At 37.3% G+C, this 72089-nt stretch overlaps 1 long non-coding RNA gene across 1 annotated transcript; it reads left to right on the top strand.

The window, feature by feature from the left end:
- The first annotated feature begins 24980 nt into the window (after positions 1-24980).
- LOC139046507 (uncharacterized) lies at positions 24981-51253 on the top strand. Its single transcript, XR_011506615.1, has 4 exons — positions 24981-25130; positions 25371-25572; positions 29566-29634; positions 49614-51253. It is a non-coding gene; the product is annotated as an uncharacterized lncRNA (long non-coding RNA).
- The last annotated feature ends 20836 nt before the right edge of the window (positions 51254-72089 follow it).

Here is a 72089-nt window from a genome sequence, read left to right as displayed (position 1 = left end):
CCCTATACTAAGTGCCAAGAAGGAGGACATTATCTTTTAAAAAGAGCCCTTACAATCAGGAAGATGATACTGTAACAACGGAAAAGAAACTACAGTTTTAGACACTATTACATTTTATTATTTTGATACCACATATGTCTAGCCAAGCACTTTCCAAATCTTGCTGCTTGACCTTACTTATAAGCCTAGAACTTGTGGGCCTCTTGGAAGTATTAAGCATCTATACCAGGTAGAAGAAAGGAAGTCAGGCTCAAGAATAAAGTCTTTTCCTTAATTGATGAGTGACAACATGGAGAAGTTCTCTAAACAATGTCCATTTATGTAATCAATCTTTCAGGCCCTGACTTCTGTCAATTCTGCATGTGGTAAATCATATCAGATTGCCATTCCTGTATTTGATAGACATTTATAAGGATTCCAATATGTGCCTAGAACTATGCCAATGGGTAAGGATACAATGGTATACACTCAGGCACACTCAGTCCTCGCGAAGCTCTTCTCTTTTAAAATGTTTTCCTCAAAAGGAAATTAAAAAATCACTGCCATGTAGTCATAAAAACTTGAAGTTTCCAATGTTCTTAAACTCAAAATTCATCAATGGGAATCAATATTAATATATATCTCTTTCACCATGAATTTGCTCTGTGGTCATTGGTAATTAGATAATTTTCTTTCTCCATAAATGTTAATGAGTGAATAGCACAGTTTTCTCCCATCTGTAGAATTAGTGTACCTTGCCTGTTGTTTCTGCCCTGCAAGATCCATCTCGTTAAGCCAGGATAACCTCCTCATGATGTGCCCGAGGAGCATCTCTCCCACTCTCAATTTAGGCAAATTCATTAAGTTCAAACCCTATGTCGATTTTGGCAAATGTCTATATTCCAATATATATATGTGTGTGTATATATATATATATATATATATATATATAACTTTTACACATATTAACTTTTATGACTTAATTGCCTCCAAACTATTGCCTATGTCCAAAATGTCCTTGTGTGTCTAGCACCGGGCAGAGTATGTGGACTATTTTGAATGAATGATGAAATGAATCCAGCAAGTCAAGCAAACTTTTGTAAAGGCTGAATTCTGGAAGTCAACCTTGAGGTCAATTGGGATAAAGCTTTTGGGAACATATAACAAGGTACCAATACAATGTGATATAAAATGTGCAACAAAGATTTTGCACTATTCATGTATTTTTTCATCAAAGATTATTAAAACCTGTTGCATGATAGCCACTGTGCTGAAAATTGGAAAAATATGAGCAAAGAAGATACAAATGAATTATATCTAGGAAATCTCTTCTTGACAAAGTCTACCTTCCCTCTATGTGTAGAGAACACCATTTTCATGAATTTGAAAGTGAACCAAAAACAGGAGAGTGACCTGTTGAAACATCCATACTGTGGTTTTTTCTTCTTCAATATCTACAATGTGTAGACATGAATCAAATGAACACTCAGTCAACACATGTTGAGTTGGATTTCTATTGTTCTCTGTCCAATAAAATTATTCCAACGTCATGGCCATTCAAGGCTTAGGAGACAGGCCATTTTTAATCTCCTTCCTTAGCTTGCACCAGTTCAAGAGTGTATAATTGTCTTATTTATATTAAATTCATCACAACATATTATTTTACTTGTTGAATAAATCACTGACTGATTTGGTGAATATGTGAGCCTTTGTAACAAGGACTTTCGAGAATATTTGTATAACTGAATTGGCACTGTAAATTTTGTATCTATACATGAAGGATGAGCGAGACCATCAGGCAACTTAAAATTTAAAAGAAGATTGAAACTTCTCATTCAGATTCAAGAGAAATTGAAGTGCTAGGAACTGAAAGAAAGGGGCAGACTTATAAATCCTCTCTTATTATCATCAGAGCAGCACAAACTTCAGCTCAGTTCACTACAAAACAGCAGAGGTTACCTTCAGTCATGACCTCAGCTACCTAGCTTTAGAATAATCTCAGAATGACAGAGAAATATGAAACTCAGTTCATGTTTCAGAGTCTTTAAAGAAAGCAATGGAAAGAAAGTCAGCTAACATTTATTAATGTCTAGTATAAGCAAGGTATCAGATTTGTCAAACTTCCATGTATAAACTTATATTTAACAATCTTCCCAACACCCTGAGAGGTAAAGTAATAATACCATTATTTTATGTGCAAAGATAGGGAAAGTTATATTTTAATGGCAATGCAAGATGCTAATCATATCCTAGTTCCTTCCAGGATTCCATACGTTGGACTAGGAGATGGAGAGAACAGACAGCTATGATATTTTTCTCCTGAGTTTGAGACTAAAGCTACAGAAAAAAGGGAGGTTTTCTTTTAACACAGGGAGTGACGTGGCTTGGAATCTTTAAAATAGTTTAAAATGTAACAAATGATTTTAGAGTTAATACACTAAGACTTGTTATTTATGCTTTTTTTTTTTTTTTTTTTTTTGCTGAGGAAGATTTGCCCTGAGCTAACGTCTGTTGCCAATCTTCCTTTTTTTTTTTACTGAGGAAGATTCACTCTGAGCTAACATCTGTTGTCAATCTTCCTCTATTTTGTATGTGAGCCACCATCACAGCATGGCCACTGATAGACGAGTGGTGTAGCTCTTCTCCTGGGAACCAAACCTGGGCTGCTGAAGCGGAGTGTGCTGAATTTAACCACTAGGCCACCAGGGCTGGCCTGCTAATATTTTTTTAAATTTCATTATTTATCTATCCATAAAAAATCCTTTAATAGTTTTTTTCTCTATCTGTAAAATAAGAATGACAGATGGAATAAATTGAAACACTTGAAGAATTTCAAAGAAATGCTAAATTTCCTGGCCATTGGTTTCAGCATCAGTTGTCCATAGACTACAAACAATAAAAAAGAGAAAGTCATGAAAAAGACTTAAAAGAGATCAGAGTTCCACTTCTGAGATGACAGCATGAGGACTTCTCCTGATCCAGCTAAAAAAGCAAAACCAGTGAATAGTATTTTATGAACAACAACAAAAAAACACATAGTCTTTGGAAATTGTCCTAATGGCACCCAGGAAATGAAGAAACATTTATTTAAGAAAATCTACTAAAATTCAGTAAGAACAGTGAGAGTCTGTGGTATTTGAACCACAGCCTACTCTCTCTCTCCATCCTAGCCTAGCCTGAACAGATGCTCCAATCCAGGTGAATGTGGCCAAGAAAATGGTCTCCCTCTCCCCTTAGCTTCCAATCAAGGGTTACCATATATCACTGGGAGAGGCAGGTCACCAGCATTTCTCATGCCCTCTGACTTCTCCAAGTAGAAGAGAATAAATTCCAGGTGAGTGTTACCAAGAGTTTGGGAGCTAACTTCCGCCGCCCAGCCCTCACTCATCGAATGGAAAGTCTACTCCAGGCTTGGCTGGCAAGAATCCTGGGGTTCTGACCACCCTGTCATCAACTCACTCATAGAGCAGAAGTTCTGCACCAGGGGAGTCAGGCCAAAAGACCAGACGACCAGAGGCTGACTGCTCCAGCCATTCCTGGGAGAGAGTTAGAGATGTTGCACAAGTAAAAAGGCAGTCCATAAGAAAAGAGACTGCTGAAGCTCTCCCCAAAGGAACTGACTTTATTTGAAACAGAGTACGGTGAAGTTCAAGCATAAGGGTGTTCTTGGAAACAATAGCACCTCTTAATTAGTAGCTAAAAGCTTAACCAGAGGCCAGCTAGTTCACTAGAAAGAAACAGAAAGGATAGCTAAGAAGTGCCTTCCTGAGGTCAGAACGAAGGCAAAGAATGTCCTCAAAAAATACTCCTGCCCCAAATGTAATTGGATCAGACTACAGAGCAATTTATGCCCCAGGGCATTGTCAAAAACAATAGAGCAATCAGCTGGCAATTAGTGGAGTCTAACTGGTGGCTGTGATACTAAATGAGGCAGAATGATCAGGAAAGGACACTCTCAAAAACATCCCTGCTAAAGCCACTGTCATTCCTGGTAACTGTGTGCACACCCAAGGCTGCATCATCTTAGACTCCAAAAGTTTCAAGCTTCAGGGGAGATAGATTTCATTAAAATAGTCTAGCATGTCACTAAACAAATAACAACAAAAACAAGCAAGGAGGTGGGGAATCAGTTGTGCTTGTCCAAGGCTAGGGGAGGTGAGAAGACTTGGGGGTTAATGAATTTGGTGTGGGTTTTTTTTTAGGGTAATGCGAATATTGTAAAATTGATTGGGGTCAAGGTGGCACAACTTGTGAATATACTAAAAGCCATCAGTGAATTGTACGGTTTGTGAATTATATTTCAATACAGATGTTGAAGAAAAAAAGACTCAAAGTAGTTTTTAGGCATAGGAAATGACAGTTCACCCTCAAATGCTCTGAAGTTGTTTAGACCACCAAGTGAAAGAGATATTGTTCAGCCAAAGCAAAAATTATAAATTGGCCTGGATTTGTTCAAATAGTTTGGCAGAGGACCTGTGGGAATTGGATTCTAGGCTGATGTTCAGCCAGCATTTCCAGTGAGCAGTAGCTGTGATGTCAGAGTGGCACACCATTTGTCATGTTTGTTACTGGCTGAAATAAACACTCCTGCCTGTAGGCCATGCACTAGACATGTGAAACCTTCCCAAGTCAGCTGTGTTATGAACTCTGCAGGCTTGTATATCTTGTTGCTAATCTCACAGTGACCTTATGCCTCTGAACATCAGCTAGTAAGGAAAGTGAAAGATTTTTAATAAGTGAATCTAATTAGAAATATCATTTTACCTTGATGTCCTTTTATTTGTTGAAAAAGCTTACAGTTTTCCAGTGATGCCCAGCTTCTGATTACAGTTTTTGAGAATGTCAACTAGGCATTTTCTTTACCTCCTCGTTAATTTGCTTCCTCAAAATGGAAACCTCTTGTCTGGCTCTTAAGTTTGACATGGCTGAGTCAAATGGCCTTGGTGAAGTTCCTTCTAACTCAAATGGGGGGTTTATAGTCCGTCCCTGTTACTATTCCTCTGTCAAGAAGGTGATATGCCTCTTCAGTGTGATATTCAGTGTGGCATGTGGGGAATATTTAGGAGGAAAATGTTATCAACATAGACAGGCAAATCAGTTAAGAATTGTTGAGATGGCATTCATTCACTCATCCAACATCATTAATTCAACATGTGCCAAGCAAAGTGTTCAGTCTTGGGAACATGGCAGTGCCTAAGACAGACATGGTGCCCACGGTCAGGGAATGCACCATCCAGGGGCAGTGCCCTTACGGTCAACTAAACTATCAACCTGATGAGATGTCTGTGTTGCAGATTATTATTTCAATGCCTACACAGTTTGCTTTTCTTTGTCTCAACTAAATGGAAAGAATATCCCAAGTCTTTATAGTCAGAGAAATGTTCATCCTCATTTCTCTGTATGTCTATCCAAAAGAAACAAGAAAAATGAAGTCAGGGATCATTGTGTTTACACAATCGTGATGAATAGAATATACTCTGATGCAAAATTATCAACATCCTTGCTGCCCTTTACCCTTTATTGTACGTGAAATTTAAATATAGTTACAAAAGTATTTTTCTTGTATATCATTTTCAAATTCTCAAAATACTCATAGTTCCTCATTGCAAAATAAAATTGTGATATTTAGAAGTTATTGAGAAGAGGTTGTCATTTTTAAAAGAATTCCAGGAAGACAAACGTTTCAGAGTAACATGTAAATCACAGCAAAAGAATTGGGGAAAAAAAATTTAACTAGGGTAGGGAGAGGCAAGCCTGGCTCTTACTGACAGGGTAATAAAATTTTAAAAAAGTGGAGTTTTTATGACATTGCATTTCTTAAGCTGATTCTTGTGAAAAATAATAAATCAAAAATTACTGATATCACTCTAGAGACATCCAAATGATCAAAAACTGGAGGAAAAAGATGGAAAGAATCTCCACACTGTTTTTGGAGTTTAAACTGGTGGAAAGCACCACTTGCTCCCTTTTACTTGTTATGGACACATCTTTTGGGACTAACTCTAATACAGTTGAGGCTCTATTGATGTCACTTCAGATTCTCCTAGGGTCTGTCTCACTCTGCAGGCCCTGCCTGATCACCAGTGCACTTCAACTTTAAAAGATCTTAAAGATTTGTTGCCAAACATAATTTTTTAATATTAAAAAAAGTTTAAAAATATGGTTTCCCACTTTTAAATCCATGTCATACTTTCACCTGATTTTTTAAAATAAGTTTATGTAGTACTGAGAAGCATATGTAACTCAGCCCAGCTCAACAGAGGCATATGATATATATTATCATATTAAAGAATTATCCATCAATTCTAAATTTATTGAGGAATTTTTTTAAAGCATGATAGGTGTCAAATTTTGCCCAGTGCCTTTCTTGCATCTATGAAGAACAGAAATGCCCATAAGATAACTTTTAACTTAACTCTATCAGTGTGTTAGATACTGCTCTTCAAGTCCTAGAATAAATCTGACTTGCTCAGGATAGGTAGTTGTTTAATGCATTGTTGAATTCTATTTACTAGTAGTTGGTCTAAAATTTTTACAAAGATATCAATAGGTAGGATTGGTCTGCAGTTTCCTTTTCTTGGTGGAATCTGCCAAGTTTGGGCAAAAAAGGTTTTACTCCAGAAAATAAATTTAAAATTTTACCTCTTTTTCGCTGCACTGGAATAATTAAGAAAAAATGAGATTATAAGATTTTTAAAGTGCGCTTCGGAAGACGCAGCAAGTCCTCCATGAAGCGGTGCAAGCCAGGTGCATTTTAATTACTTTCCCTTTCATTCGATGGCACTTGGTCTATTCAGGCTTTCTTTCAACTGGGGTCAATTTGAGTAGGAGCATTTTTCTATAAAATTATCCATTTTACCTAAGTTTTGAAAGAAATTGTCTAGAGCTTTTTCTTTAATCATACTGTAAACAACATTGAACGTGTTCACAAATCTTACTCTTGATATCTCAGTAGTACCACCTGGGCTGTAATAATCTCTACATAGCTACCATTTCTTTTTTAATTATTGGTTTTATGTTCTTAGCTTTAATATATTGCGTTTTAAATTTTACTGTTTTATGTATAGCTAAATTTGCTTATAAACTTTCCATTAATTGAAAAATTGCCAAATTACAGATGGACATGCATTGTACTCTTGGACATTCTTCTTACAAAGAAATCCTACAAAACACTTGCTAGAAATCTCTTCCCTCCTTTCCAGTGAAGTGCACTTTGGCATATGAAGCAAGAGAAGACTTTGTGATAATGCCTACAGAGTTTATTCTCCTAGTCTTTCCTCCTTTATGATTCCCTGAACCTTCATCTCTTTTTCTCTTCCATCTGAAAATGACATCCCTTTGTCTATTTCCTAGGGAAAGATTCTCAGTATTTTCAATATAAACTGTCTCTCTCTCTTTCTCTCCTCAGGATACCTCAAATTTTGAAACGTTTGTTCTCTCATCAGATACTATTCATGATTGTGAATCAAAGGAAAGAAGCTTCAGGATTCTTAGCTATCCTTCAGAAAAATTTATAACACTACGTTTCTATTTCATTTGTTGATTACTTTTTCAATTTATTTTAAAAAAAAAGATTTCACCCATTTCTCCCACACACACCCCCTCCTCCCACCTCTGGCTACCACCAATCTATTCTTTGTATCTACAGGCTTGGTTTTTCATTTTTGGTTTTTTTTTTTAAGATTCCACATGTAGAGGGCCAACCCAGTGGTGCAGCGATTGAGTGCACACCTTCTGCTTTGGCAGCCTGGAGTTTGCCAGTTCGGATCCCTGGTGTGGACCTATGCACTGCTCATCAAGCCATGCTGTGGTAGGCATCCCACACATAAAGTAGAGGGAGATGAGCACGGATGTTAGCTCAGGCCAGTCTTCCTCAGCAAAAAGAGGAGGATTGGTGGCAGATGTTAGCTCAGGGTTAATCTTCCTCAAAAAAAAGATTCCACATGTAGTAGAGATCACACATTATTTGTCTTGCTTTCTCTATCTGACATTTCATTTAGCATAATGCCCTTGAAGTCCATCCATGTTGTCACAAATGGCAAGATTTCATTCTTTTTTATGATTGAATTTTTTTTATGATTGAATTTGTTTATCTATTTATCTATCAATGGACATTTAGATTGTTTCCATGTCTTGGCTATTGTAAGCAGTGCTGCAATGAACAGGGGATGCATGTATCTTTTCAAATTAGTGTTTTCATTTTCTTCAGATATACCCAAAAATAGAATTTCTGGATCATATGGTAGTTCTATTTTTAATTTTTTGAGGAATCTCCATACTGTTTTCCATAGTGTCTGCACGAATTTACATTCCCATCAACAGTGCACAAGGGTTTCCTTTTCTCCGCATCATCATCAACACTTGTTATTTCTAGGCTTTTGTTGATAGCTATTCTAACAGGTGTGAGGTGATATCTTGTGGTTTTGATTTGCATTTCCCTGATGATTAGAGATGTTGGGCATCTTTTCATGTACCTGTTGGCCACGCCTTCCTTGGAAAGAAGTCTATTCAGATTCTTTGCCCACTTTTAAAACAGATGGCTTATTTTTTGCTGTTGAGTTGTATAAACTCTTTATATATTTTGGGTATTAGCCTCTTTGAGATATATGATTGTAATATTTTCTCTCATTCAGTAAGTTGCCCTTTTATTTTGTTGATGGTTTCCTTTGCTATGCAGAAGCTTTTCAGTTTAATGTAGTCCTACTTGTTTATTTTTGCTTTTGGTGTCAGATTCAAATAATCATTGCCAAAACCTATGTCAAGGAGCTTACCACCTATGTTTTTTTCCTAGGAATGTTATGGTTTCAGGTCTTACATTCAAGTCTTTAATCCATTTTGAATTAATTTTTGTATGCGGTGTAAGATAGTTGTCCAGTTTCATCCTTTTGCATGTGGATGTCCAGTTTCCCAACACCATTTATTGAAGAGATCGTCATTTCCCCATTGTACATTTTTGGCTCCTTTGTCATAAATTAATTGACCATATATGTGTGGGTTTATTTCTAGGCTCTCTATTCTATTTCATTGATTGATGTGTCTGTTTTTATGACAATGCCATACTGTTTCAATTACTATAGCTTTGCAACATAGTTTACAATCAGAGAGGGTGTGAGGCCTCCAGCTTTGTTCTTTCTCAAGATTGCTTTGACTATTTGGGGTCTTTTATGGTTTCATATAAATTTTAGGATTTTTTGTTCTATTTATGTGAAAAATGCCATTGGAATTTTGATAGGGATTGCATTGAATCTGTATATTGCTCTGGGTAGTATGGACATTTTAACAGTATTAACTCTTCCAATTCCATGAGTACAGAATATATTTCCATTTATTTGTATCTTCTTCAATTTTTTTCATTAGTGTCTTATAGTTTTCAATATATAGGACTCTCACTTCTCTGGCTAAATTTATTCCTAAGTATGTTATTCTTTTTGATGCAATTGTTAATGGGATTGTTTTCTTAATTTCTTTTTCTCCTAATTCATTTTTAGACTATAGAAATGAAACAGATTTTTGTATATTGATTTCATATCCTATAACTTTTTTGAATTCATTTATCAGTTCTAAGAGGGTTTCAATGGAGTCTTTAGGGTTTTCTCCTTATGGTATCACATCATTTGTAAATAGTGACAGATTTACTTCTTTCTTTCCAATTTGGATGGCTTTTATTTCTTTTCTTGGCTAATTACTCTGTCTGGGACTTCCAATACTATGTTGAATAAAGTGGTGAGAATGGGAATCCTTGTCTTGTTCCTAATCTTCATGGAAAAGCTTTCAGCTTTTCACCATTGAGTATAATGTTGACTGTGGGCTTGTTATATATAACCTTTGTTATGTTGAGGTACATTCCTTCTATACCTGCTTTCTTGAGAGGTTTTATCATAAATGGGTGTTGAATTTTGTCAAATTCATATGGGAGAAAGGTATGAATTTATCACATATGGACTTAACATTGTTCATTTTGTGATAAGATGGAAATAGCAGATATATTTAGTTAAACTAATTTGTATTCCAAATTTCACAGTTGCTCTTATTTAGGTGAATGTTCAATGGCTGTTGGATAGGCAATGAAATAGAATTTGGTGCAATTCCTCTACATAATAAAAATAGGACAGCTAAGTTACTTTTTGAAATACATAGTTTGTTGCATACACCCTGTTCAATTCAAATATTTGTTTACTGAGTTTAATGACATTCTATTTCATTTTATTTATTGGGAACCTGGGCTTAATACCTCATTGTCTCCCAAAGACCACATATTCTCAATGTAACATTCAGGGAGCAGGACCAAAATACGCTTTGAAACTTTGTTAAAAAAGATTAATGATCTTTCATTCAACGGGTTCTTTTTTTTTTGGTCTTCCTTCAAATGTTCACGTGACCGATAGCTTATCCATGTGCATTGTACATTACAAATGAGCTTGTCAGAAAAGGAATTATAGATGTCCGGGAACCAGAGATAACTTAACCTCAGAACCCATTTCCCATGCCCCACCCTTGGATAATGTGCCGAGTTTTCTTTCCTTAGGAAGAAAAAAGTTTTCATTATTGTTAGACCATGATTATTATGGGAAATTGGTCCCAGAATTAAACAGATTTTACATATTTTAAGGTTTACTTTGCTTTTTACTGGGAGGAATACAATTACAATAAATGCAATATGAGAGGTTATCATTATATTCTAATGTTGCGAGAATAACATGTTTGAGGACAAGTTTGTGATAGAAAACTAAGGAACATGGTTTGGGTTGTTCTCTAAAAGGGACTGAAAGGTGAAAAGTTTGGTCAATTCTTACTACACTAGGCAGAGCAAACATCTTCCATGCAGAGCAACTTCATGTATATTATTTTTAAATGTCTCCTGTTTCTCTGAAGTTGACAGCTAACACTTTACATAGCATGTAAGCAATCATTTCTTTAAAGAAGGATTCAAATTGTTAAACAGCTGTCATTATTGTACAGGATTTTTAGCAATAAAACCATGGAAAGAAGTATTTCATGGGGATAAAATAGGAGGGACAAAATTTACCAAAACTCAGATTCAGTTAAATTAGGAGACTTTCCTTTCATTCAATGAGCTCAAATTTTAGATGCTCAAAAACAGGAAGAAAATGCAGACATTCAGAAAATGCCCATAGCTCTCTACACACAATGTTAGTCAGGGAGAGAACTGTCAGACTGGGGGTAAAAGAATCAGAAAAAGGGAGCCTGGGATTTCAGGTCTCCTAAACATAGTGTTTGCTCCACAATCTCTGAAAATGAGGATTCAAAGCTGTTTTTGCATCGTATTTTTCTTACAATATAGCAAAGCAACAATTATCCATATCAAAGCAAGTAGAGACTGCTGGCAGTTTTGGCTCCAATGGGTAATAAAAACTAAAAGTGCGTGTAGGCTATGGGGCTAAGCCAGAATTCACAGCCTAAAACTAAGAGCTACTGTGGGGCTCTCCTTGCCATGAGTGGAAGCTCAGAAGAGGGGCACTCACCATTTCTGTGAACTGATGGCTAGACCTCTTATAAACCAGCACCCTCAGTGTACAAGAGGAAGGAGATAAGGCCCAGAGACTACACCACCCACTAGCTGGGCATTTAGACTTACAATATTTACAATATCACTGTGAGATAGAGGGCCCAAGCCACCCTACAGAACATGACAGATTTCCAGACAAGATGAACCTGGAAACCAATGCTCCAAAACTCATGAGGAAAACCAACTTAGCAACAATAGACCGAGATGAATTCAATCTAGGTAAAATAAAAATATCACAGAGCAACATGAAAATCTATTGAAAGTACATATGTTAAGGATCCTCAAAGATATATAAGAAAGCATAACTCCACTGGAAGAAAAATTAAAACAATATAAAATAAGAACAAAGAGAACAGAAAATGAAAAATAGTGAAGTAAAAATACTACAAATAAACAATTCAGTAGTTGAAATTAAAAAAACAAAGCCAGAAAATCTCTACACTGGAGCCAAAAACAGAGACAATTAGTGAACAAGGAGAAAATACTGAGGCATTCTATCAGAACATTGCAGAGGGATAAAGAGATTAAAAATATAAAAGAGTAGTTAATCATGATGGAAAACGATTTGAGAGGGCTATACATGTGCTAATTGGGACTCCAGAAAAAGAGATTAGAGGGAATGGCAGAAAAACATTTAGACAGTGAGTAGCTAATAATTTTTAAGATATTTGGAAAGATATGAGTTTTCAGACCATGAACACTGAGTGTCAAGCAGGTCAAATAAAAATAAAACCAGGTTTAAATACAGCATGGTGAAAATGCATGCTATCAAAAATGAAGAAATCTCATAAAGTAATAGAGACAGATTACATTCAAAGGCATACCAATTGGGTGGCAGTGAGGATGGGGAACAGGTGAGAGGTACCTTGCCTTGTTCAAGAAGAAGCGAGAGACAGAGAATAACTTTTGAGATAGAGAAAGTTGTAGTCAAGTATGTGTGTGAGAACAGAATAGAAATACAATCTATGGCTTCCAAACTAGCAGAAGAAATAAAGGGGGGAAAATTACCAATCCAATAGAAAGCAAGAAAGAAGAGGGAAAAGAAAATCAAAGAAAAAAAGAAGGCAAAGAGAAAATAGATAAATTAGAAGGTGCATAGAATTCCAAATAAATGAGTAACCACAATAAAAATTGGTGGATTAAATTTTCTGATTAAAAGATTATCAGATCAAACTATAAACAATGAATACACTTCTAAAATAAAATGACTCAAAAAGTAGAAGAGAAGGAAAACAACACACTTGGCAAATACCAAGAAACAAAAGTTAAATTATCAATATTAATATCACATATAGCATCCAAGGTATTTCTTTCTGACAATGGACTAGCAATTTCCTACATCCAGTTGTAAATACTGATTTAACGGTGTTTTCTTTACCACTGATTTACATGTCTGGCTTTGAGATGAACAGTTAATTTCATAGGAGGTAAGATTAAACTTTTGATGTGCTTTCAAGGAGACTTCTGAGAAAAAAGGAGCAAAGACCCTTACGATGACAGGGACATAAAAACAGATGGTTACAACATTTAAAGCATTTTAAAATTTGATACAAAATGTCCTTTATTTTAGCATAGATTAGATTTAATTTTTCATATTGTCAAGCTTTTACTTTTCTCAAACTAGATATGGTTGCACTGTGTTTCAGACTGATTGCAGTAAAGGCTCTGGTTCTCCATACCTCCCTGTATCCATGATGTGTGACAAGAGATTTTGCAGTCTGACAAAAGGGGAGTATGTATTCCCATCCTTAGACTTCGGGTTTGTTCATGTGACTTGCGTGGGACTGTTATTGAGTATCACATGACCAAAGACTTGGAAGGTGCTTGCATTCTCAAGCTAGCTCTCTTGTACTTTTACCATTGCCATGAGAAGAACACACCTGCTTGAGCAGAGTTCAACCACCCAAGTCACACACAGCCTAGATCAGCTAACATCCAGCTGAACCCTAGACGCAAGAGCAAGCCCTGCTGAGAACAACAGAACCACTCAGCTGAGTGCATAGATCGATGAGCCCACAAATCTATGAGAAAAGGTGATGGTTGCTTTAAGTCCCTGTGTTTTGCAGGTAGCTGGTTATTTGGCATTTTTGTGGCAATAGCTGACCAAAACACACTGCAGTGTTTTAAAAAATCTTTTATTCTGCCAAAACTTTTCACTGACAACTGCTAATTAGAGGCTTTCAGTCTTTGGCTTCAACCATGATTTAATGGCCAAATAGAATTTAACAAACTAAAAACTGAATCAAGGAACATAGAGTTTGTTCCTTTGTGGAAAATAGAATTTCCACATTAAAGAAAATGGGACTTATAATTTTCTTTTTCCATAGTATTCAACCCAACAATCTAGAAAAAGAACAACCGAATAAACCCAAAAGAGGCAGAAGGAATAAAATTAGAAAGTAAATGTAGAAATAAGAGAAATAGAAAAAAAAGCAATTGAGATGTTAACTAAAACTAAAAGTTGCTTATTTGAATAAATTAATAAAATAACAACATCTACCATCACTGGTTGAGAAAAAAAGAACAGAAAACATGTAGCAAAGAACAGAAAATATGAATGCAGGTACAGTAAAGAAAAATAAATGATTGCATAAAGGGATAAAAATAATTCACTTGGCAGGTTAAGCATTTATGAAATAGTATTCTCCACCTTCTTAACTTGACATATATGTCCTCCCTAAGCAATCTCCTTATGCACATAATTTCAATAACTGTGTATTTCTGATAGTAGTCAAAATTTATTTCCAGAATGCACTCCTAAGATTTAGATCTGTAATTCTGGTTGCCACTTACTGGACAACTACCATTGGATGCACAACAGTATCACAAAACCAACAGATTATTCCATCTCTACTTTCCTTCCAGCAATCATTTCTTGAATTTTCCCTGAGTTTCAGTCTGGGTTAACGGAATGGCCACCTGCCCAAAAACCAGCAATGAAACCTTAACCAGCTCCATCTCTCACTCCCCCTCCATCAACTTGGTAATTTGGTTCTGTGGATTCTTCCACTAGCTATCAAGAAAAAATACTCAACTTAATAAACTATACTGTGCAAAATATGTACTGACAATATGAGAAGTTTCTTGATAGCCTATGATTTCTTTGTTTTATTACATATTGATTTAATCTGGTTTTTATTTTTCAAAAATGCATCATTTTGTTTTCAAAGAGGTGAATGGTATACCAAAAACTAAACAAACTCAAGTCCGTGCCTTACTGACTTAACCTTGAATATTTGCAATTATTCCTTCACAGATTATTCATAACCCTGCCATGTTGCCAGGATACAGAAGTTGGAAAAGAATATTCAACTACTTTAAATAAACTTAGAAGAGCAGTGTTTTTAGGGAGAAAAAGATTTTGTGTTGTTCTTTTATTAATAGGTGTTTTTTCCATTCAAAGTCAGTGAATATTATGTTTTAGGTATTGACTTAAAGGAGATTACATCTGTGAGATAACAGAAAATATATATATATTAGTCTCTGCCCCTAGTTCCTGGCATAGAGCTCCTAAAGCTCTAGTAATTTCCTAAGTGATAAGAATACTAGGAGCAACTTTTGTTCTAATATTTGACCTTTGACCCTGGTTCCTGACACTGAGCTCCTAAATCCCTTGGAATTTCCTGGGTGATGGGAATGTCTTTTGTTCTAAAGAGGTGACTCCTGGTGGGCACCTGGGTAGGGGCTGGTCACCAGAAAGACCAAGCCATGATTAGAAGCTTGGGAGTTTCAGCCTGATGCCCCCATTCTCTGCAGAGGAACTGGAAACTGAGCTAATGATTGATCATGCCTATGTGATGAAGGCTCCAAGAGCTTCCGAGTTGGTGAACGCGTAGCAGGGCCCAGAGAGTGGCACACTCAGGGAGAGCACGGAAGGTCTGCACCCCTCCCCACATACCTTGCCCTGAGTATCTCTTCCATCTGGCTGTTCCTGAGTCATACCCTTTTATAATAAACCAGTAATCTAGTAAGTAAACTGTTTTCCTGCATTTTGTGAGCCCCTCCAGCAAATTAATTGAACCTGAGGAGTTGGTCATGGGAACCTTCAGATCACAGCCAGGTCAGAAGCCCAGGTGATAGCCTGGACTTGTGACTGGAATCTGAAACGGGGGAAGAGGAGGCAGCAGTCTTGTAGGACTGAGCCCTTAACCTGTGGGACCCGATGCTATCTCCAGGTAGATGATATCAGAATTGAGTTGAATTGTAGCACAACCAGCTGGTGTCACAGAGAATTGCTTTGTGGGGGAACACCCGCACATATTTGGTGACCAGAAGTGTCTGAAATGAAGTGCTCTTTGTGAGTAGTAAAGGAGAGACAGACAGGAGAAAAGAGATTTTTTTTCTATTAACATCTTAATGCAAGCACATGTACAATACATCTAGTGAGGATAAGTGCAATGAACGAAAATGAAATAGAGTAAGAAGGAGAATTTTGAGAGAATTACTATATATAGGGTGGTTTAGGAGGTCTTTCTGAACAGGTGATATTTTAAACAAAGGGTTGAAAGAAGTGAGGGAACCAGACATACGGATATTGGAGGAAAGAGCATCCCAGATGGTGAGGATAGCAAGTTCAAAGGCCCTGGGTGTTTGGCATATTTGAGGAAAAGCAAGGCAGTCAGTGGCCAAGAAGAATGAGAAAGAGGGGTGGGGAAGAAGATGAGATTGGGTAGATAATGGGGTAAAAGGTGGGCTGGAATGGCCAGGTCAGTCATGTAAGGCCTGATAAGCCTTTGTGAGAACATTGCCTTTTACACTGAGTTAGGTGGGACTCTATCTATGAGCCAGAGACCATCATTTAGTGCACGCTATAGAGAATTGTCAGAAGGAAACCAACTCACCAAATATTTGAACACTCTTGGATATACATTTAGTGTAAATTACATTTATTGACTATAAAAAACTAGAAAAAGTCCTCCTACGATGGAAATGTAACTTTCATATCAACAAACTATTACATTTTTTTCTAAAGATCACAAGAAAGTGTCCAACAAAATTCTTGATTTAGGGTAGCCAGCCATTAAAGCCACCAAGTATTTCTTTCCCAAAAAAAAGCACGTGGAGATATGAGAAAGATGAAAGCTGAACAAAAAACATGAATATTATATTTGTGAAAATAAAAATTTTAGCAATATAGTGTGTCTGTATATTGCCTCATGTTACACAAGCTCATATAAATTCAGAATAACACAGCTAGCCATAGTGACCCGCTCTGAATGTACAATAAGACTTAAGCTAACCAGACGCAAAGAATCTGAATGACTCACAATGTGGCCCCAGAGAATGAGCAGGAAGACTTGCAAACAAGTTCCATCATAATAGAATAATAATACTTTTTAATTAAAAATATTAAATATTTCTCAACATATTTCCCAGACATTTCAAATCCTAGGAAAATTGGATGGATCCGGTTCAAAACCAAGTATGAGCAGACTCCACTCTTAAATAGTTCTTGAATTTATTTGTTCTTCATCAACCATTTCCTCACCTATTCTGCTTCACTTGTCTGTTTGCCCATCTTCTGATCCCCCGCACTACACTAGAATTTACTCAGCAGCAGTGAAATGCAGTGGTTAAGAGTGAAGGAGCATAGTTCAAACTACCCTGATTTGAATATCTGCTTTGTGGCTTAATAGATGAGTGAGCTTGGACAACTCCCTTAACTTGTTTCTTTGTAAAGTGTGGATAATAATAGTATTTCATTTACAGTATGATTTTCAGGATTAACTATGTAGTTAAAGCAAGTACTCAATCAATATCAATGGTGATGATGATGATTGCCAAAAGGATCTTCCAAAATATGAATCTGATCCTGCCCGTTTCTTGCTTAACAAAAGCCTTCAATATCTCTCCAACACCAAGAGATGAAGAACAAATCCCATAGCATGCAGGACCCCTCATGATTGATTGACATCTTCCTTTCGAGGCTCATCTCCCACTGCTACCCCATTAACCACATCCTCCAGCCACACTGCACGACTGTTCTTGTCCCTCATCACTCCAAACCACCTTTGTACATATCATTTACCTCATTTGCAATACCTTCTCCCCCTCTGACTTTTCTACATGACAAAACTAGCATTAAAAAATTAGCTCAATTTATAACATCCCCCTTCATTGACGGGCTATCCTTGAGTAGGAATCTCTCTCTGTATCGCTCTCTCTCTCTTTGTCTTTCTCTCTTTCCTCCCTGGGTTCTCATGGATCTTTGTACCTATCTCAGTTATGACATTTAATTGATTTATGCTAACTGTTGACTTCTTTGTTCTCCTTCACTACCATCACTACCACCAGAGGGAGGTTTTCTGACCCTTGAGGACTTTGTGTTTCTCATCTCTACATTCTCATTGCCTAGCAGAGGGCCAGGTTTATATGGCTCCCCTAATTATTGTCTGTTGAAAGAATTTAGGCTTCAAACATGAGTGTTTCTTTTATTTTTCCTAAAAAGAAGTTTCTCCTACAAACTGTTACTGAGACTCAGAACAATTTTAAAATGTCTTAACGTTTCACTCACCACTGTGATACGTACAGTGATAGAAGTGGTGAAACAATAACAACATACGTATTTATTCTAAGAACCTCAAAGAATAATTTGCATAATAAAGACATGTGTAAAACAATGAATATTTGTTCAAACAAAAGTTGGTAAAAAAAAATTCTTAAACAGGGGCTGGCCAGGTGGTGTAGTGGTTGAGTTCGCACGCTCTCCTTCAGCGGCCAGGGGCTCACAGGTTCGGATCCCAGGCACAGACCTAGCACCACTCGTCGTCAAGTTGTGCTGTGGCGGCATTCCACATAAAATAGAAGAAGATTGGCACAGATGTTAGCTAAGGGCCAATCTTCCTCACACACAAAGAAAAACCTTTAAATATTTGTTGTGGTTTTGAGGAGAATCATAAAAATAAAGCATAAATTCATTGAATGACAGAATAATATGCACAACTTAATGACACAGACACAAATTACTGTTCTTTTACTATGAATTTTAACAGCTACTTAGACTTTAAAGAACAGCTTGAGATATTGTTCTGTATATAGCTTCAACTTATAGTATATAAAGATATTCTGCAAGTGTAAAACTCACAGCAAATCTTTAATATGAGTTGAATTTTTCTCTCCACAGAATAGTGAAATTCAAGAGCTGTCTTAAAAAAAAAAGGTGCACCCTGAGAGAACTTACGTTGAAAATTAATTCAATTAGAACTGTTTTTCTTGTCGTTTTTAAAGTTTCATGAAAGGATATATATTTGAAATAATTCCTTAAAGTTTTCAATATGCTGACTTGATTTAGTCACATTAAATTTTGAGTATATTATGCCTGGAATTTTTAGATCCTGTGCAAAGGCTGAGTAATATAGAGTTCAATGAAATAAGCTCTAGTGTTTAAGTTATGTAATGCAGGAATTTTTAGTGTGTATTGACCACATGTAGGATAAGATAGTGGGATTCTTGGTCCTCATAGATTTCCAAAGGCATGGAAAACCATCCCACTATGAATTCAGTTGTGTGGGATGACATACAGAAGCTCTTTGCCCCCATGGCGTGCCTGGAAGTGAGTTTGCCCTGCCATGGCTGCAGTTAGAGAGCAGTCAACTTTCCCTTCTCAGGGCACGCCTGTGTACCTGGTGGGCTATTGACATGGGAGCTAGCTCCTAGTGCTGGCAGCTCCCTTTGCCTTCCTTAAAGCTCAGGAAAAGTTGAGGGAAGCAGTGTCCTGGCAGAGTGGATCTCAATTCTAACCACACCCCACCCCCATAAACTTTCTTTGCACCTGCAGTGTACATTGCATTGTGGAAAATGAGGCAATGGGGAAATGACATTCACTCACAGGGAATTGTACCTTCCGGTCAATCATAATGAACATATCCTATTCCGTGTATTGAGAAATGTCAGTATAGAGATGCTATACCGGTAACATTGAGGCAAACAGAAAACCTTGGAAATGAGTATTTTTACAGGTTCTATAAGATGTAATGCCTATTCTCCATCTGAGGTATGCCAATTATATTGTGCCTATGTTGATACTTCTGTTCTCTACTCAATGATTTATATATTAGTCTTAAATTGAGTTAATTTTAGCCAGGTTAAAGATTTTAGCTATACATATGGACATGCAGACATTACAATGGGAGGAAAAAAAAGAGATCTTTCTTTCATGTCTGTAAAAGATCATACTACAAAAAAAGTATATTTTTTTCAGGCAAGGCTAGTTATCTATTTTATTAACATTTGCTGCATTGAATTTCACAAATACACTTCAATTTCATAGCCTCGCATTTAACCACAGGCATCGGGACTCTGTTCAAAGTTCTCTTTGAGCAATCAAAATACATATTACAGACATACAGCTGATATGGGGTGGGGGTATGTATAAGAGCTCTGACAGAACCCTCCTTCTTTCAGTGTTTTAGGTAAGTGTTTTAGAAAATGTCCTTATTGAATGGGAAGGCAACCACAAAAACCATCCACACATAAACATCTGCCTTCGTACAGTTTACAAAATGAAACCTATTCATAGTCCTCAGATAAACAAGGTTTCTTCCTCAACAATTTTGTCAACATTTCTTGGAACTCACTATCTGTCCTCATCAAAATTCCCTGCAATACTCAGCCTCTCTCCAGAACATTCCCTTCACCTTTCCGCTCACAGGGAAACCTGGCTCTCCTCTAAGACTCTCTCCTCGCAGCCTTCTCAAGTGGAGCTTTTGTCCCCACGACCTTCTCGTCTTTGGATCTGGAGATGATTACGTGCACTTCTTATTCCTCATTGCTATTTCCAGAGCTTGTCCTTCCTTGCATGCTAAAAAAACCTCATTTTTGAAGCTCTTGTCATCATAGTAGATGATTTGTCACTGTGCTTTTGTTAAACATATCCACAAATCCCTGGGCTCTTCCTGTCATTCCTTGGAAGCTTTTTTTAGCAGATCAGTGTCACTATTCTATATGATTGTCATCATTTTGAGTGATTTCAATATTTACGTCTTCGGCATTTTAAGAGACTGCCAAAATGTTTTCCAACATGATTGAATTTCAGTCCTTCTATATCCTTGCAAATTCTCTGTACGTCAGTCTTTTGAAATTTTAACCATTCTTTTGGCTGTGTGGTGGTATATCACTGTGGTTTTAAGTTGCATTTACTTGATGATGTTCACCATCTTTACATGTGCCTATCTATCATCTGTATATCTTTGGCAAAGTGTCTATTCAAAATGGGTATTTTTTTATATTGAATTTTAAGAGTTCTTTATATATTTTGGATACAAGTTCATTGTCAGTCATATGATTTGCAAATATTTTCTCCCAATTTGTGGTTTGTCTTTTCATTCTCTTAATGGTGTCTTTCAAAGATTAGTACTTTTTAATATGGATTAAGCCCAGATTATCAATTTGTTCTTTTATGGATTGTGCTTTAGATGTTGTAGCTAAGAAATTTTTGCTTAACCCAGGGTCACATAGGTTTCTTCTTACGTTTTCTTCTAATAGTTTTATGGTTCATGATTTATATTTAGTTTATGACCCATTTTAAGTTTTATATATGGTGTGAATTATGGATCGAATTTCTTTCTTTTCTTTCCCTTTTTCTTTTTTCTTTTTTTTTTTTTCCATATGGATATCCACTTGTTATAGCAGCGCTTGTTGAAAAGACTATACTTTCTCCACTGAATTGTCTTTGTGCCTTTATCGAAATCCATTGTCCATATATGTGTAGTTCTATTTCTGGGCTCTATGTTATGTTTCATTAATCTATTTTTCTATCTTGATACAATGCTGTCCTGATTTGTGTAGACTTCTAATAAGTCTTGAAATCGGTTAGTGTTAGCCCTCCAACTTTGTTTTTTCTTTCAAAGTTATTTCTGCTATTCTAAATCCTTTGCATTTTCATATTAATTTTAAAATCATTTTGTCAATTTCTAAAAAATAGCCTGATGATAGGAATTATATTTGGATTTTATTCTATCTAGAGATCAGTTTAGGGAGAATTAACATCCTAAAAATACTCAGTTTCTGACTCATGAACGTGATGTAGCTCTCCATTTATTTCATGGTTATTAAAATGGTCAGGTTCAAATTGTTCATCCTGCTAAGTGTCTTCTATTTATCCCAATCTGTTCTTTGCTCCCTTTTCTCTCTTTTTCTACTTCTTTTTGATTAATTGAATATTTTTAATGATTTTATTTTACCTTCTCTTCGTTTTGCTATTTTAGTGGTTTCTTTATTTATGGTATACATTTTTAAATCTCACAGTGTATCTGTAAGTGATATTATGCTACTAAACAACTGATCATATAGTATAAGAAACATACAATAGTAAGGTCAGGTTTTCCCCTTTGTATTTTTCACCTATGATGTAAAGCATACGCAATACTATTATTATCTTTGTTTAATCTAATTATCTTTTACAAAGATTTAAATAAGAAGAAAAGTAGGTTATATATTTAACTATGCTGTTACCATTTCCAGTGCTTTTCACTCCCTATGGCTCTACAGATCCTTGTTCTTTCATTTTCCTTTTGCCTTCAGGATTTCCTTTAACATTTCTTGGTGAGACTCTATTGACAATGAGTTCTCTCAGCTTTTTATACCTGAAAAAGTCCTTTTTTCCTTTCATTTCTGAAAGATATTCTCATTTGGTATAGAATTCTAGGCTGGCACTGTTTTTTCTTTCAGGACTTTAAACATATTTCTCCACTTTCTCATTTGCATTGTTTCTGGCATTAATCTGCTGTCGCACTAATCTTTGTACCTCTATGTGTAGTGTGCTTTTTTCTCTTTGCCTCCTTTTAAGATTTTTCTTCATGAGTGATTTTGAGCAATTTTATTATGATGTGCAGTGGTGTAGTTTTCTTTGAGGCCTGCCATTTATTGAGTTCCTTAGATCTGTGAGTTTATAATTATCATCAAGTTTGGGAAAGTTTTGGCCATTATTTCTTCAAATAGTTGTTCTGTCTCCCACTCTATCCTCTTCTTAAAGGACTCCAATTATATATTTATTAAGCCACTTGAAGTCCCACAGCTTACTAAGGCTCTGTTCATTGTTTTGTTTTTTTAAATTCTCTCTTCTCTCTGGGTTTCATTTTGGATAGTTTATATTGTTATGTCTTCAAGTTTACTCATAGTTTCTTTTACAATGTCTAATCACTCTTAATACCATCCAATATATTTTTTTCTCAATACATTTTAAATTTCATCTCTAGAAGTTTGATTTGGGTCCTTTCTATGTCTCTATTTAACTTTGTGAACATATAGACTACAATTATAATAATTGTTTTAAAGTCCTTGTCTGCTAATTCTAACATCTGTGCCAGTTCTGGGTGGGTTTTAATGGATTGATTGACCTCTTCATTACGAATGAGATTTTCCTGCTGCTTTGCATGTCTGGTATATGTCTATTTGATTCAAGGTACTTTGAATTTTGCTTTATTGAATGGTGGATATTTTGTATTCCTATAAATATTCTTGAGCTCTATCTGAGATACAGCTGGGTTACTTGGAAACAGTTTGATCATGTTGGTCTCACTTTAAGAATTTGTTGGGGAGAACTCTGGCAGTACTCAGTCTAGGGCTATATATTCCACACTACTGAGGTGAGACCCTTCTTTATATTTAACCAAGTACCCTGTGAAACCTGAGATTTTCCAGTCTGCCTGGTGGGACAGACACTAGTCTCAGCCCCTTATGGACATCAGTGCCATTGCTGGATCACATGGGAAGACTATGTTTAGTTTTGTAAGAAATTGCCAAACTGTCTTCCAAAATGGCTGTACCACTTTGCATTCCCACCAACAACAAATGAGAGTTCCTGTTGCTCCACATTCTCATCAGCATTTGTAGTTGTCAATGTTTTCATTTTTGCCGATCTATTAGGTGTGTAGTGGTATCTCGTTGTTTTAATTTGCAATTCCCTAGTGACATATGATATAGAGCATCTCTTCATAGCTCTTTTGCCATCTGTATAATTTCTTTGGTTAGGCACCTGTTCAGATCTCTTGCCCATTTTTTAATTGCATTGGTTGTTTTTTATTGTTGACTTTTAACAGTTCTTTGTATATTTTGGATACAAATACTAGTTTTCTTATTGTAACTTGATACTTTATCTGTGGGGATGCTGTGAGGTCTAGATTGAACATGTATCACTGTTGACTGGAATTGTGTTTGCAATGAGACACTGTCAATTTCTCATCACCTTAAATTGAGTTCTTAGCTTGATGTTGTCTAGATATCTCTGTTGTGGGAAATTCAAACGCTAAACTTAAATGAGGGCAATCTGTGCTTGCAGTTTCTTGGGGAAAATTTATTTTTCCCTCTGCTGAGCTGAGGTTGACTCTGATAAACATCCCTGCCATTTCCCTCCTGTAGCAGATAAGCTTTCTGGCCCACCCATTCACTATGGAGGCAACTCTTCAAGACCTTCAGCTTTATGCTGGGATTTCAGTTCCAAAGCCTCATCTTACTTGGGCTCAAGGCCTTATTTCCTGAGCCCACTAAGCTATTGAAACCCAAACCTCTGAATGAGGCAAATCGGCAAGTTTTACTGGATGACTACAGCCTCGTGTTCAATTTGAATTATCACTTTTGTTTTCAACACTATCTTAGTCTTTTTGTCGCTGAGAAATCCTCCAACTTCATCAGGAGCTCAGTTATGAAATTCAAAGTGTAGTTTTGTTATACTTATCCTTCACTTCTAGATTTTTTATTGAGGTTTTTTAATCATGTCGAATTCATACATTGCCAAAAACAGAAGGTCATATGTGGTTTTAACTTTTTTTTTTTCACAGCCTATCCAAATATCTACTGGTTGTCTCTAAGAAGGAATTAATTGAGTCCCATTCAAGATGATAGCATTTCTCTTGTTAATCTCTCTTGAAAGTGGGATCTACATCTGATTTCTCTTTGTATACCTCCACAATCCTCATGCAGAGTAGGTATTTAATAAAGGTTCGTTGAGCAAAAATTTTCTAAAATTTAATGATGAAATAAATGAATGATGTGGCTGACCCTTGACATAACTAAGCCTAATAGACCCTTATAACAAGGTTCGCTTCCAAACCAAGAGGCTGGATTTTCACTAGTAATTAAAAATACAGCCCTCAAATACAGCCGGGCAGTTCTATTCGGGGAAGGGCCTGTGAGGCTCAGGAACAATGTTACATATTAATTCTCTGGGAAGGCTTGGTATACAACTACTATACAGGTGTTTCCTGTTGAGACTTCAAGTTCCCATACAAGAACTCAGAAGACAGCTGAGAACAAAACTTAGCTCACTTAATTACATTTGCCCAGCGTGCTGCATAAAAAGTCATTGACCAAAAATAACATGTTTAAGTAATGTTCAAGTTGAGATACAAACCAGCAGCAGTCAGGAAATTCAAAATTAAATCTGATCTCCACCCTTCACTCGCCTCTTTGTGCCCAGGCAGCACCAAGGTCAAAAATTAATTGGAGACACTGCAAAACACACAGCCTGTAATATTTCAGTTCAGTGAGGTCACAAGAAAAACTCAGTTAAAGCCTTATTACAGCAGTTTACAGGAGCACATTACTGCGAATATGAAATGAGAGTCTTGTCAAGACATTGATGGATGCGTCACCTACCCCAGATATTTGTTGAGAATAATTTGAAAATGTAAGTAAGCATAATTAAGCTTCTGTCTTACGGTAGTCTGGTCATTTGTATCCAGGTGCCCTCATCTGTGTAGATTTGACACTGCAAATGCCTAGAATATAATGAGACACATTTCAGTCATTCAGTTTTAAGTTAATATATGGGCTTTTGCGAATTAAAAGAGGTCTTTAGAATTGAAAATAAATTGCAATTAATTTTTTTTTTAAAGATTTTATTTTTTTTTCCTTTTTCTCCCCAAAGCACCCCCGTACATGGTTGTATATTCTTCGTTGTGGGTCCTTCTAGTTGTGGTATGTGGGACGCTGCCTCAGCATGGTTTGACGAGCAGTGCCATGTCCGCGCCCAGGATTCGAACCAACGAAACACTGGGCCGCCTGCAGCGGAGCGCGCGAACTTAACCACTCGGCCACGGGGCAAGCCCCTGCAATTAATATTTTTATCCGTGAGTTTTCTTCTGTAGAACCATAAGGATAAGATAAAATCTCAAGGGTAATATCACCATGAAAATCAGTGGCACACCATAGTACATTTCATACTGGAGTGAAGCCCTTGGAAAATTTTCCCCTAAATGAAAGATGCCATGCTCAGCTGGGATTATAAATGCCTACCTGATTTCTAAAATACGTGGAGGAAAGTCTTTTCTTGATTTTAGAACATCCTTAAGGTATATTTGAACTTTCCTTTTAGAAATCTCTCTAATTCCAGGCCAAACTCATTAATTCCTTCCAATTTTATTAGAGGCTGTCTCTTAGTGTTAATCAAGCTATTTTCTTTAAATAAGAAAACACTATATCTTTTTTCAAGATTAAGGAAAAGAGTAAAAGGAAAACAGATGTAGAAAATGCCAGATAGTACCAGGAATTTGATTTTTTTAAAATCAGTGCTTAATCATCTAAAGTATACTAACTGAAGAATATGATTTAGTTTATACTAAAGATTCCAATTATACTTACCAAGATTGGAACCAAAGATAAATATATCATTAACTCAGAATAGCTAGTATTTTCTGACTTATAGTTTGTCATTTTTCCTTTCATTATAGAATGTAAACTAGAATAAATTATTTTGATTTTAAACTACATTTACTTATATTTAGTTATTATACCCCCACGTTATTCCAAAAATAGATTCATGGAACTTTTAAAAAGACATAATTGATAGTCATATTTTAACGTGTCTTTCAAAGAGAGATCAAATAGTTGCAACACATTGTGCCTTAATCTGCAACTATTCCTGGATGTTGCAACTGCCTATATGTCTTGGTATGGAAAAGATAAAATTAACCAGAAAAAAGTACAACAATTTAAATATTCCTTTAAAAGTCAGACTGATACTACATAAGAAAATATGTTTTATGACTCTGCAAGATTTTAAAAAATCTAAATTTGTTTTGGTATCAGATCTGGTTACTTTTTACATTATGTGTGTGGGTTTGATTTCCATGGTCACTGTGTTTTTTCTTTTCTCAAGAGATCTGGGAAAAGGGCTCATTATGAGGCTGCACCATGTTGCTAGGCACATGGGTTCGGTATTCAGACATTCCAGTTCTTCTAGAAGCTTTTCAGTTCTCTGACTTTCCTATTAAATTTTGTCAATTGCCTTCTATGCTTCCAAACAGCAGACAAGCACAGACAAGCACACAGTGAAAAACTCTATTGAAATGGCTAGTTCCCTCACTACCAGGGAGTTACACAAGAACAATTCGGTATTCACCATTTTCAGGCACAAAGGAAGAACAAAAGCCCACCCTAAACGTGACCTGCTGCACAAAATACCTTTTGTTATCAACTTAAGAGCTCTTCTGAATCCACAAGCCACCCATTGATAGATTTTCTTTTTCCCACATACATAATTTATGTCATCTAATTAATTTTTCATAAGTTAAACAACTGTTAATATTAGTGCCTGGCCTTCATAAATAGCAAAAATTAATTCTTTCCCAAAATCCACTTGAGAGGCAGTCTTTCCTTTCTCTAATACTATCCAGAAGCAGACACTTGAATATTTGTAGGCTTAAGTTGAGGAACAGTCTGAAGAGTCCCTGATCAGACAAAAGCTTCCACACTCTGAGCAAGTCTTGGCAGAGGATTGCTTAAGGGGAAATCCTATACCACATGATATATCACTGACCTTTCTCCTCTGTCCTTGTTACACAGAGAACTGAACCCCTCCTCTGTCTCCATTTATAAAATATTTGACAATGACTGATAGTTTTATTTTTTCATAGCTGTCACTGCATTAAAATGTAGTTACTGTTACACGGAGTATTGGAGAGCACTGAGTGAGTCAGAAAGGAGCAGGGAAAAATTTGCACAAAACCTTTGTCTGTCAGGATGTATCGTATCCACTATCTCAGATTATGAGGAACTTTTAAACTCCTAGTACCTAACCAGCATGAGGCACCATCATATACTACAACAAATAGAATTATTTGAAATGTAAACTTGGGCTGTTCCCCTGTTCCTGGATTTAAGGGGGAGATTAGATATGGGACAGCATGAAGAGACTTTGATGACTTTTCTCTTTACTCATAGGACTAAAATCCTCAACTTGGGATCAGACGAGGGTCTAGCATGAAAAAGGGGCCTGATCTCAAGAGTTAAGTAGAAACTCACTCAATCTTAAAATGTGTGATTAAAAAGTACATGACCTTGACTCCCACCTCTTCTTTCTAAAGTCACTAAATCCAATTGATACCCCTTCGATGTCTCTATAATCTGTCCACTGCTTCCATATCTATAGCCACTACCTAGTTTGGCCACCATTATCTCTTCCTTGGACTCCTTCCACAACTGTTAACCAGACAGCCCACCTCCACTTTCCCCACCTGCAGCAGGAGAATCTTCCAACCACATAAAACAAACTGTCACTCTCCTGCTTAAAATCCTTTCTTAGCTCCCATTGCTCCTAAAATGAAGTCTAAATTTCCTAACGTGGCTTATAAAGTCCTGTGTGAACTGGCTCCCGCTAAAAACTCAACTTTGCTGCTCTACACTGCCTCTGCAACCCCTGCTGTGCTCTCATCTGGAAAACTCTGTCCTCGGCTCTGCACTTGGCCAACTCTTCATCAGCACTAGGCTTCAACATAGAAAGTCTTTTAGTCTTTTAGTCTTTCTGACCTCCTCAGACTGGGTTAGCTGTTCCTGTCGTGTGTTTCCTTATCATTCTTTTCGCTCTCTATCATGCATTACATCACACTGCATTATAATTGCCACTTTAGTTATTACTCGTCTATTTTACCCACGAAAGTTATTTGTAGTCAGGAACCATGTCCACTGTGATAATGCCAAGGCTTAGAACAGTGTCTGACCCATAGTGAGTGCTCATTGACTATTGAAGGAGGGGAAGGAGGGAGTTTGGAAGGCCAGCCTACAGAGACCAAAGTCAAATCATGTTAAGGAGGTACCTACCCTTTCAGAGGAGGGTCAAATGAATCGGAAAATGAAACCCAAAGGAAAATCAAATAGTAGTATATCATCATACTATACTATTATCAATTCTTATCATAGACATTCTTGTCTAACAAAATATATTTGAATTTATCGGACTATCATACTTCGCTTTTTCTGATTCTTAAGCCTCTTTCACAATACTATATAATCTTGTGGATTCTCTTAAAAATTTTTAAAACCTTTTCATGCTTTTGTGTGGTAAATGGAAAAGAAGTGGGCTTTAGTAAGAAAATAAAATATTTCATTTAGATTAGTTTATTTTTAAAGACATTATAGAGTTTATTTAGAACCTTTCATAATAGTCATTATAATTAAAGAAAATTCTTGATTTTTTCTATTTAAATGGTGCATGTTTATTGATTTATTTTTAATTATTTATGTAAGGAGAAAACGTTACCTGTTGACTACAAGTTTTGTTTAATTACTTGTTACATCATGTTTAGTTGCAGAGACCAAATAGTTATTAAAGTATATTGAAATTTAACTATGTTATGGCATCGACAACAGATAAAAACTGCTTTAACAAACTTGGAAATTCTTTACTTAAAGCTAAAAAGTTAACCGGTTAATTTATTTATGACAAAACACAGGGCGCTAGTGGTGATCTGAAAAGAACACATTGCAAGCAAAGATATACTTTATTTGTCCAAATAAAAGCCATATTGAATTCAAATTTTACTATATTTTTCTCTTTATAACTTGGGTTTGAAGTACTAGTGACATCTTAATGTCCTATAAGAGGATTTTGATCAGATGTATGAAACTTTCAGATTGTAAATATCAAATTTTGCAGAATTATTACCATTTATGCTTTACACATACACACACACACACACACACACATTTCTTTGGTTAACACAATGAAATTTACTTGACAGATCCTAATAGCCAACTGTTGGTGTACCTGGTGAGCCTGCTGTCTCCCATGCGGTGATTCAGGGACTCACGTTGTTTCTATCTTGTGGCTGCCCCATCCACTCTAGGGCCCAAGAATCCTCTACCTACGGCTGGCAGATGAAGAAAAGAAATCGGAGGAGGCACACTGTCTACAGGTGAGAACAAGTCATATGGCCACACCTGGATACAAGGGGCTGGGAAATATAGGTTTTGACTAGGCACCTGCCTCTTAGTGACAAGTTTGGAAGAAGAAGCACGAATATTGGTAGATAGTTGCCATTTCTGCTGGAGAGAGGGGGTGGGGGACAGCCATGGACACATATATTTCCTTTGATGTGTTGTTAAAGAGCGCAACTTTATTCAACAAGTAACAAGTTTGTGTCACTTCTTGATGGTTGGATAATGTCTCCTCCAGGAAGAGATTTTGAAATTACTTAATGTAGACTGCCTACTTATGTGTGTTATACCAAATTCTGACACAATAGAGACAACGAGTGGGTAAATATTTCTCACCAAAATTATGTCATTGATTAGAAAGTCCATAGCTCTGCATTGGCTCTTTTTTAAAAAAATTAAAACCACACATATTCATCAGTTTAAAATAGCACACACAAGAACATGACCACATCCCAGTATGCTATATGCTCAACTAAATGCTAAGTAACACCCAGACAGGTATATCTTCTCATCTCATGTTCATATCTGTGCACTGGGAAGAGAACACCAAAATATCATATCTGGATGATAGTAAACTTATTTTGTGCTTATTGTAGATTTTGGATACTTTTTTTAAATAATGATTTGAGCAAATGTTAGGTGGTGTTCTTCATACAACATTCCAGATTAAGTCAATGACTCTATATCGACACCAAAAGCAAGTTTAAGTAATATATGTCAGTTAGTCATGTAGCTTCCAAGAATGTGTTGTTTCAGTACAGAGTAAGAGAAGAAGATGGAACAGGACTGTGGCTGCTTGTGTGCACACAGAAGAGAAGAGTTCATTGAAATCTCAAGACATATGGTCTGGTTCCACCTCTTCGCTTTCCGTAGAGAACACACTTCCAAGCTCATTCAGTTTGTTGGCATAATTCAGTCCCTTGTGGTTATCAGACTGAAGTCTTCATTTCCTTGGTGACCCATATTCCTTGCCATGTGGCCTCCTCCATCTTCAAGTTGGCAATATCGTCTCAAATCCTTCTCACTTAGAATCTCCCTGATTTCTTCTGCCACCAGGAGAAAACTCTGCATTTAAAGGGCTCCTGTGATTAGGTCAGGCTCACCTAGTAATCTCCCTAGTGTAAGGTTAACAGATTAGTAACCACAGTTACATCTCCAAAATGCCTTTCACCATGTAGCATAATTGTAGGAGTAACACCAAGGGCAAAGGTCATGGCACCCAAGTTAGAATTCTGCCTACCACATTAGGGAGGGGGTTTATAATGCCTCTCACTGTAGAGCTTTCTGGTGGTTATTATCTTGCAGAAAAACAAGAAATTCTTCCTGATGTCCAAGTCTCAGGTGTATTCCACACGCTCCTGTTCTGCCTTTTGTGGATTAGTAGTACATATGCCCGAATAAGCATAAATTAGTGTGTTTCTCCTCTGTGGTGAATAGGGGACATACTTTTCTCCAGTTTATACTGGTGAACATGAAGAGAACTCCTGAGACAGGTTTGCCTTTCTCTTCAATTCTCAACATGATTCTACATAGGGATCAATTGCTCAGGATTCCTGAAAAGTCCTCAAAACTTCTTTTCTCCTCCTACATGCTTCCTCCTAGGCAATCTCATTCAGACTGTAGATGCTAGTATACACTGACTATGCTATACAGTTCTCATCCCCTTTCTGATTTCTAGACTGTCTTCTTGACACACACACTTTGGTACTTATAATGTATGTAATCCTTCACGCTTCATTCTTCGCAACTCCCAAACCTGTTCCCTCGCCTTCCCCAAGTCGGTAATTGGCAATACCATCGACCTAATTTCTCAAGCCAAAAGCACAGGAGCCGTTCTCAATTTCTCTTTTTCTCTCTACTGTCAGAATTCCATCAGCAAGACTTGGCCACATTATCTCTAAAATATATTTCAAAACAATCTACTTCTGAATAATAGAATTATATTATCACTATTGTGGTATCACTATCACTAATTAATTAAAGTATCTGAGCAACAATTATCAACAATTGCTTTGCTAACACCAAGAAAAGAGATAGTCAGGTATTATATGCCACCTGATGGAATGACACTTGCCTAAGAAAAGAAAAAAACAAACAAATCCTATTAAACTTCTAGTTCTAAATGCCAGTTTTCAGAATATAAAAGGGATAGAGGAATATGCAAAATGACAACATTATGATGCAGTTAGGAAAACCCAACTCTCCAAGAAGTGACCCAAATTCTTCAGTAAATAAATTACAGGGAAAAACAAACATATAAAATAGATAGATACAGAGAGAGAGAGAGAGAGAGAAAAGACACATCAACCAAATGCAATATATGAATGTAGGGAGCTTAACTCAAACTGTAAAAAAAAAAAAAATTATAAGACAAAGAAATTTGAACATTGATAGGAATATTTTGATAACACTATGAATTATTGTTCACCTTTATGTATAAATTAATATCCTTGTCTATTAGAGATTTACATTATAATATTTCTAGCTAAAATGGCATAATATATTTGCTGCAAATTAATCTGAAGAAGTTGGTGAGGTACAGAAGAAACAAAATTGGAAATCGTTGATAATGGCTAAATGTGGGTAATGAGTATATCAGATTTTACTTCACCATTTTCTTTAATGTTGTATATATTTGACATTTTCCATAATAAAAGGGGCTTCAAACATTCACTTCTTTCCAGTTCCACTGCTGCCACCTATTCAGTGCCACCTTCATCTCTTACCTGGGAGGCATGTGAGGCAGCCTCCTGAGGGTCTCCCAGCATCCAGTGTAGCCCACTTCAACCCACCTTCCTTGTGGAGTCACAGTGCTCATTAAAACTGGAATCATACCCTGTCTTCTTCACCTTGTCTCCTTTAATAACCTTCCCACAGCTTCGCATTCAACTGGACTAAATTCTAAACCCTGCATCTACAAGGTCCTCTGTAGCCTGGACCCTGATGACCTCTTCAAAGTCATTCTCTGTCACTCTCCCTGATGCTCACAGTTCTCCAACCACCCTGAGGTTCTTTCTGTCCTTTAAATCTGCTTGTCCATATTTGAAGGCATGCTTGTCCCTATCTCAGGGTCTTCGTCCCAGCAATCCCCTCTGCCTGAAAGGCTCTTCCCACTGCCTTCTGCCAGGCTGGCTTCTTCTATTCTGGTTTTAAGAGGCCTTTCCTGGTGCCACTGAGCAAAAGGAGCCTTCCATCATTGCCTATCTTATGACCCTATTTTATTGCTATCATTTTATCACTGATATTTAGGTAGCTAGTTTGTTAATCTATTCCATTTTCCATCCACAAAAATGTAAGCTTTATTAGAAGAGGTACTTTTTCTAGCTTTTTCAATATTGTATCCTCTTGTGCCTAGAATTGCCACTCAACAATATTATTTGAGTAAATTAATGAATTAATTTACATAGGATCTAAGTCTCTGTTCCAGTTCTATATTTGTATGAGTCTTGCTTCAATGCGCATGTGACCAGGAAGACAGAATATGAAAGAGTTAATCTCTCACGCTGTAGGTGTGTGACTCTGGAAATCAACCGTGCTAATTCTCTGTCTATTCTTCTGAAAAATGAGGATCCTACTAGACTGTGAGCACTGAATGAATTATTATACCATGTCTTTCTCATGACAGTCAAAGCAACTGACCCCTTAACTACTTTCTACATTTGTTCCAACTCATTCTTCACGCTGCAGCCAGGGTTATTTTAAGAAAAATTAGATCGTGTTATATTGGTACTTGAAAACCTTCAACAGCTTCCCGTTGCTCCCTAGGATACTCTGCTAGGCCCTGTGTGATCTGGCTTCTTTCCACGTCCCCAGCCCGCTTTATGGAAATCTTCCCAGCACCTCACTAGCTCTCACAACCTGCAAGAACTGTTCTCTGTCCAGGGCACCATTCTCTCCCCTTCCTCCAGTTCTTTGCTGCTCGTCCTTCACATTGCAGCACTTCCTCAGACCAAGTCAGGGCCCCTAGGTCTCCTACTGTCCCTTTCAATTTTTAATAACACGTCACATTTTTAATTGTATGTATATTTATATTTATTTAAGTTGCATACACTACATGATTAATAGCTGTCTCACCCTTACTATCAGAGTGAGGACCACGTTTGTTTTATTCACAATTGTATCCTAGTAACTATCACAGTACCAGGCACATTCTAGGCTCAACATATGTTTATAAAACAAAGGAATGAATGAAAGAGTCCCTATACTATGTTCAGGCACATAGTAAACCCTCAATAAAGGAAAATTTTATTATAATGATAAAAATGGTTGCAGTTCTCTTAGGATTAACCAGAAAGATCAGGTGAAGGAGGCCAGATCTCCGAAATTCTCATGAGTCTCAAATCCCCCTGTTGCAGGCGGAGAACCGGACGGTGGCCCCCTGCAAACCCACTGGGACTTCTGGTGCTAGCACCTCCGGTTTGACAGCCTGATGCTCATTTCCTCCGTCTCTGACCCTGTCATGGAATCTAACTCAGGCTGCCGATGTTTCTTACTGCTCTCACTTCCTGTTTGCTACTCAGTATTGTACCACATCCTGATTTCTATGTTTTCACCTCAGCCTCGTAACCTAAAAATAACTTTTCTCTGATGCCCTCCTGGCTTTCTAGGGTTTAAAGTTCTGCCCCAAACTCTGACTAAGTGCACCACAGCTCCCCATCAGGAGTAATGCATTGAAATGGAGTAACAGAAATGAAACACGACATTCTCCTTTTGTAAAGCAGAGCAGTAGGAATGCTTCCTGGTATCTAATACATTTGGTCGGTCATGATATCACACAGCCGTATTTCATAAAAGCCTTTTATCCATACCTTTTAGTTAGTGCATTGACAACAAAATTTGGTTTATCCCCCCTACTATATTTGTTTAATCTTTTTTGTCCCCCATCTACCTTGTATTGACCATTACTAAACGTCATCTTTTCTAGATTAACCAATTTTCTTAGTCATCTTGTATATTATTCCTGGTTTCTAGAACATTAACATTGTTACTTAGTTTAGTAATATTTACAAATTTGTTGAGCAAATTCTCGGTTATATTTTCTATTAGATTTATTCATTGAAATTACCATGAATTAGATCAGTACATCTGCCTAAAGTCTGGAGAAGATCAATTATATTAAATATTTCAAATATTTGAAAATCGGATTGGAAGATCTTTCAATAATACTAAAATATTCTCTCTCTAGAAATATATCTGAGTTACATCCCATCAGAGACTTAAATTCAGACTAGACAAGACATAAGAAATGTTATTTAAAGAATATTCTTTTATTACATATAAGATTAAGTTAACTGACATATGATGTGCTTTTTGTTTTCCACTTTGTGATTTTATGATCCTTTATTTACAAGGTCTATAGGATTTTCAGTCTGAATGCAATTCATTTATTTGCATCCAAGTTATTCTCCTATTTACACACAGGAGTTTCCATCCTAATGCTGATTTAATATTCTTTTTAAATATCATGTTAAAATCTCAAGGATATAAAGGAAAATAGATGTAATATTTTAATGCTGGTTTATGTCCATATTCCACTTGAAATGTATATGGAAAGCACAAGAAAATAGCTCCTTTCACTTCAGAATGTTTGCCATGTCTTTGATAAGAAAACAAGAAGTCGAACTGCATGCTGGGATGTTCTGTCTTGAAAACAGTCCATGTTTTCATCCAAGGAATCATCTGAAGAGACACACAGACAGCTGCAGACTCGTCCCATAGCTAAGAGTCTTCCAGAGAATCCTATGAAGCCACTGCCGCAGTCCATGGGGAGATGGCTGACCTCTGACCCCGCCTGACAGCCAGTACTCTTGTTATCCTGCTGTGCAACAAGTCAAATTAGGCTATAATTACTCTGCAGACAACAGGCTGCAATTATACATTCAAGTCTCAGGGTCTGGAAGGAGGGAGATTGTGGCTGGAAGGGGATGAGGAGAAGTCAAAAAGTCACAAGACAAACCACTTTTTCATATTTTTCTCTAAAAAAGCATAGCTGTAATGTGTGCTCCTTAAGAGGAGGATCAAACCACAGTGGACAGCAACCATTCTCTTACTCAAAACACCATGAAGACATTGCTTTCAAGGACTCTAGTAGATGGATACGCCAAAGGCTATGTGACTATCTAATAAATAAAAGGAAGGAAACTCTGTGGTTCCCAGACGTTCCTGTGCAGATGCTGTTTACTATTACTGATTCATTTTAATTCAACAAAAAATTAATAAACAATAATAATTAGGGACCAGATTGGGACTGGGAGAAATAAGATACGCACTTAATATTTTTCAGTTATGTTTTAAGAACTACTTTGTTTTCATTTTTTAATTTATATAAAGTCTAGGTACGAAGAAATTTTCATTAAAGCAGACCACAGTTATTCCGGAAAAATATTTCTAAAACCCTATCTTTAAATATGCAAAATGTTTTACAACAGCAAATTATGTAGGTTGAACAACATAGAACTGCCCGTAGAAGTCAGTCTGCGCTGGCTGCCTTTGAGATTGTCTGCAAAACTGTCAGCACTTCTGCTCTCCCTAGCCAAGGTTGTAGATTTACCACATAATTTAGAGTTTTCTCAGGAATGAGATGGCTTGTATTTGCTCACCAAATTTCTGTTGTTTGCTTGTTCTGCCTGTTGAAATGACTTTAGGACTAAACACCCATCTCCTAATGAGGCAAACCAGGCCATTAAAAATATCTTCCTCACGTTAAAACAGAAAGCTTTGTTTTAGTTATCATCCATTGATAACTAAACTCTATGTTTTGTATACGAGTTCCTGGCCACATTCCACTTGGAAAATCTTTTAATCTTTAAAGACAGTTATAATGCTATCCCCCTAACTGGATATTCTTTGTTTATTTTCTCTCTGACATGATTTTAACTCTTTTAGCAATCTCATATGGACAAATATCCTTATGCTTTATGGCACCTAGAACTTAATACAAAATTCCGGAGGTGTTCTGATTAATGCAAAACAGTCTGGCACTGTCCCCTTCATTGTTCTATTGTTCTATTAATACACTGTGATCACAGAGTTCTCTGAGCACCCACTTTAAAGTGTTGCCTCTCTTGGAACTTACTACAAGCCAAAACCTCAAAGTCTTTTTCACACATGTTCCAATGTGTGCTTTTTTCTACACCACCAAGCAATTAACTCTGACCAAGTAATTCATTCTGACACTATCTACCTGGAGATAGCATCAGATCCCAAAGGTTAAAGGCTCAGTTCCACAAGACTGCACCCACTTCAGACTCCAGTAGTAAGTCCAAGATCTTACCTGTGTTTCTGACTCACTGGCTATAAATGGATGTCCCCACGACCCACTCCTTGGGTTGGATTAATTTGCTAGAGCAGCTGACAGAACTCGGAGAAACACTTTATTTACCAAATTATCAGTTTATTATAAAAGGATATAATTCAGGAACAGCCAGATGGAAGAGATGCGTAGGGCAAGGTATGGGGAACGGGGAACTTCCATGCCCTCCTCAGGCACATTGCTCTCTGAGCGCCTCCACGTGTTCACGAACCTGCAAGCTCACCAATTCCCGTCCTTTTGAGTTTTTATGGAGGTTTCGTTACATAGTCAAGATTGACTAAATAATTGACCATTGGTGATTGCTTCAACCTTCAACCCCTCTCCCCTCCCAGGGGGTCAAGGGGATTGGACTGTAAGTTTTGACCCTCTAATCACTCCATTGGTTCCCCTGGCAACCAGCTCCCCATTCTTAGGTTATCTAGAGGCTTTCCAAGAAGTCACCTCATTAACATAACAAAAGACGCTTTTGTGGCTGTCACCACTTTTGAAATTCCAAGGGTTTTAGGAGCTCTGAGACTTGGGTGCCTGGGAGGAAGACCAAATATTTATTTCTCATGATAAATCACAGTACCGCACAAGCTAAGCCACATACATTGCTTCTCTCAGGTGTTCTCACTTTTCTTTCTTGGATCCAAGGGTCAGTTCTTACATTTATCTTGGTTAAATTTCATCTTGTTCATTTCGACCAAATAATGCCAGTTTTCAATATCATTCTAGATTCCGAAGCTGTCATTCAAAGTACAAGTGCCCAATGAAATGTTATTAATGGAATAAATTAAGCAAAACTACCAGCAATACAAATAAATGATTCATAATTTCATACCAATAGGTTAAAATTATATGACAATACAATTACATCATTGAAGTATGTCCTCTATATTTCATTCAAGGAGAATAATTCAACTGAAGTAAGTAAAGCCAAGGTTAACACGAGACTCTTCCACTAAGATTATATTAATTTAGTGGTAGCGAGTATGGTCTTGGAGTCAAACTTCTTGTGTTCATATATTGGCATCTCCTTTTGCTTATTGAGTGAATTTGGCAAAGTTTACTTACTCTCTAACCCTCAGTTTCCTTGTCTGTAAAACTGGAATATACCTCTCATAGTTTACATTAAATATTAAATGAGATAACACATGTGTTTAGTACAACATGTGGCACATGGTAAGTGTTCAGTAAATGATAGTTATTAGATTATTATTATGTGAACAATTTTTAAATAAAATCATTCAACTCTTCTCGAATCTATTTAGTTGTTTTAAATCTAGTCCATACTTTCCAATCTCTTCCACTAAAATCCCATAAGAAAATTTATCAAGTGCCTTGCTAATGCCTCTATGCGTTCTACACATTTGTCATATATCTGCTATATATTCCTGATTATTCAGTCAGGTAAGCCCATGAAAGACGGACCTGAGCTCAGTCTGATATGACTTTTCCAAGTGTTTTAGGTAATCTATGTGATAATTATGGATTATTAATTATTTGTTAAATATTCATATTCATTTAAATATCCATTCCAGATTTTACCTGGAATGGATGTTGAGTTCCTATGTTTGAAATAAATATCCTTACAAGAAGTTTAAGTTAATTCAAACTTTTCTTTCTAAATATTTATTCTCACTTATAGTTCTTTAGCCAAAAATCTCGAAACTTATTTTTAATGACAGGAAGCAGCAAAAGAAAAGTACACGTAGAATTTTCTAATGATCTATTATTCAGCTTCCTCACACACATTCTTTTTCAATCAGATTTCTTCTTCTAGAAACCAGAGTAAGTGTCTAACATGAACAAATACGCAAACTAGCAGAATTAATTCGTAGATTAATTTCAGGATAATGAATTCATCCTTAATGGAGCAAATTCCAAGACTCAGGAATATTTAATGCTGTGCACTCAGGTAAACATAGAAATATACCACGTATACCAGTCTTGGCCAATAAACCTCCAAAAATCTGAGGAAATATCATTGTCATGTACAGTGGAGGGGGCCAATTAAAAAAATCTGGGTTTGGCTACTTTCACTTGACTTTAACATTATTTCATCTTGAAGCCTTGTATTACTTTCAATTGACTTTAATGTTTTTTCATCTTGAAGCCTTCTCTGTATTTCTCATATATGAAATGAAATGTGATGTTTGGATAAGATGGCATTGAAACAAATGTTAATATTAATGACAAAATTAATAATTATTATATAATTACTAAAGTCCCTTCCAGCTCCAAAATGTCGTCTTTGATTTTGACTTTCATGGACAAAATAAGCCGGAACTAATTCAGCACAAGTTAACAAACATCTTTCTTTCTTTCTTTCTTTTTTAAAGCTTGTCCCTGAGCTAACATCTGTTTCCAATCTCCCTCTTTTTCTTCTCCCCAAAACCCCCAATACATAGTTGTATATTCTAGTTGTTGGTCCTTCTAATTCTGTTATATGGGACATTGCCTCAGCATGGCTTGATGAGCAGTGCTAGGTCCATGCCCAGGATCTGAACTGGTGAAACCCTGGGTGACCAAAGTGGGGTGCTCAAACTTAACCACTCAGCCCCAGGGCTGACCCCAACATCTTTCATCTTGTTCAACATTGATATACCAATGTTAATGCATCTTCCCTGACTACTTAGCAAAACACATGAATGTATAAAGATAGAGGATCACAATTACTGTTTGAGAGCAGACGAAAAGTGAAAAAAAATTGATTTGTTTTTCGAGGAAGATTACCCCTGAGCTAACATCTGCCACCAATCCTCCTCTTTTGCTGAGGAAGATTGGCCCTGAGCTAACATCTATGCCCATCTCTCTCTATTTTATATGTGGGATGCCTGCCACAGCATGGCTTGATGGGCGGTGCGTAAGTCCACACCTGGGGTTCCAAACCCGCGAACCCTGGGGCCACCAAAGCAAAGCATACAAACTCAACCACCATGCCACCAGCCCAGTCCTGAATTGATTCCTTAATTGCAAAACATCCCTCCATTAGTCTCTGTTGCTCTTCTCTAGGGATTCTCTACACTTCAAGAAGTAAAATTCAATACTCTCCCCTCCTCCTCTGACCTTGTCTGCTTCCATCTCCTTCCCTATGGCCTCTATTTCCACCTCTGGCTGCAGAAAAATTAGTATTTGTGGAAAACAGTACAGCATGATTCAATGAAGATCTGGATCAAAGTGAAAATGGATGAATTGTCATAACCACGATTTATTCAATCAAAAAGAAAAGAGAAGAGGGAGTAATGTTGCAGAGCCTTCAATTCTGGTTGTTACTGACTGAATTCTCTACAGAAGATAATGACTTCTCACTCTGGGAGAAAGAAAATCTCATCCATTCAGTTCATTTGATCTACGACAAACTTCAGCTGAGGTATCTATGAAAGCTGCAAGGTGGGGAAGGGCCCTGAATACTGCAGTAGCCTATAGGGCTCTTTGTTTTTCACGACCCTTAGAAACATCCAGGTTAGAAGTTAAATGAGAACACAAACCCTCCATCCTGTGTGGCTTAATGACATCGACACTTTAGAGTCAGCCGCACGAGTCAGTTGTACAGTCATTCTACAAGTTCCAATCAACTGAGAAAACGCAGAACAAAAGGCAAGAATGAGACACAGAAAGAACAATCAATAATCAGATTATCTTAAAGCATTAAAAATTGTTCAACTGATATTTGGCTGATGTCCCAGACAAAGTTCAAGCCAGTACTTAATAATTGTCAGATACGTAGCCTTACCTAGAGTTCATTTGCCAGCACGCTTGATATTTCTTCTTCAAGCTAAGAGTAAATACTGTTCATCTACAAATGTAAAGAAACAAGTGAAGAAATGTGAAAGCAATCCACTGATATCAAAAATCATTGGGAAAAATCACAAAATGGATGGTGTGGATATGCCAAATTCTCATTTAACCCTCCGTATTGATTTAATGAGCACATTTTTGTGGAGCATTTACTCTATATTATGCACTCTGCTATGACCTATGAATAATTGGTAAGATAAGGACCCTGTTCTTAAAAGTTTACAATCTACCAAAGAGCCTAATGTCTCCTATGAAATACCACTGGCGAAATTGGCATTTACGCTTTGCTATAAATTAGAAAAAAATTATTGACCTAGATGAGGCTTTTGGGTGGCAAGAACCAGAGACTCAAACATAGTGAGTTAAGAAGAAGAGAAAATACTATAAAAATCAGTGTAATCTCTGAGACTGTGGTAACAGGAGCACAGCCAGGCTGACCAAGAGCGAGGGCTAGAAAGGGGAAGCTTTTAGGAACAAAGGCTGTTCTCTAGAAGTGAAAATCTAGCTACCTTTTTCCAATTGTTCGTAGTAAACCTGCTTCTTGCTAAAGACCAGTTCTCTCTCTTTATCTCTCAGTCCATATTTTCCCAAAGTGGGTACCCAAAGTATTCCCTCAGTCTCCCATTCAGCCCTGGGACGTTAAGTTTGCATGTCCTTCAACGTTCGACACCCATGATTGATCAGAAATGCTGAGGTCCCATTCCAAAATCAGGGGAGAGGATATAATTGGCACAGCTGAGCATACGTTTCCCTACTTTCCAGTTATCTGTAGTGAGGGGTAGAGTCATGTATTACAAACGTGGCTTCAGGGACTCACCCCACTGTGGACGGCAGTTCTCCTGGAAGGGAAAAGAACCAGTCAGACACCGGAAGTTGTTAGAGTGTCATGTCCAGTCTCCACAACTTTTGGCAAATATTTTCTTTGATAAATAACTTATTATATATATAGTGATGTGCAGAATTGATGTAGGCTACTAAGAAAAGAGAATAAATGTAAACCATAAATTGGTTAAATAAAGTATATTTAATTTCCTTATATATAATTTTCAGGCTGCTGATCAAATTTGAAGTCATCCAAAGATGAAATCTCATACATTTCATAAGCTATTGGTGGAAACACCTTTATTCTAAAAGATTAGATTATGTTTAAACATAAGATTAATGGCTAACAAAGATGCATTTGCGATTATTTCAAACTCAGAATATGTTCATATGTTCTAGAACAGAGAGATATTTTTTCTTGAATGCCTTGATGACATACACTAAAATATTTTATATCTGTATAACCACTGCTTTGTATATATCTGAATTAAGTGTTCATCACAGATTATCATATTAGAATGACTTATTTTTATGCAATGTTTTTACATATCTTTCTCTCACTAGTTTGTAATCTTTTTGAGAATAGTGCCTGTAACCTTCAAAATGAGTTAACTGTAAATAAGTAATTATGCTGGTTTATATAGATTCATTTACTTTTTCCAAATTACTACATGTTATTCTTTATTTATCTAGAGGAGAAAGTACCCAGAAACTTCAACCATCTCTGATAGTTATGATCCTAAAAGTCAGGGAGAAAAACACTCTTGCCAATTCTAGCGACACATAAAATTAATAAAGCACATACATTTAATGTGCTTTGTTTCAGTGGAGATGAGTGGAGGTGAGAAGGAGTGGAACTCCTTACCTGTTTTACTTGCTTAGTGTTATGTTTCAAGTGATCAGTCTTTTAGGTATTTGAACTGTATTTGAACCTGTTCTGGGTTACAGTCAGGCACCAGCGGAGTTAAAACTGTAGTAAAAGCAGTAAAAGATTGGACTTGAGGATCAATATTTAAAAGTTGGTTTAGAACATTTAAATTAGATTTTTAAAAGTCTTAATCATATTTCACATGTTAAAATAATTGCTAACAAATAAAAATAGCTTTACTTTTGATGTTTTATTATCCAACATATCGTACCAACTATAATATTTAAGAGCTAAAAAGAAACCATTTGAGAAACGGGTTTGTTGCATAGGTATTTAAGTGGAAACTTTACCTGTAGCTTAGTTGAAGCCCTAAGAGGCTAGTCACAGCTTACAACAGCAGTAACTTCTTCTCTGAGGATCCCTCAGTCTTCATTTTTGAACTAATCTGTTCTAAGTTTAGAAACTGGAAATGGAAAATAGGACGAGGAATATCAAGTTAAAGTAATCATTTAATATTTTAATTTTCTCATATAGGGAACAACATATATTTTGCATTTAAATACTATTTATAATTCTGATTATGTAGAATTTTTTTAAAAAAGCAAAGAATATAAATAACTAGAATGGAATTTCATTTTGTTCCATTCTTTTATAAGAAAAATGTAAATTAAATTAAGCTGACATCAGGATCATATTAAGAAAAGAACCCATAGGAGAAGCAATGAAGCGTGTAGAAACGATTCCTTCTCTGCTCTGTCGGCACAGAACACTGTAAAATGACAAGCATTGCTCAAAGGACGTTGAAAATCCAAAAGTGCCTTTAAATAATCAAAATACATTAGATTAAAGTTGACATAGTTTACTCTCCAGTACGCATTTATTTTTTCCAATATATGTACCTATTATGAAAATATAGCAATAACACAGAAAAAAATAAATGTCTTTTACTCTTATTACTTCTTAATAATTACGGTTAATTTTTTGGTGATATCTTTTCAATGTGCTTTCTCGGTCTAGTCTTTAGGATAAAAAACCCCCTAATTTTTAGAGATCTTACATAAAGCGTTCTATGTCCTGCTTTCATTGTGCTCTACTTTTTTCACTGAACATTGTATCATGTGTTTTTCATAAGCATTATTTTTAATGGCTGTATGTTATTTTTTTGAGTGTAAAGACAACAGACTTCTTAACTGTGCCTCTATGTTTTGATTTACAGCTGGTTTTGTTTCCAATTGCTCATTATTATAAATAATGCTGTGATGAACATCTTTAGACACAATGTTTTCTCTTTATTATTTCCTAATGAGACATTTTCAGAAGTGGAATTTCTGGGTCACAGAGATGTTTTAAGAGTTCATGTATTTAACAACTCAGCATAGTAAAGAGAACAGATATCTTACTTGAAATCCAGAGATGTGTGTTCTAATCCCAGTATTTTTTCTAAGTTACTTCGTAACATTGATCAAATGAGTTCACTGCTCTGGCCTTGGGTTTCTTCAGCTACAGTATAAGACGACTAAACTATTTTAGGGTGCCTACTTTGGTTATCTATGACTGCACAACAAATTATCTCAAAACCTAGTGGCCTAAAACAGCAATCATTCTGTTATTTCTCCTGATTCTGTGGGTTGACTGGGGCTCAGCTATATGGTTCTTCTGTCTCCTCTTCATGTGACCTTTCTGCATAGTGTTTCCATGTGGTCTCTTCTTCAGAACAAAGCTCAGGCTTTCACAGATGCAAAAACATCACCACTTCTACCCCATTCTATTGGGAAAGCAAGTCACAGGATCAACCAAGCTTTAATGTGAGGGAGACAGCACAAGGGCATGGATATTGGGAGCAAGTTTCATTAGGCACCATCTTTGGTGAACAGCTACCACGTATTACATGACTGGAACAGTGTCTTTAGAGCCCTAAGATTTTAATTATTTGAAAATTGGCAAGCCATGTATGGCAAGTACTATGATAGTCTACGTATCACATGAAGGACAGTGTGGTGAGTCTCTCTTGTCAAGGATGCTCACTTTTACCAGAACACTCAATTCTCAACACTTCTGGGGAGAAAAAAAAAGAAAGTGCACTCAGTAATTGCTCCAAATAACTACACTATCTTCCTTGTCTTGACAATCTCCACATTTACGTGTCAGCCATGAGCTGCACAGAAGATATAAACAGCCTGAACCTCCCCATACCCTACCCCAAAGAGTGTACCTGGTAGGCAATTCACCAGTGTCTGAGAATAACTGAGTTTCCTCATGTGGAGTTTAGAGGAAGGTAAATCTGACTGGATTTTACCAATACTCCACACGATTGGGGAAATCAAAGAGAGATTAACCAAAAATGGGTCCCCGGAGCAATGGAAAATGAATCAGCTTTGCCTAGCCTCCCCTAATAAAAGATTAGACTCCTTTCAGTAGATTAATTTATTATTTGATAGCTGAATGTGTACACTAAGCCCAATAGAACTGAGGCTGCCAAGCTATGATAAAACCAAATAACCATTGTTACAAACAGATAACAAAGTTAGACTCAATAACATTTTATTAATCCTCAATGCCAAATTCCATATGCTGCAGAAGAATAGCCTTTTTCTCCCACACTAGGAAAACGGCAGCTTTTTATTAAGGCTATCTCTTAAACATTTGCTCTTTCTCCCTACTGCCTAACAGCAAGAGCTAAAACTTCTGGAGTATTTTATTTATTTATAGGGCATTTGCCTTGACGTTTCCCAAGTAATAATACGTAGTAACAGAGACAAATGAGAGTTCTGGATCATTCTTCACCTCAGGGCAAACCAGGCACAAATAGACCTCTAATGAAAAAATCCACAGAGCGGGACAATAAACAACAGGGCATAAAACGAAGGAAAGAGTTTCCAAGCACAAGCTTTAAAAAATACAGAACAGAACAATATTCTACTCAAAGTGAGGTAAGACCTCTGCAACTTTCACATTATACAGTGGGTTTTACTTGATCCTTTCCCACAATCCAGGTTACTTCTAAATCTGATATCATTTTCTTTGGTTCCAAGAAATAGCAATAATTTCAATGGTGTTTTATTAATAAAATAGAGTTTGTTCCTAACTAGTTCCTGAAATATAGAGATATTTTTAAATCAAATATAAATTACTCAAACCATGCTTATTTCCTGATAAGCAATTACATATTCATTCAACAAATACCTTGTAATTGCTGACTATATGCCAGACACCATGCTAGGTCCTGGGAACACATAAGTGAACAAGATGTGGTTTCTGGCCTCAGGAAACTTTAGTCTGGAGGAAGCAATAGACCATTAAAGAGGCTAAAGCTCAAAGAAATGTTATCCAATCAGTCTAAAGCTTCAGGGAAGGATACTCAGAGATAGTATTTAGGCTGAGATAGAAAAGATGCAGAAGAGATGATCAAGGAAAGAGGAGGAGGGTATATTAGGATTCTCCAGCAAAATAGAACCAAATATATATGTGTGTGTGTATCCCATATGTATATGTATGTATGTATGTATATATATATATATATATATGTATGTATAGATAGACAGATAGATTTATATAGGGAATTGGCTCAAGTGATTATGGAGGCTGACAAGTCTCAAGATCTGCAGCTGAACAGCTGGAGACCCAAGAGAGCCAATAGTGTAGTTCCCATCCAAGTCTGAAGGCCTGAGGACAAGGAGAGCCAATGGTATAAGTTCCACTCCAAAAGCTGGCAGGTTCTCGACCCAAGAAGAACTGATATTTCAATTTGAGTCCAAAGGCAAGAAAAGCCTGATGTTCCAACTCAACCGTTCAGGCAAGAGGAGTTCCCTCTTATTTAAAAGAGGGTCAGCTTTTTTGTTCTATGCAGGTCTTCAACTGATTGGATGAGGCTCACCCACATTAGGGAGGGCAATCTGCTTTACTCAGTCTACAGACTCAATTGATAATCTCATCCAAAAACACTCTCACTGGTGCACCCAGAATAATGTTTGGCCAAATGTTGACTACATGGCCCAGTCAAGTTGACACATACAATTAACCATCAGAGAAGGTGTAGTGGCAGAGCCAAAAAGAAAGGCTGTGGGGGCACTGGTCCTCAGGGAAGAAGTTTGCAAGCAAAGGAACAGCAAGAGTAAAGGCTCTAAAGGCTGAAGATGGCACTGAGAGGCTTCTAGACTTTCGGGATTCAGGAGCTAACACCTCCCAGCATATACTTCAGAATATCCAATTATATGCTAAGACTGGAACAGGAATCACACATCCTGAAAGAGCCATACACCTCCTTCTCCTGTGCACACGGCCTTCAGTTTTGTATCCTCAGTGCGCAACTTGTGCTTTGCCAGCTTGCCCCCCTCCTGCTACTGAAGGGCCTCTAGTTTTCCACAAAGTCCACCCTGTGCAGATATTTCTGGAGGTCCTCAGAGGGAATTACAACTGTTCTCATAGATCGATGGCTCTCAACCAGGGATGATTTGCTACCCAGGGGACATTTGGCTATGTTGATAATGACACTTTCATTTTTCACACCTGAAGGGGGTGCTACTGGCATCTACTAGGTAGAAACCAGGGATGCTTCTAAATGCTCTTTAGTGCATAGGACAGCCTCCACCAGAAAGAATTATCCAGTCCAAAATGTCAATAGACAAGTGCTATCAGTCACCACTGGTACTTCTGGAGGGATCAGGCAAGTCTCAACATGGGACCTCTTCTCATCTGATATCCCATCTGTGGAGTTGTTTGTAGCTACTCCTCCAGACCCCAGGGCTACAGGTTTCCTTTCATTGGCTCCTGAGTGCACTTTAATGGAAGACTTTAAGAATTCACCACTGATAGCTCATGCACTGTGGTCTTCTTGCCTCTGACTTCCTCCAGTAGAGTGCACAGCCTCTGCCTCCAGAGGAGGCGCTTGCCCCAGTACCTGCAGTTTCCACAGGCATTGTCTCTAATGTCTCTAAGTGTGCTTTGTTAAGGTGAACAATAATAATTTGCCCTCCAAGGGCATGTGTTCCTTAGCAGATTCTGTTTTAAGTGTTTTGGTGGACATTATTTATTCCTAGAGCAGAACAGTGTTTTACTTATTTTACAAATAAAGCTATTTACACTGTTGGAGTCAAGTAGCCTTCCCAATTTGTACTGCTCATTAAAAAACTAAAGTTTTAGGTTAGAACCAGTTCTGTCTGCCTCCTGAACTGTGCTCTCAATCACTGAACTAAACTGCGTGAAACTCGGGCAGGTGACCAGCCTCCACAGTTGACTATGACTTTGTATTGTGTCCGTAATGAGACCCTTCCCACATTCGCTATCCTCTCATCCTAAAAATTATTGGGCTCAATAGAATGTAAGCAAATAAGACAGTTTATGGGGAAATAGAAAAAATTTTCACTGTAATATTTTAAAAATTTCATTTAAATCATATTTGCTCTTTCCTCAATGCCGTTTTCCATTGCAAGTTTCTCTCCATCTCCTTAACACACACACAATCTCTATCATTTCGTCTGTTGTACTGAGCAGTGCAGCTTTCACTTGCAGGTGGCAAATCACAATAAGTAAGAAAAGAAAAAAGGACAGGAAATCAGAAGTGAGTTGCTCCTTTCCACCTTAAAAGCCATGTCATCTATTGTTTCTTAAGACTGCTTCTTGGGAGTTTCTATGTCAGAACTTTATTCTACCAAAGTCTTCATTCAAAGAAAAGAAAAAGCTTCATAGGATTGAGGGAACAGGGGAATAAGGGGAGGTTCTATTGCTGAGAAAATAAAAATTCTCTATCATTGATAGATATATAATTTAACCAGCCACTGAATTAGCTTTTAAGATCTGCTCTGAATGCAAGAGCGTTACGTAATACTGACAGTCATATAAGCCACTACTCCTTATGTGCTCAGCATCCAGGTAATTCACTCATTTAATACAGGGGTCAGCAAACTACAGTCTACAGCCCCAGATCAGTCCTTTGCCTGGTTATGTATTGCCCATGTGCCATACATAAGAACAGTTTTTAAATTTTTAAATAGTTATATTTAGGTGGTTACAAAGGTATTTATATAGTATCCTTGGTTCCGCCTCTTGGCACATCTCTGATTTAATCAACAATTTGTGAAGTAGAAACTGTCAATACCCCCATTTTACAGATGCTGAGACTGAGCCTTGGAGTAATTAAGTGAATTATCTAATCGCACAGGTGGAAAGTGGCAAATTCAGGATTCCAACCTGCATTTTCTCACTTCAACGCCACCACTCCTAACCACCATCCTGTACAATGCCCCTATCGCCATGGCCTGGGGCCAAGAGTATGTATCTTTCTTTTCGTTTGTTTGTTTTTGTGAGGAAGATTTGCCCTGAGCTAACATCTGTGCCAATCTCCCTCTACTTTGTCTGTGGGATGTCTCCACAGCATGGCTGATGAATGGTGTAGTTCTGCACCTGGGATCCGAACCTGCAAACCTCGGGGCCACCAAAGTGGAGTGCAAGGAAATCTAACCACTTGGCCATGGGGCCATCCTCAACAGCACATATCTTTTAATAGATGAAATTTAATTTGAAGCAAGGCATGGTTCTTTCTCCATCCCAACTCTGACTGGGCAGCATGCCATCATCCTGGGGCAGCCGCCACCAATGTACTCGTCTGGAGGCACCAATGGCACGTGCTGCCTGACTCATCCTGTGTCAGCATGTCACATGGGGTTCTGTACCCACTGGAGAGAGAACGCCTTTCTCAGAAAGGGAGGAGAATCAAAGCAGCACTTCCCATGCCCTGAAGTCTCACAAAGTTCCTGCTGAAACAGCCCCACTGCCCTCACAGGATGTGGACATGATTCCAGGAGGGTCTGGGCCAGAAGATAAATGAATGAAGTTGGCACAAACCTCGTGCTGTATTTGCAACTGTCCCTCTCTGTCACGAGCTAAGGCTTTTTGTTTCATTTTGTTTTGAACTAGCTATCTTGTCTGCCTCTGGGAAGTCCTTTCCCAGGAAGTTCTCCAGTCTGTTATGCAAGAACCGCCCCCCGCCCCAGCCCCCCAACCAGACCCAGACACAACCACATCACAGGGCTGGGCTGAACTTGGACCACTACAGGCACACGCATATATGTAATGACTAGAGAAACATCAGGGAAATGGGCTAAATGTGCATATATATCAGAGAAAATGATGATAAACTTTGGTCCATTTTTCTTGCCTTTCTCCTTTTCCTATAGAGCTGAATGGAAGAGGACATTTCTATTCACTTCAGAGGAAGTTCGTTATGAAATAAGGATCATCCTTGAATACTCCTTTCTCCATGGTCACAAGATTGTTACAAAGAGGTGACATAAAGTACCTCTCCTGATTATGATTCTGGACTGCCTGTGTTCAAACCTCAGCTCAGTGACTCCTGATGAATAGTTCAATTCTTCTGTTTCCCTACATGTAAAATGCGTACAGCAATAGTGCCTGCCTCATTGGTCACTGTGATGATTATAAATGTAATGCCCTCAAAATCGCATATGGCACTAACCATGCCATCAAGTACGTGCATGCCCTCAACTAGCTCACAGCTTTGACATTTCAAGACAAAAATAAGTCTTTCCCACAATTTTCATTTAGTGTTTAATTTCCATTTCATGTTACATCAATTACATTTTTCTAAGACAGAAAATATGCCAAGTGCTGTAAGATATATATTATGCTCAATATGAGCTCTGAAAGGACATTACTTTAAAGCAAAAGTGCTTACAAAGAAATAAATGTTTAGAAAGCATATTCTGAAAAGAGCCAGCTATTATAATGATATAAAGATATGTGCAATGCACTCTAATTTTCCATTTTTAGAAATTGCAAAGCATGTTATGTCTTGACACGAGCCTGGTAAAGATCTCGTTCTGTTCCCCTCACTTTTTTCAAATAATTATGGGTTCCAACTTCTTTTCTATTACTGTAATTTAAAATATCAAAGCATGAAACATAAGTAATAAGATGGAGTTTCTTTGTATTCTCTGGACTTTTGCTTTAAAGATGGAGAATAAAGCAAAAGAGTTATAAGGATAGAAATTCACTTGCGACCACCTGGCTGTGAAAAGCCTGAATGTGCTGGAGTGATTGGGTGGTCCTGGGGGCCACCCACTCAGTTCAGGCTGAAGGGGGTAAGAAAGGAAAGAAAAGAAGGAAAGAGACCCTTTTGTCCTTCTGTGTCCCCTGCTGCCTGCATGTTCTCTCTGTAGCACTTCTCAATGGAATATTATCTAGGTCTCCTTTTCCTTTCTGCTTTAGCTCTGTCTCTTAGCCCATTTAAAGTTCCTCTCTCTCACCTTTTAGGGCCTTAAGGTCTTATACTTTGACAGACAAAATTTTAAAAATATAATTATTATAAGTCATTCCTGGAAATACAATGCCTTACCCAAAAGAATTACTTTCTATTGGCAGAAATCTGGCACGTGGCATGTAGTGGGAAAGCTATCTTAGGGAAAGGGCCCCCTGAGCTCACTGTGATGGCTTCCCTGATCTGTTGTGGTGAAGACTGGGCTAATTACAACATCTGAGAGAAGTAGCAACAGGAGAGAAAAGAAAATAGGAGAAGAAGAGAACTTTATTTTTCTCTTACTATACATAAATGTTTCTTTCTTCTCCAACGGGAGGCGTGAGAAGAGGATGTGCTTCACACCTGCAGTAATTTGGGATGGGCTGGAGCGGGTAGGGTGTCTGTTACCTAGCATGTCTCCAGGTGTATTTTGTTGTGAAAAGCTTTGCCTATATTGCTTTAAAAAAAGAAAGAGAAACTCACACTTTTCTCTCTTTGTAGTTGTCGTATCTGGATAATGGTCATATATTTTTAACTTACAATATATTAAAGTTTCATCTTTAATTTGTTTTTCTATTTTATTTAACAGAGTCAGATTTTTAAAAACAAAATCTATAACCCATCAAATGCTCAATCAAGGATTCTGCTTAAGAAAGAATAGAAACCTTGATATATTTTAAAAACTAATATATGCTAAAATACAGATCTTTTTGAAAAGAATATAAAGCTGAAAGTTTGTCTATGGCTAATAGTGTTTTAGGAGGAAAGCTTATTTTGAAACCATTAAATTTTAAATACTTTATTCTTGCAAATTCTTTATGCACTCAACTTCCCTCTTAAAAAGAGATGTGTGAAATAAGGACAGAAATATTTAAAAAAATAAAACCTATGACATTATGAACTGTGGCATTCAATAGCCGTAGTTAAATAGAGAGCTCACAAATTTGACTCTTTAAAGCAAAATGAAGCTTTCACAAAATTTCCATTTAGCTTTACATTATTGCATTTTCCTAAATTACAAAAATGTGTGTGGTGCTTTAAATAGATGACAATGCTCAGTTCAAGTTCTGGAAGGATATTACTTTAAACCAACGTGGCAATCAGAATACAGCTGCAGGACTAGCAACAGCTGGCCACAGCTGAAGGATCCAATCTTCAGAAAGCTAGAAAACCTGGAAAACTAGGAGGGCAGTCATCAGCAACAGGGATGTCTCTCAGAACAAAAGACCAAGCCTGTAGGTGGGATTTGGGAATGAACCTCTAGGACCTTTTTAGGTGGAAGTGAGTTTGGCAATAGCAAGGAGAGAGATATAGGTAGAGAGAGGTAATAGGACCCTGAATGTTAGGAACAAGATTGGAGTTGAATTCTCACAAATGGAAACTATGCTTCTCAGAATGAGACCAAAACCTAGTTTCCAGTACTGGGTCAAAGAAGAGTGTTGAACGACAACAAGAATGGCCTTATAGACCAGACTGAAATTCTTACTCAACAAGGTTAAGATAAGCGTTAGAAACTTCAATGGAGTTGAGACTGTAAGTGACAATTAGGTGGCCCCAGTTACAGGAAGAGGCAAGTGTGATGTTGGAAACTTGTTTGGGTCTGACAGTGGACACTTAAATAAAAGTGCCATTTTCACTGGGGAATGGGAAAGATGGTGTTGGGTGTGAAGTTTTTCAAGATGAGTGGAATGGAGATGAGAAAGGAAGAGAGGGAAAGGGCATTCCAGGTGGAATGACTAATAAGCAATGAAATGATGAGTTGTTGTTGAGGAATGACAAGTTTATTATGTGGTTGAGCAAAGGGTGAGAGGAGAGATGAGTGGAAATAGGATGGGCCCAAATGGTGAGAGGCCTGAGTACCATTTTGAGGAATTTAACCAAGTTCTATTTGAAGAATGACAAGCAAGTAAAGAGCGAGAGGGGAAATCTGTGGAATCAGAATGGGCTTAAATAATGACATTCTGAGGAATTTAAAGTTTATTCTACAGGCCCTGGTCAGCATTGAATATTCAAGAGGGAACTAATTGGATTTAACTTGCTTTTTGAAAGATAACTTTGGAGACAGTGTGATGAGTTTGCATTTTCAGTTCTGGCAAGAAATAACAAGGCCTCAAACTAAGACAGCAGTAGCATAAATACAGCTACTATGGCTTTAATAAAATTTGCATCACTTGGTGAAGGTTTGAATATTGGTATAAATCAAAACAGTTAAAATTCAGGGAGAAAAACATGTGTTCCCAAACCCAAAGAAATGTGCTCATTTGATAGGCCGTCCCAGAATTTCCCAGGTGCTGGGATGTACCACTGAGATTCAGATTAATCAGCTCCTGGGAGGGGTCTGGACATTTCAGTTTTGAACAATGGTTTGGAGACAATGATTGCATACGTTGTTCAGTGTCTGATAGGTCAAGTAGATAGAAAAGACATAGGGAGAAATTTCTTGACCTGGATAAAGTCACTTGCAATCTCAACTCCATAAAGGATAGTGGTTACATTGCTCTGCTATATTTGTAATAATTACGGAAACATATACTTATTATTTATGTACTTTTCTCTATGGATTTTAAGCTTTAATTAAAATTTAGTACAAATACATAAAATGAATAGAAGATTGAGTAACAAAATAAGAATTTAAGTGATTTAATTCAACATTAAATGCTAATTTAATATTTGACTCTACTAATAAAAAGGATATTTACACGGAAAATTGCGTCTTCCAGATATTTAGAGTTAATCTCTTTTTAAAGTATTATTTGAATATTTTCAAGCATTAATTTTATATAAGGTCACAATGAAACCATCAAGAAACTGCCTCTTTAACCCCTTAAGCAAGAAAATATGAAGAACATATTCTTCATCATGATGCAAAATAAAGCTAGAAATTAATAACAAAAGTGAACATATAATTTTAAATGTTTTCATTACTAAAATTGAAAAGTTATTAAGTATTCAATGCAAGAAGTTACAAAAGGAAAAAAAAAGGAATACTAAGGCAAAGTAGGGTAAGATAATTATGAGTGAGTTTGGAAACAGAAAAATAAGGAAAGATTTATCTAAATAAAATTTTACTTTGTCTACTCATATATTACACAAAAAATGGCTTGACAGAGTTTCGCTGAATTAAAAAAAGCACGTAGTCTCCATAGAATGTACAAGAAAAAAGAAGATTAAGGTAAACTATGGACTTTGGGTGATTATGATGTGTCAATATACGTTCATCAATTGTAAAAAATGTACAAAAATGCACACAGTCTACACGGCATTCACAGTTAAATGTGCGGACAGCATATTGAGCACACCATTGAATTAAGCATTTATTTCCCAGAGCACTTGAGATGGAAGGAGGCACAAGAGGCCTAAGTGACTACAGATTGGAAGAGACATGCCACGAATGTTAGGATACCATGGAAAGGGATCCCAAATAGTTGTTTCAAATATGTTCCAGAATAGAAATTATAATAACTCATGATATTTTATTTGACAATGAGCTGCTTCTTAAATGGGTGATATTAACTACCATGCTCCAGGTGAGTAGTCAGAATTTATGATTGTTAATGGTTTTCCTAAAAAACACAGAATATTTGCAATATATATAAATATAAAGGATTTGTATCTAGAAGATATAAAGAAATTTTTTAACACATCAATGAGAAGACATGACATCTCATAAAAAAACGGTCAAAAATTTGAAAGATGTTTCACCAAGGAAGATATACAAATAACAGATAAGCACATGAATAGATGCTCAGTAGTGTTAATTATTTGGAAAGTGATTATAACCAGAGGGAGATACCACTGCACAGCTAGTAGAACGGCTGACATTAAAAAGATTGTCAGCAAGAAGTTTTGGTGAGGACATGACGCAACAGGAAGTCTCACGCAAAATGGTACAACCACAGTAAAAAACAGTTTGGCAGTTTCTTAGAGAGTTAAACACATCCTTCTAAGAGTGGGAATCACACTCCTAGGTATTTACATAAGAGAAATGTAAACCTTTGACCAAAGACTTTTACAAGAATGTTCACAGCATATTTATTCATGATAGTCAAAACCTTAGAAAAAAGTCAAATCTTCTTCAAATGCTGAACGGATAAACAAACTATGGAATGTCCAGTCAACAACATGAATGAATTTCCAAAACATTATGTTATGTGAAAAAAAACAGACACAAAAGACTATGTATATAGCATGATTCCATTTATCTGAAATTCTAGGTAAGGCAAAGCTTTAGTGACAGAATACAGATCAATGATTGCCAGGAACAATGGATGGAGGAAAGGAATTGACTGCAGAGGAACAGAAGTGCACATTTTGGTGGTGATAAAAACCTTCTATATCCTGATTGTGATGGTGGTTATGCAACTGCATACATTTGTCACAACTCCTCAAATTTACATTTAAAATAGGTATGTTTTGTTCCATAAAAATTATTTTCTCAATAAAACTGATTTTTAAATGTCTTAGAGGGACTGGCCTGGTAGCGTAGTGGTTAAGTTCATGCACTCTGCTTTGGCGGCCCAAGGTTCACTGTTTTGGGTCCTGGGTACGGACCTACACAACACTCATCAAGCCACACTGTGGCAGCATCCCACAGAGAAGAACCAGAAGGACTTATAACCAGGATATACAACTAAGTACTGGGACTTTGGGAGAAAAAAGCAAAGAGAGAGAAAAGGAAAAAAAATGTTTAAAAATATATCTACTTAGAAAGATAGTCTCTATAACAATGACTATATCCTATGTGTTAAACAGTTAAATAAATTAGGGGCCAACCCAGTAGCACAGTGGTTAAGTTCACATCTTCCACTTCAGTAGCCTGGAGTTTGCTGGCTCTGGTTCCAGGTGTGGACCTATGCACAACTCGTCAAGCCATGCCGTGGCAGGCGTCCTACATATAAAATAGAGGAAGACGGGCACGGATGTTGGCTCAGGTGTCTTCCTCAGCAAAAGGAGGAAGATTAGCAGCAGATGTTAGCTCAGGGCTAATCTTCCTCAAAAAAATTAATTAATTATGATATATCTTTTAGTCACTGAAATTTTACCACGTCAAACAGATTTTTTTTGAAGACTTTTAATTGGAAAGGTGAAAAAAACAAACCAAATAATGCCTATACAACATGATCCAAATTTTAAGAAAAATAAAATTATATGTACACATATCCATAGAAAAATATCTGGGAGGAAAAACAAAAGCAACATTAATAGTTGCTCAATGTGATAATATTAGCAGTGATTATAATGTTTTCCTTTGCTTTCCTATGTGTTTCCAATTTTACATGATGCACTTGTATTACTGCTTTAAGTAGAAACAAATGAAGAAATTTTAAAAAGTCTTTTCAAGAACCTCGAGCTCACAGAATGAAAATAAAATGCCTTGGAATGTCATACAAGATCCTCCACCTTCTAGACTCGGCCTTTAGTCTCCTTTTCACTTCCTCAGAAGTTGTGTCCCTTCTCTGTCAACTGGATTCTCTTTCAATCTTGCAAGCCTTCAACGTGTGCTATTCTCTCTGTAAGGAAATGCTTGTTCTCACACCTTATCCACCTAAGGCCTTCTAGTCCCCCTTTAAAAAACAACTCATATGTTCCCCCCAACCTTTTTCCAAAGAGTTTTCTACTTCCTACTCTTAGCACACACTATTATGCTATGCCTTAAAGGATCTCATATTGCTTTTTCTGTATTAGTTAGGATAGACTAGTCTGTGTGGTAATAACAAATAACCCCCAAATCCCAGTGGCTTAACACAAGAAGATTCTGCTTCTCATGCGTGTTCCACGCTCCACGTGAATTTGCAGGAGGCTCTGCTGCACACAGTCTGTCAGGAGCTCGGGCTGTTGGAAGTCCCACCATCTTGTATTTGCACACAAAGGCACAGAGCAACAGCAAAGAACCACACGTGAGTGATTTACTGCCTCACTCCAGAGAGGCACATATCTCTAATGCCCACATTTCATGGCCAGATCACATCACATGTGGGTGCCTACCTGTGAGGAGGATGACAGCTTTAGGGAAATAGGAAGTAAGCTTTACTGTCTCTACCATACCACCACCCCTCGATGAGTTCTCAAGAGACAGACTGTTCTGTGTTCAATTCTGTGTCTCCTGCACAGAATGTAAGGCCTGGCTTTCAGTAGATTAGTAGATGCTTGATACCCCCTTGATGTATGAATGAAGGAGTGTTGTGTCATTTAAAAGAAAAAGTATAAGGCATGTCCCTGCCTGAGACTCCTAAATCCAGTTAGAAACAGTAAACATTAGGCAGAAAGCACATAACTAGGTATTGATCTATGCTATCCAGAACCTGACTTTACGAGATGGAGATGTACAGACTTAATTGTATATTACACAGAGATGAGTAGAATTTGAACAAAGGGGAAAAGGAAAAATTTGAGGAAGGAGAATTTAAATGGGTAAAGGAAGAAGGGTTACAATGGTCATAGTAAACCTGGCAGATTTCAGGAAACTGACTATGGTAGGCTGAATAATGACACTCCCCCACCAAAGTCCATGTCCTCATCTCAGAGCCCATTAATGTTACTTTGGATGGCAAAAGGGACTTTGTGGATGTGGTTAAGTTAAGGATCTTGAGATGGGGAGGGTATCCTGGGATATCCAGATGGGCCAATGATGTAATCACAAGGGTCCTTAGAAGAGGAGGGCAGGATTTCAGAGTGAATAATAAATGTGATGACTGAAGCATGAGTCTGGAATGATGTCAGGAAGGGCCAAAGAACGTTGGCAGCCTCTAGAATTGAAAAAGGCAAGGAAATAGCCTACCTCCTAGAGCATCCGGAAGAAGCAAACACTTTGACTTTAGCCTAGTGAGACTTATATCAGACTTCGGACCTCCAGAACTGTAAGAAAATAAACTGCACTGTCTTAAGCCACTAAGTTTGTGGTAATTTGTTATAGCAGCCACAGAAACTTAATTCAATGGTAAATCAGCCTAGCAAATACAAGGTTGGTCAAAAAATACAATAAAATTATATAGTTAGGGTTAAGAAAGACCTGTGCAGACAAAGAACAGAGTCAATGAGAAGAGAAAGAAAAACTAGCATTAAGGCGCATAAGTTGGCACTGAGCACAGTCCGTGGTACTTTCCCAAGTGTTCCTCCGTTTAATCCTTAGACTAAGTGGCAGGGAGATTAGCATCTCCAGTTCATAAATGGGAAAACTGAAAGGTTAAGTAACTTACCTAATGATCACGTGACTTATAAGTGGCAGATTCAGGATTTGAACTTAAATCTGTCTGACTCAAGTCAAGATGAGGGAGAAAACAAGACTTTATATTCTTACCAGCGTAATATAAAAAATATGTGATATACTGTCAAATTATTTCTTACGCAACATTTCAATTGATCATTACAATAATCCTGCGAAGGAGGAAGAACAGATATCCTTGTTTATATTTTGCAGACGAGTAAACCTAGGTTAAAGTTAATAAGTTGTTCAAGGTCACAGGGCTGTAAAGTGGTTGAGCCCAGAGCCACTGCAATGAAGTGATGAGGTGAAAGAGGAGATCAGTATGCAGGTGCTCCGTGGAGCACATGGGAGCTGTAGGATTCCTATTTCAGAGACAGCCAGCTAGTGCATCTTCTGAGTATAAGGTGATGGTAATTCTTTCAAGAAAGAATTGGTAGGACTTGGTGACAAATCATACTACAAAAGAATAGGATAGAGAGATCCCCTGGCAGGCAAAGGGAGACAATGTTCTATTTTAAACACATATCAGGTGTTGATTCTGGCTTGACACATAAGAGGTGACTCACAAATATGTGTTGAATCAGTTGAAATGTCCTTTAAGTTGCATAACAGAACTTGGGGGAGAGGGGCAGCCTTGACCCATACTTTTAAGAATCATAAGAAATGGAAGTTAATGTCATAAGAACTGATGAGCTTTCTGAGGGAGAGAATAGCTATAGAAAACAGTCTGTGTCAGTGACAGCATGATTCCCCTGGGTTTAAAAGCTCCTGAGTGTTCTAGAGACCCCTATTAAAATGCAGAGCAGTTGGTGAGCTAACCTGGATTTTTTTTTCCTTAAGATTGGCACCTGAGCTAACATCTGTTGCCAATCTTTTTCTTATCTTCTTCTCCTCTCCAGAGTCCCCCAGCACATAGTTGTATATTCTAGTTGTAGGTCCGTCTAGTTCTGCTGTGTGGGACACCGCCTCAGCATGGCCTGATGAGCGGTGCTCAGTCCGCGCCCATGATCCAACCTAGCAAAACCCTGGGCCGCTGAAGCGGAACGCGTGAACTTAACCACTCGGCCGCCAGGCCAGCCCTGGCTAACAGGGATTTAACCAGCATCAGCCAACACTTCAGAGAGACTCTGCTTCCTACTGAAATATGCCCCCTAACAACGTCAGGGCAGAGAAAGACGCCTCTGGCAAGTCAAGGAGTAAGTGGTGAAGGAAACCAGAATGGGAGATGAGAGAGTGACAAAAACAGACTTCAGTGAGTTCTCAACTCTGTCCAGGACAGGTCCTGCTATTAAGTACAATGAATACCAAGTAAACTTATCAGAATTTCTATAAATACTGGTTTAGTTTATCTTGGTTAACATTCAGCTCTGCTCAAAGTTTTTACTATATCTTTAAAAAGGAATGAATTCTGTAACTATTCAAGACGTGTAGAGAATTTGAGTTCCTTCCATTTTGGGAATGTCGATACTGGTTCTGGCCTCCATGAATGAAAATAAGAGGAGTTACCATTTGCTGGGCATCGACCACATGCCCCTTTGTGTGTCTTGTACACATGACCACAACCCTTGTGAGTGTGGACCATGCTCCTTTACAGAAGCTGAGGCTCTGATTGCACAGCTGGTAGTCTCAGGTGGCACAACCAGCAGAGGTGAGTTAGACATCTGTATCTAATTCCAAAGCTCCTGGAATATTTTCCCCAAGGGTGTGGGCATAAGATAAATTGAGATCCAGCTATAGAGAGAAAAAGACAAAAATGAGAGACTAAAATAAATATCTAAACCTTCCAGCAGCTGCTATCCAGCCTAGCACATCATAGCTACCTGTTTTTTCATTGAATTAAATAGGTAAACTTCTGGCCAACTTTAAGCCCTTCTTGACTCAGCTCTGATAAAAACAGTTTCCCAAAAATGGTTTGATTAATTAAATCTTTAGCGCAAATTCTCATTCTCACATAATCCACAAATTTATCACTCTGTAATCTCTTTTGAAGCAATTTATAGCACCTTGCCATATACATGATCTAGCAAGGGAGAAGGTAACACATCCCCAGTAGACTTTAAGGATATGGTTATTGTTCTTATTTATTATCTGCAGACTTCAGAAAATATGTATGTATTTAGCAAGAACAAAATAATTGCACTTTGCTCTAAAGAGTTACAGCCTAAACTAGGAAAACAAAATATATCAGGCCCAAGAAACAATACCCAAGGGAGTGGCTAAAATGTCAGAGGTGCAGGCCTAATTATTATTTATTTATTTTTCTGGCTCTGCTGTGGGAACCTTGGGTCTCGATTCCTCTGAGTCTCAGAGTCACAATCTTCAGGAAGAGATTCCAGCCACGCCTCTCGTTCTAATCCCTAACTTAGCTCAGGAAACCAATAAGCTACAAACGAACACACCAGGATGTTTTCCTAACCCTCAGAAAGGACTCAAGTGTGTTATTCATCCCTGCGTCCCTCCTTCTGTGCTTGTCATGGTTAATACGTCTGACAAGGTGTCAATATATCCCCGGGACATGCTGTTCCTACTAGGAACCAAATATGTTCTTCATTTTAATATAATAGTAATACTCCACCTATGAATCATAAAAGAGAAGTTTGCTACTGAGAGATGCTGGGAAGGAGCTGGGAAGGATATTATAAACAAAAGGAAGAAACATATTTTAAGGAGTCACAATAGTTGAAAAAGTGCTTCCCTCTCAGGTAATGTTTCTCAAGCAGAAAAAAAATGTTTAATTACTTGCCTCCCAGAATTCCAAAAAGAACACTTAACATCTTCCTAGCAATGATTCTATAAGCTGTAAAACAGACTTTGTGTACAAGGCCCTAGGAAAAAGAGTAGACTCTATATTTCAACATTAGTAATTTAAAAGAGAGGATCTTGGGCCAGCCCGGTGGCACAGCGGTAAAGTTCGCATGTTCCACTTCTTGGTGGCCCGGGGTTCACCGGTTCGGATCCCGGGTGCGGACGCGGCACTGCTTGGCAAAAGCCATGCTGTGGTAGGCGTCCCACGTATAAAGTAGAGGAAGCTGGGCATGGATGTTAGCTCAGGGCCAGTCTCCCTCAGCAAAAAGAGGAGGATTGGCAGCAGTTAGCTCAGGGCTAATCTTCCTCAAAAATAAATAAATAAATAAATAAATGAAAGAGATGATCTTTTTAAAGTAATGAACCACTAGCATTTAAGTGTTAGCACAATGTCCTAAAAATGTGCTCTGAATATTTGAGAGGAAAAGATGGTTGGCAGGATTGTACCTTCTCCCTAATGCAAAACATACATGCTTTTAAAATAAACTTGAATTTTAAATTCTTTTATTAATTTCCACTTTGTCTAGATTTTGTTTCATGAGTCATTTCACTTTTGCAATATTTTGAAACTCTTCTTTTTCAAACCAGGTGGTCAACTGTTTTAGAATGAAAAAAAATGCAACTTATTTTAAGCTTTAAACCTCAGATCTAAAAAATTCAGTGACGTTTTTGTAACTCAGAGACTGTGGCTTTATATAATATTCACTCTTCAAATTCTTAACTTTAGACAAATGTTTTTGTTTTTTTTTTATTGCAGTAACATTGGTTTATAACATTACATAAATTTCAGGTGTACATCATTATATTTCAATTTCTGCATAGATTACATCATAGTCACCACCCAAAGGCTAATTATACTCCATCACCACACATGTGTGCCTAATCAGAAAAATGTTTTATTATGTGATCCTATATACTATTATGTGTACATACACATGTAGGCATGCACATCTCCGACTTCTGGGTATATATATATATATATATCTATATATATATATATATATATATCTCCAACTACTCTTACCTATCGTGCAGATTTGCCTTCTGCCAAATCTCTTCAATAATGTCTTAGAAATTATCATTTCTAATTTGGGTCAAGTGATTATCAACCTGGTATTAAATCACAATTGCATATTTGGGAAGGGAGAGAGATACTACAAACCATGTTCAAGAACAATTATAATAACATAAGTTTTCTCTATATGGGCAATCAGCTTATATTTTGACCAAGGTTTTGCTTAACAGATTTTTAAAAACATTTCTTTCATTACTTGTTTTTGTGTTCTATTTTAACAAACAGAGAAAATATTGTTTTTATCATATCTCACTGTATAAAAAAGTCAACTGCTAATTGTTAGTCAATTGCTAAGGAAAAGAAATAGATGCAGCAAAGTAAACACAAACTTCTAATTTTTAGTCACTAAGAGCCATATCCAAAATGTAGGCAGAAACAACTGCAATTTGAACATATTGATATTACAGTCAGAAAATAAACAAAAATTTCAGGAGGGCCTGGTCCATGTGTTAGTGCATGTGATAATTTTTAGTAGAGGCACAAATGCTGTTGTGTTTTTGATGAAGAAACAGTAACATATTTTAATATAATAATAACAACAACTTTTCATTTTCTCCTTGTGGTGAGAGAAAAATCTTAAATGACTTCTCCCTGTTACTTCAGAGAATGAACCAATCCTGGAATGTTGGAAGCAGAATATAGCACAACATGTTAAGGAAATGTGAATGGAACTGATGTTCCATCAGATGTGCTAAAAATATCTCCATGCTAGGAATTCCTTTTTTATCAAACAACAGGGGGGCCAGTTTCTCATCCTATGAACACTGATGTGCTCTGCGGGAAACGGCCTACCCTTTTTATATTTAAAGCCTATAGTGTGTCTTCCCTGGAAATCTGAACAAGAAGTGCTGCTACTAAGAGATACGCGCATCTTCTCTCGTTGAAATAGAGAATATGGCTGTGATAAATATGGTCTAATATATTTTGAAGACAACCAAATAGTCACATAAGAAAAGTTTATTTATACTATCTTGAAGAAAAGAGGAAGTAATTTCAACACTTAAAAATTTTTCAGGAGAAATTAGTCACAAATTTTATCATAGATGATCGAATAGGAGGAATCCTTTTTCTTGCACAGAGAAGATTATAAGCAGGACTTAAGTTGAAAGGAAACCTGAGTTTTAGCTGATAAAACAAGATGAAACCTAGTAAAACCTAATTTTATCTGACAAAAATTTCTTAGACTCAATCTCCAAGCAGATTTGTTTTCACTCACAGATTTATCAGTGATGCAATTAGATATGCTAGAATTCTCCTCCCACTAGTAACACTTGCAGTCAGCGTGAATGGACTTTCTGAGGCCAGAGTTCTCAACACCTGGTACAATAGTATCCTCCTATCAAACGATAGCACAAAACACAGAAAAATATGTTCCTATTTGTGGGTAAGGTTTTTAATTCTGAAACATAGTGTATGGTTATAATCTAAGAGATTTACTAAGGTTGGTTTCCAAATTGAAAAGGAAATTTATTATTCATTATTACTTAATGAACATTTCAGAGACTAGAAATACAATTATTCTTCATTGTGGGTCAGTATTTATTAAAACAATACTAGTAACAATAACAATTTTGTTGAATACTATTACATTCTTGGCTCGTTTTTAAGTACTTCCTATTATTAACTCATCAAACTGTCATAATACCTGATAAAGTAGGTACAATGAGTATTGACATTTTACACAGAAGGAAACTGAGACAACTTGCCCAAGATTACAGGAAGAGTCTAGTGGCAAAGTCAGCCTTCAAAACCAGGCAGTTTTGACTCTAACATCCATTCTCTTAACCACTTTCCTGGTTTGCCCATGACTTTTTAAAAGATAATCCCTCATTTCTCTACCTAGCTGATGAGATCATATATTTGTTGTAAAGCAATGGTTACCAATTTTCCTTTTTAAAATGTTTCAGTTGAATACATATCTTCTATTCCTCCTCTTTTATTTTACGACTCTTTGTGTTTTTTTTTAATTGGACATGACAAAAAAATCAGTTTTTTACCCAAAGGAAAAAAGTTATGGAGTGAGCTATTGGGGCCACGAATTAATATTTGCATTATTTTCAATTTTTTGTAATGCAATTATCTTACTTTTATGATAGGATTTTTTTTTTTTTTTTTGATGGGGATAGATTCACCTCAAGCTAACATCTGTTGCCAATCTTCCTCTTTTTTTCCTTCCCCAAAGCCCCGGTACAACCATATATGCTAGTTGTAAGTCCTCCTAGTTCTTCTGTGTGAGCCACCACCGCAGCATGGCAACTGATACACAGGTGGTGTGGTTCTGCAACCAGGAAGCAAACCCAGGCTGTCAAAGTGGCGAGCACTGAACTCTAATCACTAGGAAATCAGGGCTGTCCTTATGATAGGATTTCAATGGTTATAAGCTCAGAATCTTGTGTTGAAGAATGAGAAGAAAAACTCAATTCCCTGCTATTTCCAGTTCCCACAAGTTTCCTTCTTTCTCTTTACAGCTCTTGTTCCTTTGCTGATCACAGTTTCAAAAGGATTTTCTATAGATTCCAAGCAATTCACAAAGGGGACCCTTGCCTTTTTCCTATTCCCCGTATAGATTAAGGACTTCTGGGTGGGGACAAACAGGAAAAAGTACTGCCTGTGCAAACTTGTCTAGGCTTGCTGATAAGGAGGAGAAAAGCTCTTACCCCTAAAACTAGTAACTGCGGTTTCTCTAAAAATGGAAGAACTTTCTGTGAGCAATCACAATGGGCAATATCTGGTTGGACCACCATGGAAGGTGGACATGGATAACCACTTAGACACTTGACTTTAGTAGCATTTGGGGTACTTTCTAATCATTAAATTGCACACACTTCATCTAAGTTAGAGTATAATCTAATAAAGATTATGCATGTTATTATTGTTCCCTTCCGCTGCAAATTCGAGAGAGAGAAAGGAATATGTTTCTGCTATAATGCTATGAATGTAAGAAAGAATGCAAGTTGTTCCCATTTTCAATAGATAAACTATTTTTTTGTGTGTTTCTACTATTTAAATTCAGCTGATTGTGGTTCTAGTAAGTATATAAATATACAATGGTCTTTAGGACATAATTCATGTGACTCGCAGAGGACTTTTTCTCTGAAGCTAATCTTCAGCAACTGCAAAACAAATTTTCCTGCATTTACTCTATTTGATAAATTTGAAAACATTCCATTCCATTCCCTTTTCCACCCCTGCCTGTCCCAAACTATTTTCTTTTTTAAAGATTGGCACCTAAGCTAACATCTGTTGCCAATCTTCCTTTTTTTTTCCCCTTCTTCTCCCTGATGTCCCCCAGTACATAGTTGTATATTCTAGTTGTAGGCCCTTCTGGTTGTGCTATGGGGGATGCTGCCTCAGCGTGGCCTGATGAGCAGTGCCACGTCTACCCCCAGGATCTGAACCCGGGAAACCCTGGGCTGCCAAAGCAGAGCATGTGCACTTAACCACTCAGCCACGGGGCCAGCCCCTGTCCCAAACTATTGATGCCAGTTTTGTTATCATGCCACATGAAGCAAGAAGGATACATGGAGAAGCCTTTAAGGCTCTTGTTCTGTCAGAGTCGTGTACACTCATTACTGTGGTCTTCTGCTTGTGTTCTTCTGAGGGTCTGTAGAGCACTGGGAGTTTGACCATTTAGCCACAATGACCAAAGAGCCCACTGTCCACTGTGGCCTTGGACAGACCCAATCCATTCCTAGTTGTAGAGTGTTCTCATTCATGTCTGAGGGGCTGGTCTGACACTCAGTTGACACTCATCTTCTCCTGTCCTGCCTTGGCAGGGGTTACAGTACACTTGTGATGACAAAGCAGCCATGAGCAGTGGGGGGAGTCCACTAATTCCACTCTCATGGACACATTTCTCTGGCATATCATGGGAGTTTGCTGGCTTTTGAAAATTCCAATATGTGCCACAGTCATTTCTGTTTCTAAGAGGAGGAGACTCTTTATCAACTGAGCAGGAGGGCGAGGAAAGTTGAAAGATAGGAGTGTACAGTTAGGGTAGCTCCTGTGGAGCATCTAGAGACAAACTGTAAAGATGGAGAAAGATAAGGCTGATGGTAGGAGCACATGGGAACCTTACTTTGGGATGTTTCACATGCTTCAAGATTCCTAACTTTTAAACTTACTTTTCCAATGCTTGTTATTCTTCCCAAGGCTGGAAACTAACACTGAGAAGCAGGATTCAAGTATATTACTTCAGGAAATGTGTACTAAACCCTTTTATGTGACAGGCACTGGAGTAAGGAAGATGGAAAAACAGCTTCTGTTTAAGAAAGTGCAGTCTAGTGACATGTCAAAAGATAGAACTGAATTAAGGAGAGTAAATTAAGTTTCTCATTTAACAGCTGTGACAGTAACAAACAGATGAGTTTAAAAATCAGCAAGGGATACAATTTTGGGTAATTTTTCAAACTCAACAAGCAATAAAACATTACTAACCCAGTACTGAAATAAAGCCAAGGGCTAGATGCAGAGTCACTAATTTTTATTTTCTAATCAGATAGTATTTCAGAGTTACAGCCTTCTCATACTCTTAAACATTAGCCTAATCTTTAAATACATGCTTTGTCTAAGCATTAGTACCAGGTATGAATGAAATGATTTTTTAAAATAAAAAGATGAGAGAGATATGACACATGTGTGAATACATATACCTTCCTTAGAATTTCCAAGCAACTATGAAGATGATGTCAGCATTAGTTTCCAGAAGGGATAGCTGATGGACTGATTCCTAGTTAGTACGATTACACTCAATTCTTAGTTCCTGGAAATATTGTCCTTTAATTTAAAAAGCTTTCTTCATGTATATGTAGATAGTTTCTGGTGTTCAATAAAATTAAATTACTTTTAGTTAGGTTTTTTTTTAGTAGATGAAAATGTCTTACAATGCAAAGCTTATGCACTCAGGTTTAAAATTCTGCACACTTTCATAAAGTAGCACAATCCCAATTTCCGAAGTTGGTCAGTGTCTGGGAGGAACTCTGCTCCTTTTCACACGATCTGCAGGAGCAGGAGGGAGGGGAGAATGAGGCTGCTGAAGCACAGGCCAGACTCACTCATTTCTGCGCCCAGCCTGAGGCAACCGCTTTGGGATGCTCAGATCCAGTGGGGCAGCTGGCTGCCTCCCCCATTGCCAGTGCCTCTCACATGCCCTGAGAGCTCCCCAAAAGTGCTATGAAAGCCCTTCTGGAAGTGGGTTGAGCCAGTGTCTATCAAGCAGCAGGTGGCAGGAGATTGGTTGTCTGCCTGATTGGGATTTATGTGGATTGGATCCAAACTTCCTTCCGATGAGCATCCAATACCCAGGGTTTATTTGTGCCCTGCAGCACACCCCAGAGGGCCTAGAGCCGTGGCAGTGACCCCCAAAGTGTATTGGCGTGCCGGCTGTCACTGTGTTGTCACCACGTGGCTTGCAGTCCAATTTGCCCACATTGGCATGGATACTGAGGATAATGAAGCAGGACAACACTTAAAGGTCATGCTGCAGGACCAGAGCAAAGGTGGCCCACGGTGAGAGCTCTGCATTCATCCCTCAGTTTATCTTCACCTGAAAGAGAGATCTCAGTTTCTCTCCTCAACACACAGTTTCCATTCTGAACTAATGCATTAACATTAGTCCCACACTTCGCATTTTACGTTTAAATTGCTCCATCCCATGTAGAAGACCTTGAGTGACAGAAGACTCAGATACTGTACTGGGGACTGAGGAGAAGGCAGTGAGGTGCCCCTCCTGAGGCTGGACTGCATGAACTCAACCCTAGGACTCTTACACGCCAAGGCAAAGCCGGAAGACCTCTGAGAACATGGATTACTTCTGCAGATCTGCCACAATAACACCTCTCGCTTTGTTAGCCATTATCTTAGTGCTACATTAAGAACAGCATCAATGATAATAGTAAACATTTATCTAGTATTCATTACATGCCAGGCCCATTCTAAGAGCTCTCATTTAATCCTTACAGCAAAATGACGAGGTACATGTTCTTATTGTACCCATTTTACAGATGAGAAAACTGATGCACAGAGAAGTTAAGTCATTTGCCCATATGTGGTAAATGTTGTGCTCTGAATAGGTTCTCTTAACCATATGATTTGCTGATTCTTAAATTCTTAATGTGTTTGCTTATCTGCTTTATTCATCCAATTAGCTGGGGAACTAGAATAACAGTGTTGGGACACAGAAGGAGGTAGATTGTTAGAGACAAGGAAGAAATGTCATATTGAAATATACATATGAAATATTCAATATGTCATGTTGAAACATACAAGGCAGAAAAAAGAAAAGCCCAGACCCGCACTGCCATACAGTAGAGCAGACAGGTTCATTTCTTTAAATGACACCATATCTTCAAGATACATTTTCTTCAATTATATCATCTGGAAGACAGGGAATTGATTAACACATTTTAGAAAAATTTCCATCCTAAGGGATAAAAATGAAGAAAAAAGGTAACTGCTTAACCAGGTAAGAAGAGCCTTCCCTTTTCCTGGGAAGCAGAATAAACCCCATGTTTATAACCAATGCCTTCTCTTTATATGTAAATTTCCTCATAGAATATGCTTCCAGGGAGGGAAGCAGCTTTTTATGAATCATGAAAACCTTTCGCGACTATCCCTAAACTAGAAATCAAATAAACTCACAAGCAAATCTTTTCCTTGTTTCTACTTAGTCCTGAGTGCTTCCTCTGTTTCTCCATGCTTCCTCCCATTTAGCAGCTCAGAGTCTCGCCTACCTGGATAAACACAGTGAATTAGAAAACTTTGTTTTCAAAATGCTGTATTTGGAGAAAACAACACTCACTGAATGTGCACGCCAATATTAGAAAGTTTCTTAACCCGTCAAAGCAGAGAGCCTCTTTGTAAAATTTTCCTGTAGATCTTTATTCACAGGACAAGTCATGTCCTCTTGTGTAACACCCCGAATTTCAAGACTTTTTTCCAAAAGTCCCAAAACTTTTCCATGTCGCAGCTCTCATCATTGTCTCTAGAGCATATATCACAGCAGCGTCAGAGAGAAGGCTGTGCTCTGCTTCATTCCCCGAATCCCACAGGAAAAGTACGTCTTTTTCGTTCTGAGAACACACAAAAATGCACGTCTCTGAAGTGTCACCAGGCTCCCTTTTTCTCCATTCCCCCACAGTTAAATTTAAACTCTTTCTTGTCTCAGCCTCTAGGACATTTTATTTAAATGTCTATTATAGTATCTGTATCATAATTTTATTTTATAAATAATTATTAAGGATCTATTCTGAACCAGGCAATTAGACATACAATGAATGTGAATGTGAACCAGACAGGTAAAAATTCTTGCACTCACAACGTTTTTTGATCTAGTGAGAGTATCAGACAATGAAGGACATGGGTCCAGATTCCATGTTGCACCTAACCTTTAAGAGGTTAGGTTATGAATCAAAGAAGAATATCCACAGTTATCCAAAAAACTACTAAAATGCTCTCTCTTTTTCTAATACATATCTGTGTGAGGCTAGACTTTCTTATATATTTCAACCAAAACAACATATTTCCATGAATTGAATGCTGAAGCAGAAATGAGAATCCAGTTGTCTTCATCCAGCCAGACATTAAAGAGATATGCAAAAATGTAAAATAAGGCCACTCTTTTCACTAAATCTTGTTTTGTTTTGGAGAAAATTGTGTGGAAAATATAATTATTTTATGTGAATATGTTATTTATGTTACCATGTAATGGGTTTATTTTCTGGTATTTTATTTTATTTGGCTTAATTTAATTTTTTTGACTTTTTTTTTTATTTCAGTGACAATGGATTATGGCATTATATAACTTTCAGGTGTACATCATAATATATTTTGAATTCTGTGTAAATTACATCATGTTTACCACCCAAAGACTAATTATAATCCATCACCACACATATGTGGCTAAGAATCCCTTTTGCCCTCTCGCTCCACACTTCCCCTCTGGTAACCACCAATCCAATCTCTGGCTCTATGTGTTTGTTTGTCGTTGTTTTTATCTTCTACTTATGAGTGAGATCATATGGTATTTGACTTTCTCCCTCTGACTTATTTCACTTAGCATAATACCCTCAAGGTCCACCCACATCGTCACAAATGGCCGGATTTCCTCATTTCTTATGGCTGAGTAGTATTTCATTGTGTATATATACCACACCTTCTTTATCCTCTTGTCCCTTGATGGTCACCTAGATTGCTTCCAAGTCTTGGCTATTGTAAATAATATTTTATTTTAAATAAATAAATATTTTAAAAATTATTTTCAGTTTTAGTTCCTAAGATGGCAAATCCCATAGATAAAACCCATGCAAACAAAAGCTCTTTGGGGTCCTCAATATTTTAGGTGTGTTAAAGGGATCCTGATACCTAAAAGTTTGGAAACTGCTGCTATAGGCAATAGCTAGTAAAAGTTACATAAATTTAGTGATTCTATGAAGGTGGTGTTAAACTCTCTCTTACATTTATATAGTACCTTATCATATAAAAGGGCTCTCACATACATCAGATCATTTGTGCTAGATAAGTCAGGAAACAGAGTCAGAGAGGTTAAGTAGCTTAAAAAAAAAACCTCATATATTTTGAGTTTGAGATGAGAACTGAGTATGAGAACTGAAACTAGTTCTGACTCCTACTTTAAAGTTCCTTCCACTATATCCATTTATCTCTGGCTTAGGTTAGACATACTTTTCAGAATTCTCTGGAGCTCAAAGTGCTCATTACTCAACTCTTTGTACTTTCATTGTTCTTACATTTGCTTAAATGTCTTGACTTTGCCCATGTCAATGGGCAGCATAACTCCTCTTAGGTAATGTATAATGTGGACCCGTATCCTAAATCAAACTAGCCTTTACTCTTAACAGTCTACTTTAAAAAAAATTCAATGGCATCCTTTATACAAACAAACAGAGCAGAAGTTGTTTATAGTCCTTCTGGAAAACAAAAGGATCCATATTTCCTACAGCAGTCTCATAAATAAACAATGGAGCTGGGTTGGTCTCAGTTCCCACCCAACTGCTTCCAGTTGAATGTCTCCTAGTGACCTCAACAGGCCCCTTCTTCTGTGGCCTTACCTGGAGGAGACGACTGGTTGTATTTATGTTTATGGCTCCCACTCTTTGTAAACCCCTTAAATCAAGATCTCCTGCTTCCAGAGTATCCCAGGCTCCCACTTTCTTGCTTGAGTTTAATATAGCACCACGTTGGTGTGATATGATTCTTTAAGAAGTTATTTTAGTTTTTCTTTATTTGCTACAACTAGAAGTTCAAATATAATACTAACAAATTATTTTATTTCACACTATCCTTCATTTTACTCAAATGTCCCAGTTTTATTTATTGTCCCCATGTGAAGTGATTGAGCTCTTTCCAATACTACTTCTCAATATATTTTCTGTGATTATTCTGACAACTCTTCCATATCATTCTTGGTTTCATAGTAGTCTCATCTCCTCAGTACTTCCGTAACACTTTGTAACTCCCTCTATTATAGCTTATCACTCTGTATTATTATTATTTGTGTAACTACAAACTGTTAACCCCTTTGGATTAAAGACTGCCTCATTTTTGTGTGAATAAAGCACTGAGCCTAGTATTCAAGACACATGCAATAAATAACTATTCAGTGAACAAATCCATGAAAGAATGAATGAAGACAGTACTTGATCATTTTGATTTGCCTAGATCATCTTTGGATCAATATTATTCAAAATTCTAAAAACACCTATTTGTAGAGGCATGGAGGGAAATAAATTAAAACACTTGACTAACTTACAATAACATTAAAAATTTATAAAATATCCAAGAATAAGTCTAATGAAAGATGTGCAAGACCCCTTCCCTACAAAACTACAAAAATTGCTGATAGAAATCAAAGTAAAGTTAAATAAATAATGGGATATACCATGTTCATAAGTTGAAGGCTCAATATTTTTAAAAATATCAGTTCTTAAATTGATCTATAAATGCAATGTATTCCTAACTAAAGTCCCAGCAGGTATTTTATGGAAATTGACAAGTTAATTCTAAAATGTGTTTGAAGATGCAAAGGGCCAAGAATAGCCCTTGATGAGATTACTATAAGAAGTCAAGTCTTATTAGAAAGTGTGATGGTGGCCCAAGCATAAACATAGAGACCCATGAAAAAGAGGAGCACATCCAGAAACTGACTCGTAGTTGGAACTGTCACCTGATTTATGACAAAGGTGACAGTGCAGTGCAGTGGGAAAGACGGTCTTTTTAAATAAATGGTTTTGGGTCAGTTGAATATCCATATGGAAAAGACAAATCGTGACCCCATCTCCAACCTCACACAATACGCA

This window comes from Equus asinus, chromosome 11 (assembly GCF_041296235.1).
Source record: "Equus asinus isolate D_3611 breed Donkey chromosome 11, EquAss-T2T_v2, whole genome shotgun sequence".
NCBI lineage: Eukaryota > Metazoa > Chordata > Mammalia > Perissodactyla > Equidae > Equus > Equus asinus.
Note: the sequence above shows the minus strand (reverse complement) of the source record. Positions and strands in the feature narration are given on the sequence as shown.